Here is a 71,295-nt window from a genome sequence, read left to right on the forward strand (position 1 = left end):
TGTCCTTTACATTAGCTGGGATACAGAAACATTCTCTGCCCTTACATAATCTTGGGCAGAGAAGCAAAACTGTAACCACCGGATTCCTTGGCTGTAAAAATGGTGTTCTCACCATTTGTGACCACAGTAAATCATTCTGACTGAAAGCAGGCTTCCATTGTGTCCATTCGAGTGTTACCTTCTGCTGCTTGGGGACAGCTCTGATCTTGTACTCACAAGAGATTGATTGGCCTGAAAGACAATATGCTGCAAACGGGGCATTCAGATGACATTGCCCTTCCACTGACTTTCTTAAAGACTCAACATGCTTCCCAAGTCTAAAAGCTGTTTCAGAGAATCATAAGCCATGGCTCCAATCTTCCACAAACACAGATGCCTAAAAAATTAATGCTCTGATGGACTTTTGGGGACTAATTTGAGTGGTTTTCACTCAATGCTTTGATCTTTGCCTGGGACATGGCATTTTTAGGGGCATTTCTTCAAATATTGGCTACTGCCATGCAGCTATTTCACCCAACATGGGAAGACATCCACCTCTGTAGTTAGATGAGTGGCCACCCTCTAGCAGTGCACATCAGTCTGGTGACAAAGTGACCAGCTTATTTGGTAGGGTGATCAAGAGGATTTGGAGAATGAAACACTGGAGTGTAGTCACAACACACAGCAGCACACCTGATGAAAATAACCGTATTGTGTAACCTCAAAGTCAGAGACATGTTAGTAACTGACATGGACAGATTTATCTTCACAAAATGTGTTGAATTTAGATGATTAACAACACTTATTCCCTAGTTCCATAGACCAAACAGGTCTTTCGGTGCTTACTGAAGCCTGGTTCCATCACTTTCCCTTCTATTTTCCCATGGCTGGTAACTCAGATAAAGGACTTTGGGATTCTACTTCATGGTCCCACTCCATGCTCTCACTTGCAGAAGCCTGTATACCCCAGAAACTGCTTCCCAGAAATGTTTATCTTCTGTTGTCTAGCTGCATGGTCATCTGTGGGGTTTCACTACATTTGTGTCCTCCTTGTGCCCATCGTTTATTAGACACACTTTGCTCCATTACTGACCTCAGGTATTTGGAACAGAGCTTATTTCTAAGGGCAATCCAGCTGCATTACTGTGAGTGCTGAGCCTCCTGTCAGAGAACCACAGAATGGCTTGGGTTGGAAGGGACTTTAAAGATCATTCAGTTCCAGCCCTCTGCCATGGGTAGGAACACCTTCCACTAGAGCAGGTTGCTCTAAGCCCGGTCCACAACCTGTTCCAGTGTCGCAGCACCCTCACAGGGAAGAATTAATGTGCTTAGCACTCATATGTGATACTAAAGTCTCTGTTCAGTGCATAAGCTAGAACTAGTCTCAAACTGCTCTTAGGAATTAGTTTTGTGTGTAAATTAGATTAAGCTGGTTTTCATTTTGTAACAACTTTATAGTAAGCAACGGGAACTAAAAATACATTTTAAACATCACTAAGCTGAAAAGTTTCCTTTTAACATTTCATACTGGTTTATTTTACTACCTTATGGAAGAAGTTAAGAGAATAATGGTTCGGTTTAGTGCCTTTAATGAAGATACTCACAATTATATTTGTCATAGGTAGGTAACTATTTTAACACTTTTTACATTTGCACTGCCAACAAATGGAAATGAGTTACATAGAACAGATTGTTTGTCTACCTGAAAGAGAGATGTGATTCCTGGGAAGGTATTCGTTGTGCCAAGATACAGCTGAGTTGATTTCCTTTGCTGAGCCATGTCAGTTGACGCCAGCAGAGGCTCTAACACATTCATAGGGAGCTGCTGAAATGCAGAAGGGTTCAAGAGAAGAAATCAATTTCCAGGAACACCCGGTGACCGTATTGCTCCTTCCATCACTCTTTATCACACTGCTGGAAAACGACACCTGCAAAGGGTGAAAACAGGCAGTAAGAAACACACTGTGGCTGACGAGTGCTGAGCTGCTGTGGGTGATTCCATGGAGCTGTGGGGCTTTTGTGAGGCTCTATGAGGTCCCGCAGCTACGTGATTCCCTGTGGCTGTGCAACCAGCCAGGCGACTGTTTCAGTTTACCAGTTCCCTATCTTCATTCAGCCTAAATACTTACTGCAGACTAATTGGCCATCTATTGTCTGAGGGAGACTGGATGAGAATCATTTGGCTGAGATTGTGCAAGTTCAAAATGATGATTACAGGACTGGAGAAGCAACACTAGCAATTAAGCAAGCAGCAGACTGGAGGAAATACTCCCCATCAACTGCTCAGGCGTTGGCCTGGGATGCTGTTCTCCAGGGATGCAGGTGTTGGGTGCTCCTCAATGTGTAATTGGTGGGTTGCCAAAAAAGATCTGTGGCTGCTCCATCCTTAGGCAGTGTTCAAGGCCAGGCTGGACAGGGCTTGGAGCAACCTGGTCTAGTGGAAGGTGCCCCTGCTCATGGCAGGGGGTTGGAACTGGGTGAGCTTTAAGGTCCCTTCCAACCCAAACCAGTCTGTGATTCTATGAAAGGTGAGTGGATAACCTGGGTCAGTGAACATCTGCATGCGTTCAAATCCCTCAGGGGCTACCTGTGAACTTCTAACCTCAGGCAGCATCAGTAAGGTTGCTGTAAAACAGTTCTCCCTTATCTAGTCCCAAACCCCCCTCCCTGAAACAGCTGCTCATGCAGCACAGCCCTGCTCATGAGAAGTTGCTCTCTGGGAGACCTGTGCACCAAGCCCTGTGCTGGCTGACATATGATTTCTTGGTAAATCAGCTTTCTTCTAGAGCTGGTATCATCCAAAGGGCTGAGGAGGTAACTCCTGGGGCAGCTCATGGGTCTGGGTGGATGCTCTCGGCACGAATCAGTAGGAAATCACAGCAGAACAGCCTTGGATGTCCCTCTTTCCCCCTCCATGATCTGAAGGCATGAAAGTTCGGTTGACTAAAACTGGCAAAGCAATAACTTTTCTATTCTGTCCTGATCTGAAAACGTGTTTAATGGGATATTCGGGTAAGCTTTGTGCAATGTGGGGTTTGCATTTATTTTCTCCTTCAGTCATGTCAGGTCGAACAGAAACACAAACCCCACAACAAAGAAGTCTCCTCGTGGTTCACACTGCTGCGCGCTGCCTTTTGTCGTGATTTGGAGCATAAACCCACGAAAAATACAGGCTAGGAAAGGCAATTGTTTCCTGTGTGACAGGCTCCACAGCATCTAACAATGTGAAGGTGGGGGTTTTGTCACTGTCATTAGTAGGAGCACGATATCACCATGTTTTCAGGCAGTCCTTCCTCTTTAGGTCTGGTCCTTTTGCCTTTCAGATGAGTGCTAAAGACTCTTTAAACCACTCAAATATACATACACACACACACCCCGAATTTCAGACCCAAACGCGATAAACTGAGCCCAGAAAATGCTACCTCCTTCCTCTCCGCGCTGGTTGGTTCCGTACTCACGGGCTCATCGCGGGGGTACTGCCGGAGGATGCGACCGAAGTTTCCTTTGTCCGTACGGGGCGGACAGGACGGGACGAGAGGGTAACGAGCCCGAATCCACCCTCCTCCCGCTGCCTGTGCGGGGCCGGAGCTGCGCTCAGCGCGCAGGGCCCCCGCGGAGCGCTCCTGCTCCGTGCGGCTGCGGGCTCAGCGCAGAGCCCGGCCCCGCTCTCCCTGCGGCTCCCGCCGGGCCCAGCGCGGCGGCGGATGGAGGGGGGGCCGAGCCCGGCGGGGGCCGGCGGGGGCGCCCGCTGAGCGGCGGTGCCGATGCCGGGGGGCCATGAGGGCGGTGTCCGGCCATGGCCCATGGCAGCGCGGCCGTCATGCTCAAGTGCGTGGTGGTGGGGGACGGCGCCGTGGGCAAGACGTGCCTGCTCATGAGCTACGCCAACGACGCCTTCCCCGAGGAGTACGTGCCCACCGTGTTCGACCACTACGCAGGTGAGCAGCGGCGGAGGGGGGCCCCTTCCTCCGTCTCCGGCCTTACCCTGCCGGGAGGCGATGGGAAGGGAACTCGGCCGGGGTTTGCCCCCCCCTCACCCGCTGTGTTTCTCCCCCCTCGCAGTCAGCGTGACCGTCGGGGGCAAGCAGTACCTGCTGGGGCTGTACGACACCGCCGGACAGGTGAGTGCCGAGCGCTGCCGACCCCCGGCCCCGCCGCGATCCCCCACTGAAGTTACTGGTGGGCTGCGGTCCGGGCTGGGTGATTCAGAGGCGGGGGGGGGGGGGGGGGGGGGGGTGTTGTTATAAACCGGGTTTAGAACAAACCCATCGATCCAGACCGTGTTCCGAGGGCGGACACCAGCGTTATTTATAGCCGTGGGTGCCCAGCTCCAGGGGGGATGCGGCCCGGGGAGGCAACGCGACCGGCCCGGGACCGGCAGCATCCCCCGGCCTCGGTGCCGACCCTCCCGCTGGTGTTCGGAGGGGGGAACTTGCTGCTCCAACGCATTAGGTCGGGCAGAGCCCCCAGTGCTGCCGCTCGCCTTGCTGGCACTGCCCAGCTCTTCAGTCTTAGAGGTAGGAAATCGTAACGTGTAATTGTCAGCCGCTGCCGTTGAGATAACCCCGGTTTGTTTTGCTGTGCCAGACAGTGGGAGTGATTCAGGTTGAGATTATTACAGCCTGTTTTGAAGGATGCTATGTCTGCATGTATCTTAAGTAACTTCGGTGATTGATAAGGCGCTTGGTTCCGGGGGGGTCGCTGGTGTACTGGTTTCTAAAGGGATCCGTTACTCAAGTCACTTCTCAACTTGCGTGGCACGGGTTCCCTGGGTTAAGGAATGAGAGTCTCGAGATGCCTCGTTGGAAATGAAATCGTTTGTGCCTTGGAGATGCAGGGCTCAGGCAGAAATGGGTTCGGGTAAAGTTGTGTATCCCTTGTGTTTAAACTTCTCCTTGCAGCGTGAGCATGTGTTCTGCTCTCACATGACCTCAGACGCGCTTCCTTCTCGTATAGAGCCACTGGTAACATGATGGCACTGGACTCGCATAGGCTGGAGGCAGTTCTTTAAACCATGTTACTCCTGTGCCTAATTAAACAGCTGCTGCCTAAGTGAGTGAGGCTTTTTAGGTCTGCAAACAGCCTGGAGTAAGGGAAGTGTTTAACCAGCCCTTGATATCTTGGTTAGGCCTGCAGTCAGCAATGAAGTTAATTCCATGAGAATTACAGCAAACAGCCCTATTTCCAGGGTGAGACTTCCCAAACAGGCTGGCTTCATGGTTGTCATCTCCCTGACATAAACACAAACTGCTCAAAGTTATGCCAAGTGCATTTCTTCCTGTTGCCATAGCCCTGTTTGTCAGTAGTAACTGCTTCAAAACACAGCGTGTAAAACACTGCTGAAGTAGGTTACAGAATGAGAACTGAATGCCCAGGCATAGGAAGTGTTTGGTTAATATGCGACTCCTTTTATCTCTTTTTCATAAAGAGCATTGGAACATGTGAAAGTGACCCCAGCACTATTGCACACGTGCATGGTCTCAAACTGCTTGTGCTGCCTTGTTGCTGTTAATGGGAGCGTGTGTTGTTAGCACTGTGTAACTGTAACTAAGGTGGTTTTGTGGTATCCCCCCTCTTACTGAGTGTGCTGAGTACAAAACTGAGTGACTTTTGGCCTCCTCAAAAGCCAGCAGGTTGAACTGGCCTGTTTACAACAAACAGCAAGTGAAGGTATCCCCTGTCTGTTATGCTAAGAAGGTCTTTTCAGTGTGAAATTGTATAGCCAAACATGTAAAAAGCTGGCCTTTTTCCTTCCTTTTTCCTTTTTCTTTCTTTCCCCAAATTCCAAGAAGCTGGAATCTTTAAGTTTGAATCACGGAGCAGTTTCTGATGTGCCCAGGACCAGATCCTGTTGGCCTAATTCTGAGGAGCCTCGGCTCATGTCGGGTGTTGTAATGAGGCTACTGTAACACATACACCTGGCCTTGGCAAAGCTCCTGTTTTAATCAGACCCATGGTACTGATAAAATCTCTACCATTATCCCCATCCCACTGCAGCATGTTTGGGGCACTGCCCACGGGAGCCCCATCCCAACATCCAGCACAACCAAGGTGGGAGTCTGTGTGAAGATGCCAGTCCAGCAATTCCATTCAGCTAAAAGCTGCTTTGTCAGGGAGCTGCTGCCAAGCCAGACTTCCCGGAGCTGTGTGATAACAGAAAGCTCTCTTTAAAGCTTCAATACGTGTAGTAAAGAGCAGAAAAGACGTGAGCGGATGGTGCCCTCTCTGTGTTGAGGAAACTGTGCTGCATTTGGTGCATGCCTGCTGCTTGCACAGCCTTCTGTTCGGCTCGGATTCAGAGTCGGGATTTCTGTGCCAGCACACATCAGTGCTTTCATCTCTAATTCTGTTCCCCCCCCAGTTGTACTGTAAAATACTGGCCTGATAGTATTGTTTTATCACAACTTGGCAGTGTGTGAGCACTGTGGTATCTAAGCAGTTCACAGTCTTCAGCGTGTTTATACTCCCAGAGCATAGGTACAACCTACAGATCTCATTTTGGGGGAGAGGAGTTAGAGGGTAAATGGAGGGTAAGCAGTGACCTACTCCAAATCCATGCAGGAAGCCCATAGCAGAGAAGGATTAAAGACCTATTGATTCATAGCTGGTGTACAGCAGGCTCATTGCTCCAAAACACTGACTTAATCAGCCTGTGAGTCTCTTTAACTTGCGTGGTTATGTGTTTAGCAACTTGTGACAGACTTCTGTTTGGCAGAGGAGTTGCAAGCTTTCGGGTTCATAGCATCCAGCACTCATTTCTAGCTTGCTTCTTCACAACACACAGAGCATCACATGTAGCAACTGATGACACAATGCATCATATCCTTGTGAGTTTAAAGTAGGTTGAGAATAAATCCATAAAGTCCCATTTCCCCCCCTCCAGGTTATATATAGCAGGAAAAATGCCACTAGCAGGCCACAAACTTCAGTTTCTATGCAGACAGACCTTCCCCCTTTGGTGGGGGTATGTGTGAGCTCAGGCAGGCTTCCCTCTGGCTGAAAGTACTTTGGTCCTGGTTCAAATAGCCAGTACAGCTGCTGGGCAGGGGAGGCAGCCGGAGCCCATTTGGGTGTGCAGCTGTGGAAGCAGCTCCTGCTCCATGGAGACGGGTGGGAATCCGGTGCCTGTGGTGTCCAAGAGGACATTCCTCCAGCAATTCCTCCCAGAGGTGGAGCCGGCAGCTTCTTTTAGCCTTGCTGCTGCACAGAGCCTTGTGCTTTGGCTTGGAGTGCATCCTGGTATCCACAGGGAGAACTGGAACCTGTCTCCATCACCTGGAGCTGGGAGCATCAATGCACTGCAGTTTGAATGCGAGGTGGTTGTGATACTGGTGCTTGGATTCCTTTGGCTTTGCAGTAGCCTCTCTTGCTCTGGGAGACTTAACTATGTGTCAGTGCTGTTCATTGAGCTGTGGTATGGGGCAAAATCAGCCTGGGAAGAGAATGATGTCTTCATCAGGGGTCTGTTGACTGCACTGTGTTAGAGGGTTTTTGAGCTGGTGACAAGTGATGTCATTTTGATCTTCTCTAACACCCAAAGTAATGCTGCCAGCTCTCCCAATGGAGCAATGTCTATAAGCACTAATGAAGAGGTGTGCTGCATGTCCCCTTGCCACATCCCAAATCATAGGGATAAGTGGGAGGGCCAACAGGAGTTACCTCTTGGGGATTTCACTCCGTATTGAAGGCTGCTGCTTAAAATGGCAGTTGGGGTCCATCCTCCTCTCACTCTGCGGGGTTTCATTGATGCTGTCCCTTTCCTTCCATATGTGCTGACCCCATACACATGGAAGCCTTGCTCTGCTCCATGTCTTTGCTGTGAAGAACTGTCAGGTAGGATGCAGGGGATGCATGAGCAGAGCCAGTGCTGCTCCAGCTGCCCTAGGAATAGAGATGCTGAGGCATAGCATGGCTGTTTGGTGCAGGTTTGGCATCAGGCCAGTGTCTGAGTAGTGCAGAGCAGGGTACAGAAGGAGCAGAGTGAATCTTGCTATGGTGCAGTGCCTCATAATAACATTGGTATCCCTCAGCATCACTCAGTGTTGTGATACTGGCCTGGCCTGGTTGGACAATGCTGAGGTAAACTGTTCCTTGGCTTTCCACTTCTATTTCTCTGCCTTAAACACCCTAATACGAGCATGACAAGCTGAAGGTCTGGTACAGTAAAGCTGGCAGTGCCTTCTCAACCATCACCAAAACAGTAGCCACAGAACACGCTAAGCACAAGAGCAGAATAAGCCTCTTCTTGGCTCCTCTCAGCTCAGATACCAGTGGCTACTGTGGCTGCAGCAGCAGCCATTTAATTCAGATATGCTGATGTTCTGGTTGCAGTGGAGGCCCTGGTGCTGCAGGCAGTTTTGTACTGGACAGGCTTCCATTTGGCACCGCTTGCCCTAGACAAGTGTTGAAGCAAAGATGGGCTTTGCCTTTGGATGGAAGGGGACTCACACCTCCAGCTTTGCTTTTAAAAATGCCTTACAGCAACACTAACCCCAGTGCAAAGCTCCCATTCACACACCTCCCTTGCTGTGAGCTGTGACTCACACTCTGAAAGCATCACTGCTTTCCTAGAAAGGCAGGTAAGCATTGCTGGCACCAGGTGGGGAGCCTCGGGTGGCAGGTGCTGCATCCATGAAATGCACGTTGGGAACTCAGGACAGTTGTGTTTTATTTTCAGTGTCAAAAGCCCCATAGCACTTTTGAATAGCATCACTGTGTTATGGTAAAAGCAAATGCAAGGAGTCTGTTTCAAACTGTAGATCCAGTGTGTCTTTATGGAATTATCAGTAAGTTAATGGCAGGCCAAAGTAAAGAACCCAAAGCTTGAGAGGTTCTCTGAAACTTCAAGTTTTGATATGTTAAAAGCACATTTTCATGAAGACTACTGACACAGACTCTTGCTAAATACTAGTTATGCTAAACATTGGTATTATGTTATATGGTCCAATAAAAATCCCTTTTCCTGGGTGAAGAGTCAGCAGATATCCTTTAGTTTGTGATCAAGTTCTCTCTGTATTTTACTATCATTTCTTCAAGGTACAGCGACATCTTTCAATGCTATCCACACAGCAGCAGCTAAAAGGGCAATACTCAATAAAAGCAATTGGCACAATGTTACTGCACATCCTCTTACGTTCTGACTTCATTTTAAGGTGATGTGTGCACCTGCACTCATTCGAGTATCACACAACCCATTGCTGTACTGCTGGAGGCAGGAGTGATAGAATGGGATAGCTGGATAAGGTGGCATGAGCTGTACAGTTAGGTTCTGACAGAGAATGTGTGAGACCCTGGGAATTCTTGGCTGGTCCACAGTCAGACTTCCTGACTGAAGTCCATTTCCTATGCAAAAGGCTCTTTATATGTTGGTAAATAAGAAAAGTATAAAAATGCATTTTTTCATGGATAGCCTAACTCTTGATTCAGCCTCCAAACTACCTCTTGAAGCAAACTAAATCACATTTAGAGTACTGCCTCCACAGCTCAGAGCCGCGATCCAGAGGGCTTACAATGTGCATTGGAGTCTGATCCAAAGCTCTGTGTTAGCAGGCACCCTATGGCTGATTTCAGTAAGCTTTATGCCAATTCCTTTATTGAGAACACATGGACAAAGTAGACCTAAAACTTGAGCAGTACTGAGGTTTTGCCAGTCGCTGGCTTTCAAAGTGATGAGTCAGCTTTTCCTATCCGCAGACACCACCACCTAAGAACCTAAATGGTTTGAGCCTTTTTCTGGATGTGGGTTTTCTTTAAGCCTTTGTGCTCCATGTGTTCAAGTTCTGTGTGTATCTGTGGGGTACCAGAAATGTCTCTTTCATTTAAAGGTAAAAAGGATGTGATTTTTTCTCCAGGAACCTGGGCTTTAGGAAGCAATATAAAGTCCACTGATTCCAAATCCTGCAGTTTTACTGTGAACTGTAAACTCCAACATTACTAAAATGGATGCTCTGGGACAAAGCTTCATGACTTCCAAATTAGCAGTTACATTTCTAACAGAACTGCCCCTCCTCTCATTAGAAGCAATGCAAAATGAGGGCAGAGAGGAGGGGAACGGTATCTTCTTACTGCTCTGGCCTGTGCTTTTATAAGCAGCCCTTTGGTTTGGATCGGTGACTGGATGATTTGTGTTAAGACAAATGTGTCTGAAGGCCACACGGCACTTCCAGCCGTTCCGAAGGGGTTGTGTGTCATTTGACACGTTAGTGGCCACTGTCCTCAGCCTGGTTTTATCCTGCTCTGTGCTGCATCCGTGTTGTGGCACATGCAACAACCCTTTGTGATGGGTGGCACTCCTGGTGCATGTATGGAAATGCAGGTGGCTGCATTGTTCTCCAGAGCAAAGGAACATCTGTCAGCATCCTAAGTGAGCGCATTGCTTTGGATGAATAAAACACAGGCTGAAAGTGCCTCAGGCAGCTCACGCTCTAAATTAGGTATAGCCATGAATGCTAAAAGATCATCTGCAGGACTTAATGCTAGTTCCTTCTTGGTCTGATACCCGGTTGAGATGCAGTGGTGGAGTCAATAAGGGATGGATGCCAGGTGTGATCTGGGATGCATCTGTAGTTACGACCAAGAGATAACCCAGCCAGGGGAAGTGAGCTGGATTACATATTCCTCACTTGAGGAACTGAAAACACAGTTTTTCAACTGCCTTAACATCTGCTGCAGCAAAATCATGGAGTGTTTTACCATGTGCTTGAATGGAAACTGTTAACCCCTAACAAATCAGGACTTGACATAAAATGAGGTGCAGAAGACTCTTAGGAACTCCTTTAATTCCAGGAACTATTTCACCATGATGTGTTTATTCAGTGCGCACATGATGGCACTGGTGCTCTGGCACTTCATCTCCTGAGAAGCTGCATGATGGGAATTAATCCCAAGGAGTCAGGGGAAAGGTTTAGACTTCTGTCTTATAAAGCTGCTGCTCAGCACTGCACTGAAGAATGGGCTTTTGGGGCTTATTTGTAAAAAGGGAAAGGGAATGGGACACCTAACTGATCAGTCTTTCTTGTCTGGGCAGGATTTATACAGCTAGTAAATGAAAAGTCATGTATGATCTATGGATAACTATATTCAACTATCTCTATTCCATAATCTGTTTTCCCTGTGAGAACAGATTATTGATGGTCATATTCTTCTGTAAAAATAAAGAGCCCATCTTTCCAAAGAGCAGGATCTGCAGATGCCTGTGCCAGGATAAGTTTGAAGTTTTTCCTTTCATTGCCCATATCAGAAAGAATGAAAAATCCCCATTATTCATGGCTGCAGTCACCCAAACTAGGGTGGATCCATTTCCTGGAGAAACTGGGAATCCTGTGTGGGAACAGTGCTGTTCGTAAGGTCACTGATGGTAAGAAAGGAACCGGCGCAGGAATGCTCCGTAGCCCTGTGATTCCTCATAGGCATCTCAGAGCTACGGAGGATTGTCATAGGTAAGGAGTGAAAGGGCTTGTCCATGGCTATTACTTTAGGGCCTCCATAGCGGATGAACAAGTGGTATAAAGTGTTTATGTGCAGCTGTGCTTCCCGCTACTGACTGCAGCTAGTTGAATCCATGTTCTGTTGTTGCAGACAGTGAAAAGCCTTACAGAGATAAGGCAGGGACTTCCACTTTCAGGAAAGCACAAGGAAGCCAGCAAGTTGAAGTTCCTGTGGTGCGGGAGAGAGGGAGTGTTCTGTTGAGGCCACCTAGGACAAGTTCAGCATCACCGCATGGCACGATGTAGGATTTGGGAAGTATTTAATCCCACATTAAGGCAGGGATCAGTTCTGATCACTTAAAGGCAGTTTTGTGTATAACTGAAGAGATACTCTGTCCTTCTTGTCTCTGATCTCTAAAATCCATCTTACCATGCTCCATCTTCTAGCCAGCTATTTCTCTCCATACAGAAAAGCTTTTCAGGAGTGTAAGCAGCTGCAGTCTTCATATATCCCAGAAGGAAAGTTTTGTCAAAAGAAAAGGTAATTCATAAACCCTGAGCTTTTCCAATGTATAATTCATCCCTCCTCCGAAGAGCCCTCCTCGCAGGGATTTACGGATGGATTTAGAACAGCTTACTTCATTTTTAGAATACAATGGATGAGCATCACCCTGCATTCTTGCAGCCTTTTCTATAAATTAAAAATAGATGCTGGGCCCGAATCAGCAGCTTTCTGTGCTCCCTGGGAAACCTGTGTGATTGAGCCACAACAGGATAGTGCTGCTGCCTTCAGCAATGCAAGCTGCATCCCCAGAAGCCTGTGAAGAGATGGAGGGTCTGTAGTGCACTTTACCCTTGTGAATCATCAGTACACCTTGGTTTGTGTGTTCAGAAGCTACAAACAGTAACAAATAGGGCTTGGGCTGCAGAAGTGGACAAGCAGATGCTTTATGGCAATGCTGTGTCAGTCCGAATTGCAGCTTGCCCAATGGTCCTGGCATTAGTGGTGCCGTGTGAGAAGCAGCACCAGGAAGCCAGCAGCCTTGGGATGCTCCAACCTCCATCCTTGCAAAGGGCTGCAGTGTTACACAGACCAGACTGAAACGATTTGGAGAGGTTTTTAGCCAGGGAAGCAATTTGCGCTTGGCATGGGGCAGGACAGACCACTTCCCTCTCTCTGCTCCCCCAGCAAGCATCTTGTAGGATCAGAAACCACAGGGTGAGTCAGCAGGGTGAATGAAGGCTGCTTCATGGTGTGCTGCTGGAATGGGCTGTTGTGCTCAAAGGCTCTCCCTGGTGCTCATGGCAAAGCTGCACATCAGCCTTTAATGCTAAATAATCTGGGGGAGGTGGGAGGATGTGGCCACTGGGGTAACTGGGAGCTGGGGCAGGTGTCAGATACAGCAGTCATTATGGTTCACTTCTCACATTGTCCATAATATTCCAGGGGCCTTCTGAGATGGAAATTCATTTTCAGGGAGGAAAACGATGAAAAATACAGTCACGAAGGATAGCTTTGAAATGAACTTCAAAAATGAGAGCATGACAATTCATATTGAGAGAGGACTTTTGACTGTGGTTACCATGCCCTGCTATTTGAAATGCGTTAAAACTTGGCCTTACAGCTGGGGTTTTGCTCTGCAGAAACCAGCTAGTTGCACGTGTGAGCCTCACTGAGACCCTCTGAGCAGCAGCAGGGATTACCCTTCACTGCGTGAAGGTTGGATTCCTCTAGTAACTCTGCCTGATGTCTATTTTTGGCTTCCCCTCTAAAAACAGATGGTTGGGAGTGAGAACCTCCTCTTATGATTGCTGTTGTAAGCTGTGAAAGCAACAGATGGTTGCTAACACAGAGATCACAAACCTGGAGTTGTTGAGCTCCAGTTTTCTTCCAGTGGGACAAGCTTTGTATGCTGCCATCCACTTTGTGTCTTATCAGAACAGAAAAGAAATAGGCTTCTCCTTCTGTTTGTAAGAGTATTTCAGTATGATGTAACTGGAGGACTGTCATTGAAATCCTGTTCCTAAGCTGCAAACCACATAAAATCATTAACTACTTTGTTCCATCAGAATGGAACATAATGTTATAATGTTATGTTACATTACGTTATAAATAATATATCTTAACAATATAATACCTATAGATGAGCATGACACACCTTGCTCAGGGCCCCTGCACAATGTTAATGACACACCAGCATTTGTTTTCTCCTATTTGCTTAAAGATGCAAGCCCTTGTATTTACAAGGAAAGGAAAATGTAAAAGTATCAATTTCAGCTCTGCTCTTCTCAAAATGAAACCAAAAAATAAGCCCAAGGAGTCCTTCCCAGTTTGTACTTGAGAAGCCAAGACAAGTCAGTAGTTCCTCCATCTCCTGTCCTTGCCTATGTCTGTTCTGTACTGGCAGCTGCGCTGGGTTACCAGAGAGACACTAGGTGAATGGTGGATGGTCCTGCCGCAATGGAATCACAACTCTATGTAGCATTAAATAAGCCAACATACTCGCATGCAGCTTCTTTAAAGTTATTACAGCTCTTGTATTTTCAGCATGTTTTTCTATCAGTATTCATTTGCTTCAGCAAACGGTGAACAGTTCTGTTTTAAAGTCCACAGTATGTTGGAGAATGAGCCATTTCCCCATTATAGCCTGGAGGTTTTGACACTTGTAATGCATATTTCGATCCTTTGTGGTCTTCTTGCCCATCTTGTCAATGTTATTAAAATAGTCCAGTAAAATTCTTTAGATCTTTTTAATGCCTAAATATACAGGCAGTGCCTCCCCCAATTAGACTGGAAGTCTTAATTGCTGTACAGGGTGGTGTGTACAGGCACCCAAACTGGGATTTATGTTGACTGGCCAGTATAATTATGTTTTGCCACTGCATTTAGTTTGAGAATTAGCCACATTCATTTCCCTCACACTAGAGTCAGAAAATACAGTTGAAGCAATCTGATTTTTCCAGGCTTCTCTAATATTCGGTCTAAATGCATTTGTTTTTTCAGAGCCTTCTACCCATGCAGCAGTTATTTAGGCCCAGTACATCAGAGTAAGTTTTAGGTTTGATTGCTGTTTCTGATGGGCTGTTGGAGAGCAGGAGGAGTCTTTAAGCACAGATAGCCTGCGAGATGCTGGTAACAGTTAAGCCAGGATCTTTCTTAAGAAGACCCAGGACCAGTGTAATGATGTGGTGGGAGGCTTTATTAGAATTATCTGCCATTATTAGCATCAACATGCACCTAATTTTCCTAGCACAGACAAAGGCTTTAAGGTGAGCCTGGCAGCACTGGCTTGTTTCAAGCAGCAGGATTGGTGGGGACAGCCAAATTCTCTGTTAATTTAAGTAAGTGTGAAGTCACCGTAGTGAATACCACGTACTTCTTTGGCCGTGGCACATGATGTCTCCAATCACACTGTACTTGCCAGCAGTTGAACTTCTTAATTACAGAGGACAGACCCACAGCTTGCCCAGTGCAGATGGGACAGGGTATAAATCAGAATGCAGATATATAAATAGCTGCAGGGGCAGGAAAGGAGTTCAGCAACGCACGCGCCTTAAAAAGCAGTAACACTGCTCACTCCCAGATGATTGCTGAGGAATACATGGGAAGTAAGGAGCAGGACCAAGATGTGGCTAAATGGATGCTGATTTATATCCAATGGGATTTAAAAAGATAAATACAAAAGTTTTGAAGTAAACCATACAAACGTAAAGTAAAATGAAGTAAACCAAGCTTTGAGATCAGAAATGGATTAGTAGTTGTCATGAATAAAAGGTCCATCTGCAATTTCAAATGGATTAACTGAAGAGGTATTTTAAGGCCAATGGACTAAGAGTGATTTCTGGTGACAGTGAAGTGTTTTCTCCATTCCAGCATTTAATGCAGTCAGTATTCTCGTTATTGTAGCCCAGATGTGAGGACTTTAGAAAACGTTGAATGTAGTAAAGGCAGCTCTTTAGTAGTAGGAATGAATTATGACTTTAAACTAGATCTTCTCTTTAAAGAAAACCTATTCAGTAATACCCCGTGTGTGATTTAGCAGAGCTGAATTCAAGAGCAGCTGACGGATCTGCCTGTGTGTTCTTGCATGCAGATTTTGTACTCCAGACCAGTGTAATTTGCAGTTGGGAAGCTTCTTTTAGGATCTCAATCTCCACCCAGAAAACAGAGTGGCAACCCTGATCAGTACCTAACTATATTCAGAAGTGAAACGTAAAATACATGCCTAAAAAGAGAACTGAATGTTGAATAGTTTCAAGTTGCTGTTGTGATGCTCTTAAAAGTTATTTCTGCCTTCTATGATGAATGTCCACAGATGCGGAAAAGACAAGGTTCCTGGGTTTTTGCATCAGGATAGGAGGCTGACACTAGCAGGGCAACAACTGATCTCCAGATAGGCCTGTCAAATGCTGTGGTTTCCCAGTAGTGTCAGTTACTGTGGTTGTGAAATTGGGAGCCCATGCTTATAGCCACGTACGCTCTATAGCTTATTGACAAAACTGGAAAGCATACAAGACTTGCAGTAGAGCGTATAACCAAAATGGCACATGAGAATACTGATTCCAAATGTGAATATCGTGTAGATTGACACTAAAAGAGTACTGGCCAATGGTCACCCCCCTGCTAGTGCAGAATCTCCTCCAGTGCTTGTCATTCCTCCATTCCATGGTGAGGATAACGGCCCTCTTCCCATAGCTGTTGACTCTCAAATGGAAAGATGGGCCTAGCAGAAACTGTTCTGAGGAAGTTTTCATGTGTCTTCTGAAATTCTAGTGACACCATCATTAAAAACCTATCCCTCAATGAAGGGCTGTTTTGAGGGTGCCGCTATAGGTTATAATAACCTGGTAATGTGACTGTTGCCAAGGAAAGGAAAACTTGATTTTCTGGCTTGATTCAGCCATGGAGTTGAATTCTGTTTCTGCCTCTACCTTTAATGAACAAATTGTTCCAATATTTGTGAGATTTAATTAAGATGGGGAGCTTACATGGGGAGGAGGGAGGCTGCTACAGCAGCCGTAGTAAATTGGTGTTTATGGTGGGAGAGATGGCATAAAACCAGCTCAGTCCTACTTATCTATGTTAAAATCCAACCAACCAACCGAAAAAGCAAAAGGTAGGAATGGTAAAGTATTGGTTCACTGGCAGTTCACTTTCTTTCTTGCTAGAGAGAACCGGTTTACAATGGAACAATGCTCCTAGGTATTGTACTGTATGCCCTGGCAGTAGGACTGGTGGCTTTAGAAGTTACGGCTCTAAATGACCCAAATAATAATCTTCTCCACTAACCTCCCTTCCCCCAAAGGGCATTAATATTGCCCTGATGGTGTTCTTGATCCTGAGTGTTCCCTAGTAGTGTACCTTCCCAATTTTTGCTGGGCTTGCTTACAGAAAGCCATCTTTTAGACGCTGGTAACAGTTAAGCCAGGGTCTTTCTTAAGAAGACCCAGGACCAGTCTAATGATGTGCTGGGAGGCTTTATTAGATTTACCTGCCATTATTAGCATCAATATGCACCTAATTTTTATAACACAGACAAAGGTTTAAAGGCAAGCCTTTAATAAAAATAAAGATAAAAAAGGTCCCTCTGATCCTTACTTTGCCCAGTCACTAGTGACAGGACAGCAAAAGTTTTTAAGAGACAGAAAGAAAATTCTTAAGTGGGCTTTAAATACCACCTCCACTTGAGATCCAAAGGAGAAGACTCAACTGCAGTAAACAGCCTTCATGTAATCTAGCTTTGTATTATCTGCATGGCTCTATAGCAGTCACATCTGCTTATTCCTCTTTGGTCAAAGAAGTGCTAACCTTTGAATATGTTTGAACCATAAGACTTCTTTTTTAACTTAAACTTTTGAAGGGGTAGTCTTCTGTATATTCTGGTACAGAAGTAAGTTTCTATTAACACTGCTTTTCAATATATTTATATCAGCCACACTGATTAACCTGGAAGAGTTGCAAGCTTTCAGAAAGTTTGCCTCTGCATTTCTGAAGTACAAATAGAGTTTCTCTAACTGTTAAAATTAACAAAATACCATTTAATATTGCAGATAACAGACTTTTTCTTTCCTAGGAAGACTATGATCGTCTGAGACCTTTATCTTATCCTATGACCGATGTCTTCCTTATCTGCTTCTCAGTGGTAAACCCTGCTTCATTTCAAAATGTGAAGGAAGAGTGGGTACCAGAGTTGAAGGAATATGCACCTAATGTTCCCTTTTTACTAGTAGGAACACAGGTATATCTGGTTCTGTTCTACTTTATTTAAACAATTCAGATCACTATATGGTGCCTTTTCTTTGGGCTGGAAATTCAGGACCAACAGGCTTCTGGCTGTGGAAGAACAACCCTAGCAAGTGGCAGAAAAACCTAGATTTGTGGTGTTCTCTAATGGGCTACCTGCATTTTGTTAAGATATATTCACTGGAAACAGAGTGGCAAAATTGCTCCATCTCTCCTTGGGACTTTCTGGAAAGTCAGAGGATTTAAGGAATAAACTTGTCTATTTATACCCATGTACATGGGTCTACAGTTGTTGGTCATATACAGTATTTGCTGAAGCAAAGGAGCAAAGGAAGAAATGAGACAATTTCCTCCTGCTTCTTGTAACCAGTCAACTGGGCTTCAATTACAAAGTGATCCACATGTTGATATTACCTTTGGGTTAAGCCTGCCACTGCTGGATGTACCTTCTGGCATTCCAAAATGATCACATCTAATCAAAGAGCTGCATTACAGAACATACATTTGTTCCTTCTGGATTAAAGGTGGTAGTTCACAAGCTTAAATTTTCAGGCTTTTTTGATCAGGAAGGGTCCATGATCTGAATCATGCATGACTCCATTTATATACACATAATACTCCATTAAATAAATGCTTCTGCTTCTAAAAGAGGGTATTATATAGCCTGCTGACTTTAGTTTTGAAAAAGGATTCCAACATGACTGCTCTCTTTCTTGCTAGATTGATCTTCGTGATGACCCAAAAACTCTGGCAAGACTGAATGACATGAAAGAGAAGCCCATATCTGTGGAGCAAGGACAGAAGTTAGCTAAAGAGGTAAACCCCTGGTTGAAGTCAAGTAGCAAAGAAGCAAAAAAACCTATTACCAATTGTCTTTTTCTTTCTTTACCACTTCAGTGTATGAAAACCTTCTGACAGGTTACCAGTTAACAATGTTTACTTACATTGTTGAACACAGCTAACAAGCAGACCTGTGTAACAACACTTCCCTGGTAGTAGTGGTTCTAAGTTTCTTTGTAGACACTTGTAAAGACTACACAAGCATCAGTCAAGAGGGAATTAAAATCACAGCATTGTTGAGGTTGGAAGCGACCTCTCCTCCTGTAGCAAAATGCTGAAATCATCTTTAAGAAATTCTTTGAGAGTGCTGTACTACCATCCTAACACACTGTGTGGATAATGCACATAAAGACACTTATATTCTTACTTTTGAACCATAAATTGGTCATAATTCTGTAATCTTTTTCTGCAGTTTAGTTATCAAAAATACCTTAGGACTCCAGTGCCAGGCCAAAGAGCTTATTTAATACGCTTCCTTTGTAAACAAACCCAACTGAAATGCATTCCAGATCTTTGACCAAAAGACAAAGCTTTTCTTCTCTAGGGGGATGCACATGCAGGTAGCTTTTCTAGGTCACAGCCAAACATTGTGATGCCACTAGAGAAAAAGAGATATGCAGAAGTGCACACTTAAAACTGAACAGCTGATATATATTGTTGTTGAATTAACTTATTTTCTTGACAGATAGGAGCCTACTGCTACGTGGAGTGTTCAGCTTTAACGCAGAAAGGACTGAAGACCGTTTTTGATGAAGCTATTATAGCCATTCTAACTCCAAAGAAACACACAGTGAAGAAGAGAATAGGCTCAAGATGCATAAACTGCTGTTTGATCACGTGAGACATATTTGACAATGGCCAAGCTTACTGTGAAATCCTACTGAATTTAAACACAATGCATTAAGTACACGGCAAAGTTGTTACAGGTTTGAAAGCTAAAACTATGGTTCTGCCTTCTACAACCAGTGAAATCCAGAGGAATAAAATGAGACTCAACAAACTTGTAATAAGAAGCCACCGTGTCTGTTACAAGTATTTTATTCAGACTGGAAGGTACAATCTCTCAGGGTTACATAGTCTAGAGGAAGCAAAAACTGCACCACGCTGAAACGGCATCTATGTGATTTTATCGAGTGGGGACGCTTGGCCTGAAATACTCTAAATGAATTTGGACAGTCTTCTGCTTTGACTATACATAAATATATATATCTTATAAACCCCCGCCCCCAATTTTTGCACAGTCTGTATGGGATCTGCACAAAGAAATACCTTGTCTCTCTTTGCTCCAGTTATCTGCTTTTGTATGTAAGCTGCTTCCGGTTCCAGTGTATCCACAGAGGTGCAATAATCAGACCAGCCACATAGCCAAAGGTAGCTCCGAAGGAACAGGAAATGGGCCATACCTGAAGGGAGAACACAAGGTAAAAGCAGACAATGAGAAAATGTCTGTGTTTTTTTGTACTTGGTGAGCACAAAACCTAGGTACTGACTGAAAGACAGTAGAGTCTTACTCTAAAGCTTGGCGTGCTTTCCTAAAAATGCCAAAAGTGTAACAATCATCTTCATGAACACTAAATGCTGTTGTACAGTTTTTAACTAATATGCATTAAAATGTAACCAGGCTTCTGGCTATTGCAGAGTTTAGTTCCATATTCCCAAAACTATGTGAAAAACTGTAGAAGTCTTTATATCCCCCCTGAAGTGTTCAGCTAACCTGACTTCCTGTTCTGCTGCACACATCTGGAAACCTACTGATGTCTTGGTGGTTTCTCCTTTCAATCTCTCATGGTGTTCTGAAACCTTTAGAGGTGTGTACAGATGAACTGATATTCAAACAGACCAGAGACTGAGATGGATAGAGGGGGTTTCTTGGTGTTTTTTGTCTTGAAAAGTAGGCAAAGGGCTGAATCTCCCCCTGGCTAGCAGCAGGGAGGGAACTCAAACTTGGAAACTCAACATCTTGCATTCACTTCAGCAAACATGTAGTAAGCCACTTATGTTCTAGAGCTTAAAGCTCTCTTCTTCCTTATACTCAATACAGCTGACTCAATTTCACAAACCATCTAGTGCAAAGTAATGGGATTTTTTCCCCTACCCCCCCTTTTTTTAACTGGTATTGATTTGTATGGAGGAGTGGCCAAAACAAGACTTAGCTAGTCTGTCCTGAGATGTAGCTTATATTACCAGTCAAATACAGACTGCATTTGATGGAAATCTCAACTAAGCAATTAAAAAGATTTACTGTCAAATAAACTAAATTCCCACCCTCTTCAAAATTCTCCTTTGCATGATGGTTTTGCAAGGACAGTTCTGCACTTCCTGCTGGACAGTGCATATTCCTGAAGCAAGTGCAGACTGCACTCCCTTCTTTCAGTTTTGAATCAAGGGTGATATTTCCACCTTCTGTAGTGCTTGAGATGGAGACATGAACTAGATATTAAAGAAAATATCCACATCTTGGTGTCCAGCCAAGACTGCAATTCATGAATATCAAATGAATTGACTCTTAATGGTACTGGTTCCTCCATTTATTTTCCTAGCTCTGATTCCTCTCTTCACTATTGTGGAAAAATGCATTTATTCACATCCTCTGATCATGGGAATTTTAACTAGGAATAAGAGTAACTTATTTTGTCCTCAGCTGTTTCATCTTCACATTCCTTAGCATTTGCAATTTTATATGTTATTTGGAGGTCTTAAGGAGTGTAGCAAAGATGACTATAAACAAGGTGCCTTAGGTACTCTTTATTGACCTTGTTTCATTCTTATTTCTGGACATTCTGTCTGTGCTACTTGTTTCTGTTGCTGAATATTTTGGCTGTTGCCTCTCAAACCAAAGAGTTGCTTGTTTTCATTAACAGTGGTATTGTAGATCTTCTATAAAAAGCCTTGAGATGCTTTGGCATGGTAAGATATTCTGTATATTTAAAACTCATGTGAGTTTGTGGCCTTGGCTAAACTTACATTTCAGGTGGATCTTTTCAACTTGTAAATGAAATGTAATTAAGTTATCTCTAGCATTTTGCATATTACACATCTAAAGGACAAAGCAATGAAAGATGTCCATGCAACCCCAGCTGCTCACTCAGTACCATTCAGCTGGAACAGGAGTCATACATTTTTCTCTGCTGATGAAATCAAATACCACTCTAATAACCACAAAACTATAGACAGAGGCTTCATAACTCAGTGGTCTTTTTACATCAGAATCTCTGAGTGATCAATGATCCTGCATTATATCTTACCTACATTAGGTGAATCTGTAGTTGCCTGTTTGCTTTTCAGAAGTATAGGTAGATGTGGGACTCTGAATTTTTCATGTTCTCTTAACTAGAGTCAATATCCCTGATAACCTGTTGACCCTGTATGTTTTGCTATATTGTGTATAGTGGACAATTGTTGGTACGATTAAAAGGATCTCTGATGACTGTTGTAGCTTCTCTTACCTGACTGAACTGCAACTTGGAACACGGTTTTTCAATAGTTATTTTACTTTCAATACTAATTATGCCTCTGACTGTCTTCCAAAACATTCACTTTTTGCTTTTTAAAAATCAGTGTTACCTTACGGAAGTTTCAGACTGTTTCATTTAACACCTGAATCTCTGAAATCCAAACCTCAGCAATGGCAGCTGCCAAAGACAGGGTGCAAAGGGAAGAAACCATAAACCACTCCATCTCACTGTCTGTGAATGAGACAGAAAAGAAACACCATCTCATCTCTTCTAGTGGTGCAGAACAGAAGGGTACTAGGCCAGGTACTCATTATGCTGGTCAGATGGCTTAAAGTAGTTTCAACAGCAATCTGATTGGCCTTTTGAAAACTCCCTAAGCACAGGGGTTAAAAGCCGGCACTTCAGAACATTGCTATCCCAATGATATGTTTGCTAACCCTTAAGGCAGGGCAAAAAACTCCTAACACATAATGATACTAGTTCTGCACCTATTATTCTTGACTGCTGCCCTTTAGGCTACATATAGCCATGCGATATAAAGCTGCAAGTTATCAAAGACAGATTAAGATGTGGCTCTTAAGCACATCAGCTGCACTAAAATAACAGCCCTTGGATATGCTTTTTGTCTATGAAAGTGGTTTGCTTTATTCTGCATTAGCTGCTGGCCTCATTTTTCTGAGACCAAATCATTTCCTGCTGGACCTTTTTACATTAATTTGACTTGCTTGATCGGTCTGCTTTTGCCCTGCCTTTCATATTATCTCTTAAACTTGGTTTAGGTTCCCTCACTTGGAATGATCTGCTTCTAAGTGATAAAAAGCTAAGCAGCTAATACACATCTGCCTGTTCTAAGGGATTCCATTCTGCTTATTCAAAGTATGCAACTTGTAATACACCCCTTTCGTCCCCTGAGAACTATTCAGCTCAGTTTCTCCTACTTTATGCTCCCTTCTGCCATGAGGAAGCTGACATATCCCATCCCAGTACTGATGTCATGTCTAGGCTGGGTCAGCAACAAGGGAATACAATGTTAGGCAACACTGCCTAACTGCACACTTTGAGGGGGGAGAAAGCAAGGAGGGAAGAAGATTGATCTGGAGACAAAAGTGTGCGGAGTGCAGGAGACAGCACAGAATGTTCTTTAGGATATGCTTTGTTTGTCCCAGCAGCTGGGAAGCATCAGCTCCCATCCTCACAGCCTAATATGACTCAGTTTACATACCAGATGCATGTGGAAAAGGGCAATTTTACCAACCTGCATATGATTACTAGGAGTCTGAACAGCAACTTGACAAAAACAAATCTCCACCTATATGCTTAACAAGAACTAAAATGGCATTTTAAGGGACAGAGCATGGGCCAGAGGTTTATGGAAAATGATCCTGACTTCTGCTATTTGTTTAGTTTCTGTTTGGCTGTTTCATCTAGCAGCAGTAATAGAACTGAAGAGGTTTCTTTAGGCTTGCTAAATAGACAATGCAGAACTGCAAGGTTTCTAGTGTATATCAGAACTCATTTTAAGAATAAGGACTCAAAATACGAATTGCCAACCTTTCAGTACACATATGTTTCCTCAGTGCTCTTTAGAACACCTGTGAACTGACATGAGAATGCTTAACATACTGCATGGAAAGCAGAGCATGTTGCAGGATCCCAGCAAGGTTATCTAGCTCTGCTGTACTATGCATGTAGCTAGTTAAATCAGAATTCTGACTGCATGACAGCTTTGTCATCTATTACAAGTCTGTAAATTGCATCCCATGCAATGGGAATTACATAGACATTGATAAGAACATAAAGGCCAGATTCTTAGGGGCCAGAGCAGCAACATCCTAATGAAGTTTTAGAAGATCCTACAAAGTAAGCATCTGACTGCTGGAACTTTAATTATACAAATGCAAATACTATATATTTTGTGGTTTTAGTAACCTGGTCCCATTCTTCAGCTGAGTGTTTTTCTCATATTCCTAAACGCCATTCTTTTTTGTATGCTTACTATTTCAAAAGATCCATTTCTGACTGTCAACTAGAAAGCTATGTCGTATTTCTTGTTTCATTTTAAAAATGAATAAATGAGCACAATGACTTTCCCTCCCTGTTTCTAACATGCCTTAAATTCCTGATTGTTTAGTCTGTCTTGTCTTTAAAAAATTCAGTACATGCCTTCAATCTATTTTGGTTGCATGCACATGTTAACTAAAAATGTCTTATCGCATTGTACGCAATGTGTGTGTTGACAAGCACATGCCGAGGAGAAGAAAGTGTGAGGGGTTTTTTGCAGGCTGGCATTTGTAACTAGAAGGTGATTTGGTGGATATGTGTTATAAAATGACAGCAAGTATAACTGCCTTTGATTGCACCCTTAAGGTTTACATTAAGAAAACATATCATTAAATAAACAGTAATAACCACATGAAAGTGGAACGAGCTTCTACCTGTGTTAAAAAGAAACTGAAATGAAACACTGGATATTATTGCTTCTACTCGTGTAAAGCAACTTCTTTTACAACAACAAAAAAATCACAGTAGGTGGTAGCTCCAAAAGCAAATACAAGAAGGAAACTCTGTGATCTGTGTTAAGACTAACACACTAATATGAAAGTTTACAGTCCTGTTCCAGTAAGCACCAAGACCTGTACTCAAGATGCTCCAGATGATTTTTCAGGTTACAAGTGTCTGAGAGGTATCTAGGCTGATACTTACATTCATACTGGCTCAATTACATGGCAGTCAATGTACTTATTTGAGTTATATCAGTATATATTCCACTACAAAGAGGGAATAAATCAATTTCCCTTTCACCTAATGAATATAAAAACACTGTAGGCTTCAAAGTCACTTATCAGGTACTACAGATCACAACTATGCTGCAAAAAGATGGATGGGTGGGCAGGCACACAATAAACCCAGGAACCTGGTTTTAAAGTTTGTTATCAAAACAGTCAAGAGACCCAGAAACTTCACAGTTTCCAAAATCCAGCTGGCAGTGACAAATGGGATGTTTGGAATACACTGCATATAAAGTGTGCTGATAAGGTTTTGATCTTTAATTATACCACCTTGTTCTGCAATTAAATTACCTTGCGCTGAGCAGAGAGAGGATGTGTCATGACATGTCTAGAAACACTTAAATGATGCTGTTCTGTTTCAGTGGTGAAGTGCTTTAAGATGCCACTTCTCAGATGACACATGAAGCAGGATCCTAATCACATGTGGTTATTAAAAGAACACCATCAACTTGAAATAAGCAATCTGAAAAAACTGAGTAACTGTAACAAAGGAAGTTATTTTCTGTTTCTTTACCAGAACTGTCCTGACTATAACCCTTAGGTAATCACTGTACATCAGAGGGCTAAAGGGAACTAGAGATGGATATACAACTCTTAAACCTTTTGAACATCATCTAGAATAGCCTTATTTAAGTGATCATAACTCAGCGTTGTAAACTATTTTGCTATCTAATTCTTAAACAGTTTTAATCTCAAAACTTTGACAAAATTGTCCTACCAGTCTCTTGTAGTAAACTGAAACCCACTTTGCCCAGGAAGTCTTGAAAAGTTTGGGGTGTTCTTTTTTGTTTGCCCATAAGGCAACTATCTCCACCTTTGTCTGAGACAGGTGCATGCAGGTTATGGTTCTGCACACCTATAACCAGGAGCAGCCATGGAGTAGGCCTCCCTGACCAACTGTTTTGCATAGGTACAAAATAAAACAGCAGAGGGGCAAGAGGCATGGCTGAATTGTGTTTAAAAGGTACTTTAAGAACAACACTTCTAATGAAAAACTGAATCATCAGGATACCAACTGACTTTCAGCAATACATTTTATACTTTGAACAGAAATGCTTTATGTGTTTTTCATTTCCATTCTGCAACATTATTCAGATATTTAATGTAATTTTATTCCAAAAGAAGTATTCTGCTATTAATATTTACGTAGCATAAAAGTTGTATGATAAAAAAATAAATGCATTTTACATCATTATTTTTAACTGCAGACAGGCCCACTTGGTGAATCAGAATATCCCCTGTACACAGTATTTTTCAAACATAAACATGGAAAATAAAGTGAAGATTTTCTGAGACACCTGTATTTATCACAGTTTCGTTGCATGTCACACGAGGTATGTGGAAAGAACCAGTATGTCCTCTGTGGTTTATGAGTAACTCAGGATGAAGTAGCATTTTGGTTTTAGCCATCAGAACATGACTTTGAGTTCCTGATGGAGAATGTCATACCAAGTTTACTCTGCAAGAGTCTGAAGTGCTTTGAAGTAAAAACAAATTACAGTGGAAGATATACAAGACATGCTGATATCTGATATTCTGATTAGATAAGACAGGTAATCATACTACAAACTTCTCAGCTTTTACAAATATATCTTGACCATGATGTAAAAGGATCACTACAATATAGTTTTTCATTTCTTCTATTAAGACTGCAGGAAAAAATGCTGGTCCCAGTACACACAGCTAAGGGCTGGGAAATAGATCAGGAAAAAATGAACTCAAGGTTGCCTTCTTTTACAGCCACAAAGCAGCAACAAAGTGACACCGTAAGAACTGCTGTAGGTGGCAAGTCCTACTGCCAGTGTGGTGATTCAGCCAAGAGGTGCCTTTCAGAAAAGTGCAGGCAGCTTTATTCAATATTCTACTGGAGCTCCAGCATCCTTGCTACTCTTTCTTTAACCTCTTGTTTGCTTCAGGTGTGTGACTAGAGGCCATTTTAATTTCAAGCCATTTCTCTGAGCAAGACTGATCTCATCACAGAAGTGGCTTTACACTCTCTACCCTCTGAACTGGACTGCAGTCAATTTAAAAGTAGACTGTAGACACTCTGAAATTGCCTGCTCTTCAAAGGGTAGACACTATATTTGCTGAAGTGCTAAATCCTGATCAAGAACTAAAAGACAGTGCTTAAATGTTTGTGCAAGCCTCAGGTGATATTAGATTGTTCTAATGGAGTGTAACCAATTGCATTTTTTATTCCAAACTCAGGGCATTTCCTCATCTGCTGAATGTCAGATGTTTTTGCCAACTTTTAACATTTCAGGGCTACCAACAAAAGGGCAGCAGCAGCAATGCTTTGGTTTGCTTTATCACATGGTATTTCTCCACTAATGTTGACCCAACCAATTCTTATGGTAGCAATGTAAAAATGCAATTGTGTTTCCACAATACATTGTTACACTACAAACACTAACCATAACCAACAGAAACATCACAACCAGATTTTGCAACAAGTGGGCATAAAGGCCTTAATGCTGCTCTCTGGTAAAATACCCCTTTAGTTTTGCCCATATAAGATTTTAAACCACATTTTCTGTTTTAGAGCAGAACCATTTCCACTACAGATTAAAGAAAAAAAAATAATGAAATCTGCATACAACAGAAAGTCTGAAATACAGAAAGGAAAACAACCATTAATGAAACCTGTTCTTATCGCAAAAGCTGGTCCTGAATCCAAAGACTAAGCTATTCCGTTTGAGTGCCTTTCTGGATCTGAGAAGGGTAGATCCAAAACTGTAAACCTCAAGCTCTCTGCTTTTAGGCTAAAACGAGACACAGCTGATGCCAGAAGCATAACAGCTTAACACTTTGTTCATGGAGATACCTAGAAATAATTTGATTTTGACTGAGTTTTGATTACTTTTAAGGCCACCTTGCTTGGGATTTAATGTGTAGGTGTTACTGTAAGCATACCAGCTGGATTCGGCTCTATACAAAACACTGAACAACTGTGTCTTCTGGGGGAATTTTTTAGATATATAAATGTATTTTTTAATAGAGAACCTCCTCCTGTGCATGTATTACTTACAGGTATTTTTCTTTTCGACACATCAGTCAGTAGACAGGCAACCTGCACTAAAGACTTCCTTCACAAACTAAGCAAATCTGTGACAAAAGCAGAATTCTTTGAGGGCCATTCTTTCCCCTCTCTTAGCCTGAAGACAACACAGAATGCTCCTCTCCTCTTTCACTGCTACAGTCAAAGAAGCTACCATGAGTTTTTAGTTATTCCGAAAGGAATACTCTCATAACACGGGTTGCATTAATGCCCAGTGAACTTCTGAAGAACAACAGGAATTTCTGTTGCCTCTGAAGATTTCAGAGACACCAATGCACAGCTGCTATGTGCAACTCAGTACCAGTGTTATTAAATCCATTGGTGCATAAAAGGTGATATTTTTATATACAGCATTATTAGCAAGGCTTATTTTGGGAATAAAGTAAAACTTGCCAGATGTGACATGCCCTTTAAAATCCTAACTGAGCAAGGAAAAAGTGCTTGCCTCACTGGACCAAGAAAGTACATAAGACTTCACAAGATATAAGACTGCATTTCAATGAATCCCTTGACTTTGGGGTTACATTCATGTCTATCAGCAATTAACTACTGTAAACACACATCTATGCCAGATTGATGGTGAAACATCTTTAAAGATGTATACTCTTGTAAAGGGTAAAATCAAGTGTTTTTAGGGAAGAAAACTTGTTTTACTTAAAGTATCAACCTAGTCTATTATTCTTTTAAATAAAATTTTACTATCTTATTACACTGTTGTAAAGATGGCTGATGGCATAAAAGTTTGCTACTCATGGAAAACACATTTCCATTGCAGCTGTAAGCCACAATATCTCTACAATACAGACAGAAAAGTGTGTTGCCTGTTGTGCTGAATTCCTACAGAATCTTTGAAACCATCTGCTTAAGGCCTGGTAGATACTACTCAGCTGAAAGTGTAGGAGTTTGGTAACCTGAGGAATATCCTCTGAGGATCTTTAGGAAGAAGTGTTACTAGTGTCATCATTTTATGGGAATTGCAGACTTCAGTTATGTTTAATGGAATAATTTCTTCATGCCAACAAAAAATATTAAGAGCACAGACATTCGGATTTATAAAGAGAATCTATAATGCCAACTTCACATTTTTTATTGCACAACTACAGAGCTGATGTTTGCCTTCCTTTGAAATCAGAAGTGTTTAGTACAGTGCTTTGGCCACACCATTTCCACAAATCAATCCAAATCCATTTAAAATGCATTCTGTTAAGTGCTTTGATGGAAGACAGAGTGGAACTAAAACACCAAGAAAGCATCTTTCCTTCTCTACCCATAAACGATAAAAGCTGCCAGACTGAAGGCAAACTTGGAGCCTTCTTCATTATGTCACATTCCTCCTCCTGCTTGTCTAGTTTCTTCTTACCAAAATACTTACCAGCTTTATTTCATGCTAAAATTTGCATGCAACAGACACTCCTAAATCTATAACAAAGAATCTATGAAAATGGAGGTATAAATTTTGCATTTTCCGTCCTTACATCCTAACACTTCAAGCACAGATGCTTCCAATGACATAAAACATTTGGCATAAGCCAGCTTATGAGCAAGTCCAATACAGCAAGTCCAATACAGTTTCAGAGCAGTAGTGTAGCATGCATATCCAGAAAATCAACATTCTTGTATTTATGATAAAGGTGTACATACTAACCTGCCAAGGCCGATCCCAATCAAGAGGAATAGGGAATGCTCCAAACCAAGCTCCAAGTATACTGCACACAGTAGTAATTTGCAAACTGCTTTCCCAGATGGACATAGCTCTGTAAAAACAGTGTGTTACAAGGTTTCAGCAGCAGATCTGATTTCTCTCAAGATTTTTGAGACTACAGATATAAAATTCCAGATATTTCATAAATAGCATTCAGGTTCCTCCTAAAAGATACAAACTATACATACAATGTAAGTTGCTTATTTTAGCTATAAACATAACCTTTCCATACCACACATTACTGCACCCCAAAGAACTCTTGCACTGCGAATTATGACATCTATCATAAGAGATGTTAGTGACTTCAGTTCTCAATACAGCCTACTACCACTACTGACTCCAAAAGTTTAGGAAAAGTTGGGTTTCTGTTCAACAGATAAACACTTATCGCCTGTCATCAGTCTTCCAAGGGATTGCTCTGCTTTTCTCAAACCATGGACATTTGAATACTCAGTACCAACTAAGAAACAACAGCAGAAATAGAGAACAAAGTAGTGGACAGTTCTGAGACAGGAGAATTGGGTTGAAATCCCTGCTCCAAATCAGGAAGTTAAGAGATCTGAATCTTAAGTTTGCTACATCTCAGACTGTAAATGTAAATTTAGCTTTAGCTAACAGAAGTGAAGAAATAGTGGTTTTATGGCTAGAAGAGTAGTTGGATAGTAAACTCTGAATTGCACATGTGCTGTTTAGGTTGTATGACACGAAAGTTTCACTCTACATCTTGTTTTGAAGACTGTAAAACTTCTGAGTACACCTACCTCATGGCTGCATTAGCTACTGACCGAAGGGCTCACAAGTGTAAAGCAAACATTTTTCATTGTTTGCAAAATAAAGTTCATACAGATTAGAATATTTATGGTGTAACACTGAGATTTTGAGAACTGTTTCTTCTACAATGACCCCATCCCTTTAATTTAAACTACTCAATTTCAATTCACAATACTACCAGTTTGAGATTCTTTCCCCCTCCCAAAGGGAAAGGTCCTAATTTAACTGTAAAACTGTTCAAGAATCTGCACATTGAAAGCTTGCTGAGTAACCAAGCGGAGAGCTGTCAGGCAGCATGGTCAAAAGAACATCCACTACAGCCTTAAAGCAGTAAAAGAGCCAGCAGAATACACTGAGGACTGACTGAGGTAGATTTACACCCCACAAGACATCTTATCTGGTAAACCTACACACACACTGCTGCACCATATGGAGATATCAGACTGAGTCCAAAAGCAAAACTATGGAACATGCAAGGCACAGTGCCCAAGTGAGTAACAGCCATTGGCAGTTTGGCAACTATTTGCACTGCTAATCCAACCACTCTGCAGCATGGAAATGGTACTCAAACACAACTTGAGTTGTCCTTCAACATTATCCCCAAGGAACAATTACTCTTTTCTTCATGGAATGTCACCTATTGGGATTTTTACATGTAGTCTTTGACCCATTAACTCATCACATAAATGCCTCATTTGCACGAGGCTAATAACTGCAACAACATTTATAATCTGAATTTTATAGGTTTATTTAACTATGAATAAACTACAACTAAGACCATTCTGCAGGCAAAACTAGTAGTATTTAAGATAAGAAATGTTCACTAGCACCACAAAGGCCTTTTAAAGTCTAAATTATTTAATCCCTTTAAACAATACAATACACTGTTTAAATAATGTTTGAATTAAGAGGTTAGCTAAAAGAATTTATTAAAACAGCTCCTGGATAGAGAAGATCTGGAAATTTGGACTGCAGCAGGACTGAAATACTAAGAAGGTCTGAGTATTTGATGCTGCCTAACTTTACAAAAGACTTTTCTAAGTATGAGTATGCAGTTCACAAACAAGTGATAGAATAGGTGAAATGACAACTAGATGGAGCCCTGAAGTTATGGGATTACACCATTTTCAGGCAAACTCCAAATAAAACCTGTTTCCTACTCAAGTGACATCTTATAATTGCTATCATAAAATTCAATGCCATTACTCAGACAGTGATTTGAAATCAACAGTCTTCAAAAGGAACAATAAAAATCAGCAACTGAAAGCCGGTTTCTTAAAAGGCTTTTATGCATGAGGCTATTTCAGCCAACAGTTACTGAAAAGCCATTTAAGGCATAGACACCTGCTCTCCTCAGTGCTGATAACACTTTCTGTAGCTTCTATTTCCCTCTGTCTGCTTACACCAGCACATGACAGCATATGATCAATATGATCAGCATCATGACACTGGTCACAACACTAACTGACAGAATACAGAGTCCAGAGATAGGTGGCATGGGCCTACCCATCCCCAAACTATAAAAAGTAAGAAAAATTGCTCAAAATCCATGAAGTAAAAATAAAAGAAAACCCCCACAGCAATACATTTGGTTCATCAAATTGATATTTCCAATACAAAAGTGCACTCAGTTTGAAAATGTGAAGCATATGTGATTTTCTGTCTGAGCTGCAATTGTTTCATGTATATAAAAAAACCCCAAAGCAACCAAACAATACCTCCTCCTCCACCTGCAAATAACCAAACCTTTACTATATAAATAGTTAAACCTGCAGTGTCACAGTTTACATGTTATCGTTAGAAGGCACATATCACTCATCTCATAGAGGCATGCGCACTTAAAGACTCCTCTTGTAGTAAACTTAATAGAAGTGATTTTACTAGCAGTGACTGCACTTCCACATGCTCCAAGCAGAAACAGAGAAAGCCAAGCATCTCTGCAGAAATTACAAGCACTTTGCAAGATTATCCCCACGTATTTAAGTCTGATTGACTCAGCTGTACCACAGCTATTACTATGCAATAGACTACATGAAACTTATTGGTATGTAACTTTATAGATAGTCAAATGAGAAGACATTAGACAATGTACTTTCACACTAGCCCACCTAAAACATAGTGGAAAGCAGAGCAACAGCTAGGGAATTAGTCTCTTTTACTTATTTATACTTGATTTATCAAGATAAGGACATCTAGAAAAAGCAAGTTTATCTGTCTTTCTGCAAAAGCAATTGCACAAGCAGGTTTTGAGCTGATAAATATTGCATAGGCAAATAAGAGAAACAAATATAAATGACAGTGGTTAATTGTTTAAATTGTATTCAGATTTTTTAAAACAAACTCCTTTTTCATACTAAGCTATATGCTTAATCAGACTTTCCAGCTTGCTGTTCCAGTGAAATTCAATTTGCTCAACTCTTTTTCCAAGGCAAACAGCCGTGTTGATATTACCTAATCATCCTTTTCCTCCATTCAACCAGTTCCACCTCATTCCACACGGTTAAATTAGACGCTAAATGCAAGACATTCTAACTCATTCATAAGGTTAAATAAAAAAAACACACAGCATTATTTTTAAAAGAGCTAAAATCTTGCTAAAATCCATGAAAAAAATCCCAAACCTGCTACAGTATTTCTTTGTAGTGTATTTTTATTCGAAGGCTAGTCTAAATAAACGTAGTTGTTAAATAGACATTTTATTCGTGTGTCACAGAGCTCATCAGTATGTACAAACCGTTACAACAAAAATGTTAAATCAAGACTACTGTTTCCTATGCAGTAACTGTGCTGAAATAAGATGAAGATCTAGGCTAGGAAAGACAGAAATCATCAGGCATTCACAAATCTAACCTGGTACAAAGACAGACTGCTGTCACACATCTGTTACTTCAATTCAACTATTATTTCCAACCGTAAAACCTGCAAAGATGACTAAGTGAATCTGCAGTGATTTGTTTTGGCTGAACAACTCCATGCTTTTATTAAAGTCTATTCAATCCTTCCACTGGAAATGAAAAAACAAAACCCAAGCACAAGGATTCAAGATCTTTTTCAGCAAGATGAGAACTGAGATAAACCAAAAGTTATTACCTGAAACTACTACAAAATCTCTACTTGCATCCTCCTCTACAGAAGTTGAAACCAAAAGTAACTCCAGAGGTCAGCAGCATTATACAACTCTTCACTTTCTTTTGAGATAAGAGGTCACCCTTACAAACTATTAAAAGTGAACAAATGCTAACATCTTACTATTAAATCTCAAAGCATGTGTGGGGCTCTTTTATGCTTCAGCATCCCAGTCTTTCAACAATCCTGGTATGTAGCTAGTGCAGAAAAGGTAGGAGAGACAGAACACTTCTGAAAAAAACATTATCTGGGATACATGCTAATGTCATGGGCGTCACTGAGGTGAAAGTGAGGTAAAAAGACTCATTTTACTCTAAATATACTCTTGAAAAAAATTAATGCTTGGAACCTCTGACACTGAAACAGCTTTCTTTGTAATCTGAAGACGAGCATGGGTAAAGATTACATACTGAAGACCACAGTAAATTATATTATTTTCACTCTTACATTCACATTTAAAATACCATTAAAATACTGTTTGCTTTGGCTTGTTATTCTTAATTCAAAAGTAGTATTTACAAAGGTACTGTTGGATCATCTGCAAGATTCTCCCTGTACAGCTCAGTCTCAGGTCTCCTCTTTAATTGAGAGCCACCATACTGGACTCAAGAATGGTTTTATACCAGCAAAACGTGTGTTTGGAACTTTACTTTCTTCAAACACATATCGAAACCTAGAATGGTTTGGAAGGGACCTTAAAGATCATCCAGTTCCAACCCCTCTGCCCTTTTCTTTGTCAGAAAAGCTTCCATAAGCCTGTAATTACAAATATGAGAACCACTCATAAATTCAGGAAGTTTTCCTTTCTTAAAGAAAAAAAAAACCCATAAATTTCATGATCTATTGTTTACCTCAATTCTGTCCATTTCTTTTTTGGTAAGATCAGAAACTTTAGAATAGAACTTACCCATTTTTACTAAATACCCGTATCCACGCTTGGATGTTTGGTCCCAGCATGCACAAGCATTGTAAAGTTGTAAAGGTAGAGAGGAGAACTGAAAACAAAAATGTCTCAGTCACTGACCTACAAAGAAGGAATATTACAAAATTAAGTGAGGTAGTAACTAATTTTCTGAGAATTCCAAAGTAAAGGGTTGGCTTTTGTTTTTCCCCAAAAGTCAGGCTGTGAAAGTATGCACGCTTTCTTAAGTGTCACGTAGAAGAATAAAGGATTTTCTTCTTACTCTGTAGAGTAGTAGAGAAAGATGGAAAGAATTCTGGTATCTGTGTGTTATCTCAACCAAAACTGAGATGCAGTAATTATTTTAAATACCCAAATATCCCATGGGTGTACCTCATGCAGAACATCAGTTCTGAACTGAAGTACACATGGATATTTACTTCATTATTCCATTAATTTTTCTAGTTTCACGTTGCAGAAGCAGCCATGAAACCAAACTATGTGATGCCATCGTTAGTCAGTAACTTCGCACCTCTCTCAGAATAAAACACTAATACCAAAGGATGAAAAAGAAGCAAGATGTGTGTTTTAGAGTCTCATGGGGAAAATGACTAAATGAAACTTGGAAAAATAGCTGCAGCTGTATGCTTAATGGGTAATATTAAAGTAGAAGCAGTTGCATGTAACTGTCTTGAACAACACATCTCCAAATACACAGAAATTGTAAAAGCCAGCTTCTATAAATAAAAAACTGAACAAAAAAAACCAACAAACAAAACCAAAACCCAAACAAACCACAACCCCCCAAAAGACCCCCAACTGGAAAACCCCCCTCCACACCAAACCAGCTATCCTTCTTTCCCCAGTCAGGAGCTGATCCTTTAACCTCCAACGTACCAGGAACTATAAAAGTACTTCTACCATATCTGCAAGAACTGCCCCATAAAACATTTAGAGAAAAATAGGGTTTTCTGACTTACCCTAGGAGAGGTGCTCCATAGAGAACAATAATGGCATGAAATACTATGCAAGACATGAAAAAGTATATACAGCATTTTAGAAATCTGGATATCTAAAAAAGAGCAATAAGATATCAGAATAATGTTTCAAAAGAAAAGAGAACATAAGTAATGTACATGGTCTATATCTTATCAACAGCATTGTACTCTACCCACTTCTTTAACTTCAGCCACAGTGAAGCATGATAATAGCATGGTCTGTGTTGAAACAGTTTTCCCAATGTCTGATACTTCAAATAATCAACTAAAAATGATTACACTCTATTTAATTTTTTATGTACCCTATTATTAACATAAAAACGTGTAACTAGAAATGACAAGATAAACAGAGATGGTTTTATTGGGTATTTTTACACTTGGTTTACATTCGCGTGTTACGTCCATTCATTCAAAGACATCTTTCACAGAAAGTGAAAACAATATTTAAAAGAAAACATGTAACATTAAAAAAACCCAACCACATTCAGAATCAAATGTGATAATTAAAAATTACACCAAATAAAAACTACATTTTGAGCTTGGTTTGTTAAATTCTAAATCCATTTGAGAAATGTCCATTATTTTCTATAAATCTGCAAAACACATTTAATTTTCGATGAATTTAAACCACAGTTTCTGGATTCTCACTATATCATCTAGAAGCATACCCATTTAACAAACAGTTCTGGTTAGATCTGTTCTGATCAGGTCACCAGTGGAAACCCATGATTTCCCTTAAACACTTTTAAACAAACATTTATTCCTTATGCTAGGCTGGGGTGAAATCTCACCTAGAACACAAAACCTTCTTCCTTTTTAAATCACAGATGGTTAAAATACCTGTTTTCCATAGTGATTGTGTGTATTTCACATCACCCCTCAGTCAGCCAAACAGAGGCTCTGCCTACAAATATGCTGTTTTTAGGGATGTTTGCTTAAATGTTGAAGACTCATCCTCTCAGAGCACTAAATCGTGTCCGATTCAGTAAGTCGGGAGTGCAAAGCTGTCCTGACTACAAAATGCAGGTATATTCCCCCACTCCTGAGCAAGTTGTGTGCTGCTGCAAATTCACTCTGATCAAACCTATTTCATTGGGATTCATACTTCTAATGACCCCATTAAAAATTATGACTAGAAGAATTTATCCCATCCTTAGATTCTTCTGCATGCAAGTTTTATCATGCCCTTTTAATACTTTTCCACATAGCTTTTAAAAATGTACCAACTTTGTTTAAATTGTAATAAGCTGGCCTCTTTTTTGGGTCTCAAATTCTACCAACTACTTCTCTTCCTGTAAAACTACTACAAACTTAAAAGTACACATGAGAAATGCTTTTCTTCATGAGGCTGAAGGCCAGGCCTGGGCTCTGAAATGAGTTCTGCACTCATTCACTTTTGCCAGGTTTTGCCACTGTTGTAAGGATGGGACTACAGACAATATATTGACAAGGGAAAGGCATAAAACAGGTTATTTACAGGTAGATAAAGTGTAACATCATGAAAACATTAGAGAACTCATTTCAAAAGGTGCTATGCTCAGCTCATTCATGGAAAGCAAGAATTCACCAGCGAAAAGTGTCCTTTCTTTCTGATTATCACAATGACAGCATTTGCTTCCCCTCCACACCATCTGGTAGGAATTCAACATTAAAAATCTTACCTTGTGAGCAAGCGAACTTCTCTTAGGAGAACGATTTGGCTTAAGGACTAAGTGCAAGATTACATTAACGGTACCAACGCAAACAGAACAAATACACAGCCACACAAGGTGCGTTCCCAAGACCGTGAATCCATCCCAGAGGAGAGCCGGAACAACCGCTGTCAGAATAACCGAGAACACACACAGCAGGTTGGCAGCAAAGAGCCTCCTTATTTCTACTTCTTTCATCGTGGTACCGGTCAGCCGGCCCCCTGAAAGACAGCAAGAGCGTCCTGGTACTCAAACGTACGACACGGTAAGGTTTTGCCTTGTCGCCATCGATAAGGCAGAGCTCTCAGCTTAGTTTGGGGATCAAAGTGATTATTTTAGGGCAGAAGAGTACTACTGGTTTAAAAAGGAACGGAGCAGGGGGTTTACCCCACACAAGGGACAAACCCCTCTCAACACCACCTGCTCCGGGACATGAGGGGCAAGCAAGAGGAGGAACCGGCCCGCCTCTTACCACAGCGCTGCCGCGGGGCCGCCCGCCGACGGAAACCGGCGCCGTAGAGGCGTCAGTTCCGGGGAGGACCCGGAAGTGGTTGTGTTGTTGCCGTTGTTGTTGTTGTGGTGGTGGGGAGGCCGCCATGGTGTGTGAGAAGTGTGAGTGCGGGCGGGCTGGCAGTGGGGTCTGCTGAGCACGGGGTGGGTTCGGGTTCGGGTTCGGGTTCCGGTTCTGGTTCCGGTTCCGCTCGGGTTCGGGTTCCGCTCGGGCTGGGCAGCTGCGGGCCCCGGGTTGTATAGGGTGGGCTTTAGGTGCCGGTTCCAGGAGTGTCTGGAGCTGTCGTTCTCCTGTAGGCAGTATTTGGTGCGGGTGTTAATGCCGTATGGATATATTGTTTTCCTTTGTAATCCTTCCGTGTGTAGGTGAGAAGAAGCTCGGTACTGTAATCACTCCCGATACCTGGAAAGATGGTGCGAGAAACACGACAGGTAAGTCTGGGGACGTTTAACGCTTGTTTTTCGGGTATCTTAAAGCTAGTTGGGCATCTTGAGTTGTCTTATGATCGTAGGGGTAAAAAATGAAGGAATTGGGTTAATTTCTAACTTCCGTAGTTTTCCTTCCATTCTGATTTAGTCACTGCCCAAAGCAAAGGGCTGGAACTGGAGGATACTTAAGGTTCCCTCCAAACAAACAGTTCTGCGTTGTATTCATTGAGATTTTATTTATTCTGAGCCCTTCAGTATTGAATTTTTGTGGTTTACTTCTTGTATGAATTAGAGATATGCAGGTACAATGTAAATTGTTTTGTTGTCCTGTGCTTTAATGCTGTGCTGGGTGCTTTATCTCTTCTTGTGACTTTATTTGTAGAGATGTTAAAGCTGTCAACTGTATACTTTTTATAATAGGCTTGGAACAGGGGAATTTACTGCTTTAATGCTTTATTCTGTCTGTAGAAAGCGGTGGCCGCAAGTTAAATGAAAACAAGGCATTGACCTCAAAGAAAGCAAGGTTAGTATTTGATACTATTCTTGGCTAAAAAAGACAGTTTTCTGTAACTGAAGCCTGTTCCCTGCATTTTTTGGCAACTGCTCAAACTTGTCCAAAATCCACTTTTTTTAAAAAAAAGGGGAAAAAAGTAGGGATTATGACATTTGATCACTTGGCAAAAGTGTGCCCATGTGTATTTCATGGGTACTTTCTGCTGAATCGTAGAGCATGGACAACTGTTCTGCTGCAGTTCTTACTGACATTGCTATGGTTTGATGCTTTTGTTAGCAGAGGAGCCAAGAAGGTTTATTTTCTGTGCTAAGGTGGCTGGTGCAACCTCTTGAGCATTTTTTTGGATGTCTCAAGGGTGCTCTGTTACCTAAGGGGGTAAGGGGCTTGAAGATGTTTAAGTTCAAAGTAGTATCTTAGTTAAAAGGCACGTTAGAAGTAATCCTTGTCAGAGTGTCTATGCTCTCTGACTTAGACTTTTTAGGATGAAGCAGAGGAAATACTTGATTTCAAGGTGTATATATAAACTACCTTTCCTTTTTCTCAGGTTTGATCCTTATGGAAAGAACAAGTTTGCAATCTGTCGGATCTGTAAGAGTTCTGTGCATCAACCAGGGTCTCACTATTGTCAAGGATGTGCCTATAAAAAAGGTGAGTTTCACAGAGTACACATTACCCCAGTTAGATTTGAAACTGGGGAGCTAGTGGAAAACTCCTGAATTAGTTTTGCCTTGCAAAGAGAAGGCTAAGATGAGATTCAGCTGCTATCTTCAACTACTAATAGGAAGGCTTAGAGAAGATGGAGTCAGACTCTTCTGAGGTGCACAGCAATAGCATAAGAGACAGCATATGCAGGTTAGAATGTGGAAAATTCTAATTAATTATAAGGAAAGCAGTTTTCACTGGGAGTGTGGTCAGATATTGTAATCACAGTGACCCTCAGAGGTTGTGGAATCTACATGAGATATTCAGAGCTTGACTTGAAAAGCCCTGAGCCAGCCTTATCCTAAGTTGACTGTGTTTTGAGTGAGGCAGGGGCAGGAGTAGAGGCTGCTGGAGATCTTTTCCAACCTAAGTCATTCTGTGGTTCTGTTTCTTTTAGAATGTTCCTGGTATCTAAATCAGTAGGATTAGAAGAATAACTGTAAGCTTAACCTTGGCAATTGCATAGAAAACTGTTATCTAGCAAATCAGATTCTCCTTAGTTTAAAAAAATAATAAGATTCTGTAAAACTGAATTACTTGTTGCTGTCCTTTTTCTTCTCTTTTTTCCCCCTCTCATTTTTACAATAGCTATATTTAAACCTCTAAATAGTGGTCTCAAAAAAAAAAAACCCAGAAAACAAACCAAATCCAAAAATTCCTCAACCAACCACCCCAGATCCACCCTGTGCCCCAAAATCCCAAACCACAAACCAACGACAAAGCCAGCTTCTGATATTGGTAAAGCAATAGGCTGGCTTAAGAAAAATAGAATACCTAGGGAATAAAAGGCAAAGAAAAGAATAAATTGAGTTATAAAAGCAATTAAGTGTCTCTGAAGGCAAATCATGCTCATGGGTTTGTGCTTGCATGTTGTATTGCACGTTCAGTGGCTTAACATAGCTATTGAAAGGTTTGTTTCTCTGAAAGAAGCCTGGTCCATGTTCCAGATGTGAACATGCTTGATGCATTGTAAGCCTTATGGACATAGAACTTTTACCAGTTTTGTGATTTTTGAGAAGGTAAGCAAAAGGGCTCAAACTTGTTATTTCTGGAAGGGGCAAAAAAGGCAACATCAACTCAGTCACATTATTAGTACCAAGGAACCTACACAGCAGATGGTAAACCAGTTGTTAGATGTAGAGCTACAGCTAACTAGTAGTAAGTTTTGTTTATGAAATTACTTTAATTGCTCAATAAATGTGTACTGTGTCACTAGGTCAGTGGTTTAGCAGCCTGCCGTAGGAGGGTTGCCTTTTCTGGTTGCTAGATGCTCACCAGATGGCTGCTTGAATCCAATGTGGTAGAATATTGTTATGTTTCTTAAACTTATGTCTGGTTTGGGTGGGCTTCAACATTTTGTCTTTGCTTGTGTATCCTTCCAGCTTGAATCTGGTTTCTTCGTAAAATTCAGAACTCCCAAGTGCTTGAGGCTCTAGTCATGACCATCAGTGATGTGGTTATGGCATGGTTTTTGGAGCAAATGCAGTCATATGGCTTAATTCATCAACTGTCGCATCTCTGAAATTGAGAGGCAGTGTAAACTTAATTACTTCTCAATTTTGAACTGAAGTGAACAGCCTGTGAGCTAGATTTTGCTCTCTGAATCACAGGGCATGTTCCCTGTTCTCTTTCCTAATGGATTCTTAGTGACTCACATGATGTCAATATATGAAAGCATATGATTTGGAGAAAGTTAACACTTTACTTTTTTTTTTTGTCTGCTGACGAATAGTCTTGTAAAATGAGAAGTGACCTGCCAGGCAAAAGATTTAGCACCTTTCTTTAGGTGCTTCAGAAGAAGAGGCAACCCATCCCTCTGCCCCTGCTGAACTTGTGTACTTTTTGCTGCTTTATTCTTCTGACTTGCCACTCTTTGTGTTTTGGTCTGAGACATCAGTAGTCCCCTTCAGCTCTTGAGTGTCCTTAGTGTCCATTGACAATTTTGCTACTCTAAAAATAGATTCATTTCATGAAACTGTTTTCTTCTCAACTTTCTCAGTTGTCTGAAGCTCCCACCTCTTAATCTTGAATGTAGCAGTCAGTTTGGTGGTAACTGTATTTTCATAGCCTCCCTACTTTCTGTCCATCTCAGGCCTCAGTTTGACTCCAGGACTTGCAAAGTTAAATAATAGACTGTTTTTACCTGTTTACTAGATGGGAGCCTTTCCTGGCTGTCTCCCAGTATTCCAGCAAATTGCAGAGCTTTTGGGGCAGTTTTGTGAATCATAATGCTCTCAAAATAGAGCTTTTTTGAAGTGATGGTATTATGCATATGCTGTAAATACTAATTTGTATTAAAAGTGATATTATTACTTCTGAATTTGCAATATCTGGTGAGAAAATACAGAGATTGTCAATGAGAGCTCATATAAATAAGTTTTTAAATCATCTTTACAAAAACACAGCAGCTATATTTTTGAAGGAAAACTTGAATGATTGTAAAGTAATTTATACACCTTTTGTGTGCTTGTAGGCATCTGCTCAATGTGTGGCAAGAAGGTCTTGGATACGAAGAACTACAAGCAAACTTCTGTCTGATTGTTTTGACTAGTCTTTTTGTAGACTTCAACTTCTGTGTCTTTGTACAGTAATTTTTCTCTGAAATGATTTGTGAATATTACTTGCTGGAAGGTAATGCAGTTACTTGGAATGAGATGAGAGGTAAATACAGTCTGGTGGCTGAGAAATGTACATACTTGTTTTCTTGTTTTAGCACTAATGTTAACTGATATTTAAAGGTAATGGTTTTCAGCAACTGATACAGTTCAAACTGAAGGAGAAGATCCTTGTTGATAGGTTGAAACTATCATGACACAGATCTTGAAGATTTACAGTTTTATTCTTTGAACGTATCTTAAGTCTTTGCTTGTCTGATAGTAATATTTTATAGATGTATATAAAATACAAGCTTGTATCACCTCATTAAAGTAGTATCTTCATTTACTTCTATGCATATAGGTATTTATAATTCCTCTCAGCCCAAACTATTGCATCCTTCCCTTTAAATAAATGCAGTTATCCTGTTTATTTTTCCTTCATTTTCTGGCCTCCAGTAGGGCTGGTTAGATCACAATTGTTAAACTACTGAAATCTAGTGTGTTACTCTGCCAGGTCTTACTTTGGCAGTAAGACTGATCAGTTATTCCCTTGTTAGCCTCTAAGGAGGTGTTACGTACAGCATCTGGTGGCCCCAAGGCAATAAAATAATAAGCATCAATTTCTAATGCCAGCTTTCAGTCTCAGCATTTCCTAGGTTTGTTGGCTTTTAAATACTTGGTTTGAAACTGGCTCTTGAATTCTATGGTGTAACTGCCTACACATGTCAAATCTGAAAGGTCAAGATCTCTTCAGCATTGGTTTGATGTAAGACTTGAAGCAAGCTTCTGAGCATGAGGAGTTCAGTGTGGCTCTGCATTTCTTTTATCCTTCAGTTACTTTCTGCATAAGAAAGCAGTTACTGTTATGCAGAGTAATAAGTGTTGACTGTGCATGCATTTTAAGGGGAAAGAATGGTACTCATAATTCATAGACCTATTTAAGTGTGTCTCCTCCCAGCAATCTCCTCTTGGCAATATCTTGTGCTTTTGCAACTTTCTTTCAACTGTAACAAAAAACTATTAATGGTATTTTCGCTATTAATAGATACTCTGGTTTAGGTTTTCTTTTATTCTCAAATCTGTTACTGAGAGAACTGCATGACTAATGGGGTCTGAAAAATCGCTGTTCTTTCTGTAAGTGGAAGAAAATAGAATGCTGAGCATATAGTTACTCTCTTAGCTCCTGCCGTGCTGTGATTATGCTGTAAGTAGCCCTCTAAAGGGTTGCCTAACATTTCCTGTCACCCTTAACTATCCATTATTGAGCATTTGTCACTGAAGTTTCTTGTGCTGAATGTGTTGACATGTTGACATCCTGCAGTTGCTAAAATGGTAATTCTTTTCAGCCCTTGATATTTACTAAGAAGCTGTGTCAGAGTAATGGAGTGAGCTGGGTCCCAAAAAGAGAGGAATGCTGCTGCTTTGTATTTTAAAGACTTCACGTACCTTAACAATTGGAGGTATGTGGATTAACTAGCTGGTACCCTACAATGTTACTTCCACGTGGTGCTGGCCACTCGTTTCCAAACACATTAAGGAATTCTACTGTTGGTGTACATCTCTCTGGCACATCCTTTGTATGGATGAGAAGAAAATGACTATAATTGACTTGAAGTATTGCAGCAATATGTCAGCAGAGTGTCAGATTCTCCCATGTTCTCTGAACTCTTCACCCTTTTGTGGGTGGGTTCTATAAAATGGGTTCATTTATGCTATTCTCTGACTGAAACTTCTTGTCTTCCTAAAACTTGCCAGTATCTGTATTTCAACTGCATGACTTTGTAACCTTGAATATGTGACACAAATGGAATGTTTAATGCACTCTGTAAATATTGGCACTGACTGAACTCTTACCTCATTTTGTAACTGATTTAAGAACAACAGGGATTTAAATAATATGATCCTTTGTTCAGAAATATTTTGTGACTGGAGCTTGTATGCACCTGTATCTTGTTACTGGGCAGCTGCTCTTGCATGTTAGAATGTATTTCTATCGGAAAAGGAGAACACTTTTGGGGTTTGTTTTGTTTAATAGTGCATACAAACAGTGGTTTATTGTTCAAGTGGATTGTACATGCTTGGGAGCTTCCATCTGTAGCTCTCAAACCTTCTTAGCTTTATGAGATGTTAAGTTCCTGAGATCTGTAAAATTTGCTGATGCAACAGTCACGTTTCAGAAAAGCCTATTTCCAAAGCATTGCTTTGGAGACCCATTGGTTTAGATTTGGATCACAAGCCCTCTCCTGCACCTCTGAGATGCACCACAGTTCAAGGCAGTCTTGGTAGAAAAGCACTTAGTGAGCTTTTAAACTTGGGTATTCCTTCAGTATATTGAGTTATCGTATAAATGCATTTTTGTTGATAACTAAAATTGTTTTGTTTGCATAGGATGTCTTTCCTGAGACATTGTGCAGTGAAAAACAAAATCTGCAATGGAAAGTTGCCATTTTTGTTTAATGTACTGAAAAGAACACGTTAATGTTCCCAGATGAGACAGATATCAGACTGTCCTCTAAATCACAGGTTACATAAGACATTTGTGCTGCCAAATTTAGTAGAATTAGAATTTTCCTCAGTAGTGCTGAGTTCCTGTACTGTTTCTGTGTGTTCATTGGCCAGAGGTATTATTGAGCTAAGTATAAGCAACATTTTGATGCAGATTATAGAGAGAGAAGAACTGATTAACTATAAAATGTTACTGTGCCTGTAGCAGTTGATCATATGAAACTTGAACAGGGGCTGTTGAAGGGTCCTTGTGTCAGGCTGTTCTCACATTCATGTTGTTTTTATTTTGTTAGGTGTTTTTTGTTCGGTTGGTTGTTTGTTTTGTTTTTGTTAAACCTGTTCCTTGTGCTGGAAGCTGGAGAAAGGACCATCCAGTACAGTCATTCAGCAATACTGTTCCAAAGCATTAGGACTATTTTGATTGTTCATGTGTAGAAATAGGGCAGGATTTTTCCCCTCTTAGGTTTACTCTGTTCATTATCAGAAGGATAGCAAGAAAGACTTTGTCATACACAGGCATGTCACTGACCACTTTGCATTCAGTTTTTCTTGAGAATGTCCCAGACTTGCACCAAAATATCTTATTTAGCAAAATAAAAGATCTAGAGGTTTCAGATGGCAAGTCTGTTGCACCTGCATGCTTGTTCTGGCATCACTCCTGTCATCAGCTCATCTCTCCACGGTGCCTCAGATTGCACAGATATTCCAGTTCTGTATCAGCTAAGCATCACCCTGCCCAGAGACACTTAGACCTCTGCAAATCTGCTTGACAAATTCTGGATGAGAATGTGCTTTGTGTTGTCAGTGGGCATATGAGCTATGTGCAAAGCATGAGAAAACAACAGACTGAAGTAAAGGGCTGCTTGAAGTGGTGCAATGAGCCATGTTGATATCTTTTTCTAATACAGAGCTGGAAGTTTCCCAGCTGCAGGAAGAATCTCCAGCATGAGAGATTCATTATTCACTGAAAGGGAGTAAGCCAAGAGCTGGAGCTGTGGCTCTACATCTGCTATGGCAAAACTTAGTGACAGGGCCTCTACAGTGAGAGTAAGATTCTGGGGCTAATAAGGTTTTTAAAAACCCTTCAGACAAGAAATTGTTTTCTCTGGTTTGAAACTCTTCCTGGTCTCCTGTAAGTATGTATGGCCTAAAGATGGGGCCCTCTGTCATTTGCTTTGAATGTTAAAGAATCCATGAGTGTTTCTAGCAGTGTCGCTGCCCAGTCTCTGCCTTACCAGTTGCTTGACTATCTGCTCAGTGTGCGCTGCTTCAGTGTGGGATCATGCAGGTATCACTTTTGCTTACATTATCTTACCAGATCAAGGTGCAAAATGCAATACTGGTGATAAGAAATCTCTCCCTGAATATCATGAGAGAATGAATACATTGCTGCATCACAGCTGAGGTTTGCTATTAAGCAAAAATGTTTCTTCTCCCAATCATCAGATTACGAATGACACGGCCAAATGTTTCTTTTAGTGAGGATTATAAATGTGCCTCATGTGAAGACCAGTTGGTTTTGAGCTGCTTGTTTTCCTCCCACTCTTGTGCTTTTATGGCAGAAGTTATAATCTGAAATTAATCAGAAACTGATTTTTCATCAACTTTGTGCGGGGGGGGGGGTATAGTTCACTTTGCAGGACTTGCTCAAGGTATACATATGTTCATCAGGTCTGACTAGTGCCTGCAGAAAACATGAGCTCTCTGTTGACAAGGAGCCCACTGAGGGCAACAGGAGCAGATGTGTTGAAGGAACCTGGAAGACTTTGAAATCTTGCCAAGAAGCTGAAAGAAGAGCAGAGTGGAGTGTTCTGCATGTGGGTATTGCTGGTAAAGATTCTTTTCTTAATGGTTCACAACAAAGATGCTTCTGTTGCTTACTGCGTTTTTTGCCTTGCTGCATTCATTTGTGATACATTGTAGGTAGATTTTTCAGGCACCAGGGAACTGATGACCTAAAGAAATGACTGTTTCTTCCTTTTTGTGTCTGCACTGAAAGATGCAGGCTGAACTTTGCAATGTTAGTGATTCATTAAGCACAAGCACTTCCAGCAAATGCACTTACTATATGCTTGTTTGCCAAATGGTGCTGAGAAAACAAATACTGAGGTTTTGTTACTTCTTTTTCTGCTTCATCATGGTTCTGATGATTAAATATCAGTATTGTTCACTGTTTCAGATCACACAGAAACATACAGAACTCACCATTGCCATTTTCTACTGCCTAATAAACCTCATCACAGGCATCTTAAATATATCACTATCATTCCAGTCTTCAGGAAGCATTCCTTGCTGTTAATTTTATGTTACTTCTTTTGCTGCCCCAGAAGGTAAAGATTATTAAAGTTTATACAGCTCCCAGGTAGTGTCATATTCAAGGCCCTCAGTGACATGGGTTAGTGGTGGCCTTGGCAGTGCTGGGGAACAGTTGGACTTGATGCTCTTAAAGGTCCTTTCCAACTTGTTTGATTCTATAACTGTGATATTTTTACTGCTGTTCAGCAACACATCAGTGCAACTGAGACTGTTGAAAGGCATGGCTCTCAGGGAGCTGGCATCTAGCCCAGTCCAGTTGTCATCTTTTATTGATTAAAATATTTAAATGCTAATTGGATTAAGCAAAGACTACTCTGTCATCTTAAGTCTCTGCCTTTCCATTGAAGGCTTTTGAAGGAGTGATGGCATGACATTTCAGTGATGAATAGCTTCCTTTTATGGCTTCCAAAATCAGTGTTTCCTAAAGGATGGGAAGTAAACAAAAGTGATTTAAGGGAAGAATTCTACTGATTTCCAGATTTGATACTTTGCTTGTTTTCAGGTAGTCCCTAATTATTAGGGTTTCACAGAAATCTGTCAAAGGTCAGGCATTTTGTTTATGCAGTCAGTCAGCCTGAATATGAAGAGAACCTGAAGCAGTGAACTGTAAGATTAGTTGCTTTAAGCTTAAAATAGATCTTTGTTTGGATAATGAAATACTAGTACCCATTGATTGTGGCCCTTCTTATCAGAACACATGAAATCTAAATTCAGAAACTCATGGAACCAGCACATTTCTGAGCCTAGATTAGGGATAGTGAACAGGTAAGTAGATCAGTATGGGTTTACATAGGTTTGGTAGGGCTGCAGTGAAGAGGAAGAAGGGGGCATTGTGCGCTAACTCCATGTAGCATCCTGCAGTGCCGTTGTGGAGGCTCTAGACAGAGAGGCTCCGTGTGCCTGTCTTGGCAGTAGCTAAGAAAGTAAGTGTCTGCTAGCGAGGGAGCAGAATTCAGGCTTTAGGAGTCAAAGTTTTCCAATTTAATGTCTGCCACAGATTCTAAAATACTACAAATAGTGACCTGTACAAGGAAAATCCTATAAAGAGTACTGAAAGTGAATGATTTCTTAAGATTTTGGTGATAATACCCCCATTTCTTTGTTTTATCTACTTCTTATAACTACCCCTCTGCACCTGGCTAACATAGAAGCATATGTTATTGCTCTACATTGAGTAAGTGCAGCACTGAGATAAAAATAGGCAAGTAGGTATTATGGTATATGAAGAAAAAACCCAACAGTTTTTAAAGACTCACATAGGTTCACTCTAAAGGATAAAACTTAAAGTTGTTTACCTTAGCTAAATTAAAAACAAATGCTCATGCAGTTATTAAGGATTTAACCCAGCTTGCAATCACCATGTGTTTTTATTCTAGAAAAGATTTCTGAAGGTTGGGTTTGCTTTGGCTTTGTTTTTTTCAGAAGCAGCTTGGGACCAGGGACAGTTATTTAAGAGCTGAATTTATTTAAGTAAGTAATTTAAAGTTTCAAGTCCTTTCACCAGAAGACTCTTTGTGGGAAGGTCATGAAGATTTTGGAGGCAAATATATGGGTTAGCCAGATTTTGACAAGTGCATCTGTCACATGCTAGCTGTGAAATGCAGTTTTATAAAGGCTGCTCTACCGTTAAGTGCCATATGCTGTGGCTCTATTCCTGCCTTTATATTTGTAATGAAAAATCAGTGCTTAGACTGAGGGAGGAAATTGTAGTACTAGCAACAGTAAAAGTGTGTGGAGCACAAGCACACGCTTCTGTCGTTGAGCATTCAGCATTAATTTTACTTCACTGTGCCACACAAATTAGATGAAGAACCATTCAGCTGAGCTGTCCAAGGCTGCTGAGGAAATGGTCTCAGGTTGGGGTTGGCATAGGTAGATTGCTAGGAGATGGCTCGTCTATGTGTATCTGTTGTCTGGGTGATACTTTTGATACCTGTATGATCAGGGCAGACTAAGACAAGAGTTTGTAGCAATAAAAACCTGTTAATGAATTATTCCCTTTACAGAGTTAGTTTGGAAAACAAATAGAGCTTAGTTTTCATATGGGATTTTTTTCCCCTTCGAGGTCCATTCAGTTTTCCATTAACATTTTACATCTGTGTATGTGCATGTGTGTGTATATAAGCTTCCCAATCAGTACTTAATATTCTGAGCCATACAGCTGCTCTATTTATGTAAACACTCTCTGGATCATTGTTCATCTCTCAGTGTTGATTTAAGTTAGGTAGGAAATGTATTATTTATTGAGTATTTCGTACATAAACTGTCAGTTTGACTTGTTCTCATTTGGACACCTGTGGGTTACAATATTACACCAATTCTGCTACAGATTAAGGCATATTCATCTTCTCAAGAAGATGGATCAACAGGATTGCAGTGCATGGGGGAACACAATTATATCTCAAATATCACAACCACGTTATATCACAACCACAGTATCAACACTTCAGTCTTAGCTGTGAATCTGGCCCTTTGCATGGTTCACCACCACACAGTGTCGGTTCTGACAATGAGACTTGCCTCTTGCACCTTAACTAACTATAGTATTCCACAGATTTGGTGTCTGTATACATCCAGTTACCTCCCAGACCTGTGTGGTGTAACCACTTTCTTCCTAACTACTTGTGCATACTTGCAAAAAAGAAAGGATTCATGTACTGAATGACTTGTAGGAGTGATCCTAGAAGGAAAGGTGAAGTCTAAACAAAGTAAGGACTGAAGTGGATTTCTGTGCCAAGTCTTTGGGACTTCCCATGGTCACAACAGTATAAATGCAAATAGGAAATCATAAATACTGAGCTTTTGAGCTGTGGTCTTCAAGCCTGCATGTCTTGCCATTAATGCCAATAGGAAATTCAGTACTGTATCTGCAAGTTTGAACAGGTCATTAGTAAGTCAGACACACAATGCATGGTAGTTGTAGAGGTAAACAATGCACCTCTACAGGTGCTTTACACCTGAGAAACTCAGTTTCCACCAGTTTCAGAGTAAGATTGCCTTTAACATTGTGCAGGATGGAATGCCCAGGAATAACCATTCAGTTCATGACAGTTTACATGGAAATTTTGTTTTGAAAAGCCTTTTCATTCCTCTAACTAGGAATTGACCTGATTTTATTCAGCTTGTAAAACACTCCTTTAATGTTCTGAATGTTTATATTTCATTTGAACTCCAATTTGCACCTAAACATAGCTTAACACTAATCAGGAATCAGAAAGAAATCAACTCAAGTAATATCAGCTATCTTTTTCTAGCATCATACAATATAAACACTAGAAATCTGAATAAGTATATGTCATTAAATAAGCACTTGTGTACACAGAGAACATGTCCTACTGATTAGGAAAAAGAAGCAGCAATTTAATGTTCTATGTTCTGTTGCAGATGAGCACTAGATTACTAATCAATGAGAATCAAACTTTTTGGGGAGTAACAAAAACACGGGAATGGAAAATGAAAAGCTATTCAAGTCAGGAATATCCATTTGCCAAATTAAATCATGATTAAACCAGTAGTGATTCAAATTATTAATCTCTCTTCTTTGAGGCACAGTTTATGCATGTCTGGATCACAAGCAGGATTTTTTGGTAAAGAGGAAAAGAGACAGGTATGTTTTTGCACATTCCAAGTGATTCAAGCTGCCAAGAATTCACATGGAGTAAGTACTGGGGCCAGAAAGAGAAAAAGCTTTAGATAAGCAGTGTATTAGCTAAGCATATGATAAAGTGTATGGCTGAGGGAAAGAAAAGGAAGTTCTACTGGAGAGAATTAAAAATCATCTGCTTTGTTTGAACATCATTGTAATAAATACATGCAGTTGTGGAAGGATGTCAAGATAAAGCCAGTGCATGTAAAATTTGGATTAAGTTTGTCTGACTTTGCATACAGGTACTTCCTTGGTGTAGCTTGCATAGTGTTCCATGAGCAATACTCCTGCTACAGTTACTCCCTTCAGTGGGAATTAGGAATACCTAATGTTAGGCAGCAGCTTTACCCTTTACTAGGCTTTCAGCTAGCTACAGAAGTAAATGTAACTCTATCACTGTTGGTGAGTATCTAGAGTGACCAGCTCTGGACTGCTTCATGCCACACACACAACTACTTTCACATTGCATGCTTCTCAAACTACTTTCTTAAAAAACTACTGGTTTACATATCCCTTTAAGAATGAGTATTTGCTATTCTGGTTTACCTTAGTGGGCATTAAGAACTCACAGCATTTTTCCATCCTTTATTTCTCTTTGCTATAGTCTCCTGTTCTATTTCATCTTTTTCAACACATTCAAGACTCTGAAACACAGGTCTTTTCCATGAAACAGCTGGAGAATCACTAGCTTAGAAAAGTAGTAAGTGGTGCTTATAAAGGGAGAACCTGTCAATATCCTTGATTGTCATTATCTCATCATGACTCATCAAGACAGCATCACTAAGTGTGCTTAAAAGAACAGAGATGAGCTTTTACTGGAAAGGAAATACCTGACTTTACAGCAGAAGACTCTGCTCTAAAGGGCTTTATGGTTGTAATACAACAAATGAGCTGTACAGCCCAAAGAGCCAAAGAAATTTGCCAAATGGGACATGCAGGTTTACATTCCAACCCTTGAAAAATGGCTTTAATGAAGTAAGCTGTATTAACCTGTGGGGTTACTCTACCTGATGATTTTTCTCTTTGTGTGAAGATAGCTGTTTTAATAGGTCTTTAAATACTGACTCATAAAAAGTCCCTACTAAAAGGCTTATCCTTGACACACCTTCAACAAGAGAAATGCTAGAAGGACTTTCTAACCTTCTGCTTTGTGAATATCCAGAATTTAAAGCACAAAACAATAGGAATAGTAGAACTAATGTGTGCAGTGTATTTCCAAAGGAAAAGAAACACTTTTAAAGCATACAAATGTAATCTGTGGGAGTAAAGTTCAGATTGTTTATCATCCATGTTATTAACAAAGGAGGAAAGGAAATAAAACCCCCAGGCAGTGTTGGAAGTAGGACTTTTTAGAAAAAAAGCATTTTTATTTCCATTAAAAACATTCTTTATGCATATGACATGGCAGACCCAAGAGTTCAAAACAGGCCTTTATAGCAATAGGATATCTCATTAAGTAAAAATCATTTCCCAAGAAGCAGGAATACAGCACTATTCAGGAAAGAGAAAACCAGCCAACCTCTGGCTGCATCCTTTGTGTCAGGAATGGCTGGTTTTCCTGGTCTTGGGAGGCATGTGCTAAGATCTTACAGCTCAGACCTGTAGGGCATATTTCACATGCTCAGGTCCTGAAGAGGTTCATAGCTAGGAGATGACAGTGACTGCTCAGGGGCCTTCCTGCTCCATTGCACAATGGAGCTATAACTGGTCTGAATGTCCTGCTGAGCCCTAGAGCATCTCCAAGATGATGGCAGCAGCAGCCACAGATGGCTCAGTCCAGTTTGCATCTGATAGTAAAACCAACTGAGGAGCTGGCTCTGACAACCCTCCTCTGCAGCCCTGCTAGAACAGAAGTCCTTATGTTTAGGACCTTCTCGCAGGGAGAAAGAGCTCTGTTTACAGCAGTTTGACTAGCAAGAGAGCTCCCTCAAAACTTTCATTAGATGGTGCAGACCTTACTGAGTGAAACCTGGCTCTATTTATCTGCAGCTATTTCAGACAGGAAAATCCAAGCCCTTGATCTCAGCATCCAATTTCCCATTACAGGTAGCACTTTCTTCTAATACTGTGTAGGATGGAGTAATTAGGAAGAGGGAACGCTAGAAGAGGAATGCACAGTCACCAATGGGAGAGCAAAAAGCAGTGGAGATAAGAGCACATGGTGCCAGCTGGACAGCCTCGCCTGCTGCTGAGGAAGGGTGATGCTGCCCCATAGATGCCTTTGCATGAAGCACAGTTTGACATTCCTGGGATATCCCTGCCTCTCCCAGTCATCCCCCAGCTGTCAACCCCATATAGCATAGAAGGAGCCAGCATGCCATGATCTGTCACAGCTGGGTATGGCCTGTCCTGGTACGGCACATGCCAGCACAGCATCAGATGGCACAGTCCAGTATGGCATGAGCCAGGGCATTATAGCACAGCACAGCTCAGAGTGGCATGGCACAGCAGCCTGCCTCTCGCCTTGGCTGCACATTGCCTGGCATCCATAGGCCCCATGCTTCCCTGGTCCAGTCATCTCTGCATCCCCCATCCATCTGAGGCTGCCTTGGAGCAATGATAAAAAGCCTATTTTTCCCAAGTCTTGATTCATGTATCTCACCACTCCAACCACCCAAATTGTCATCTCCCTAATGACAATTTGCACTTTAACCCATGTTATTATAAAAGCAATCCTGTGCTCCCAGTAGCAGCATGAGCTGTACTCACATCAGTAAGCACAAGGCAAGCTTCCCTGCTTGGTGTGCAGGGAAGCGGGTTCTACATCTGTGTACAGCCAAGTTAGAATAAGATAAAATCTGTTCCTATCTATTAACTTGAGACAACATTTTTAGGTGTAGCAGTGGCTGTTCTGGAGCAAGCAGTACCTAATTGGCAGTTGCTGTCTGATAGTGACATCTATCTGAAATGTGGCATTATTGATTTTCCTTTTACTTGAGCAATTAGTGGAAATTAATCTCTGAACCATTGGCAATCATCTTGTCGATACCTACAAAGGCTGGAAAACAGAAGTGGTCTGCATGCAGCTCCCAAGTGAAGTCAGAAATTACAGGCTCATCAGCCTGGAGAGTTTTGGCATAAAACACCAAAGAATGAGTATGTGAGAGCTGAGATAAGACACTGATAAATGTCCACCCACCCAGTCTGTCATTAGATGAACAAGTGTAATTTTCTTCTTTAAGAGGACAACTATCCTAGCATGGAATGGAGACACTGCAGATATATATAAAGAAAATAAACACCTATGTAGCAATACAGCAGAAAAGTATGTTGGAACAGAAGCATTTTACAAACTACAGATGAGTCAACTAAACAATGTCATTCAGGGATGACTAAAAAGATAGGACTGTTGTATTTTAAACAAGGGAAGTAATTATCCTGCTCTACTTGGTCCTTTCAAAGACTCAGTTGGAAAAACTTGATCATCAATGTCATGACAAGTAATACACTGGAGAAGATATGGTAAATATTCCTAGGATTGTTATCTCAGTAAGAGTTGAATTTATGTTTATTTGCATATGTTTTCTTGTATGAATGTATGGAGACATACTCTTTCCTATGTTATATCTTAATCTGGATACCTTTTTATTCTTCAGCACGTGATGCTTTATCATTTACTCAATATAATCCTTTTAACAATGGTTTCACAGAGCTCTTGTTTTAATTGGTTGGCATACTATGGAAAACAAAACTGTTCTAATTCTCCCAAAGTTCCCATATACAACCTTGGATCCACCCACACAGGATTAAAGCTGGGTACAAAGAATTTTCCTGTCTCATACAACTCACAAAGCAAGAATAGTGTTAGTACCCCACAGTGTGAAATTTCCACCAGCTTTCACAGGTCTCCATAAAAAGTAAGCCCAAAACTCTAACCAAGTGACCATAAGCACACTCAGTCCTGCAGGAGGACCCCTTGCCAACACCCAAACAGCTTCCTGCTTCACCTTCTGAATAAGAACATAAGAAAGTGCTTAGAGCAGAGCAATTTGAAAGACTGATGGGTAGGACCTACCAGCCCACAAGGGGATGAGCAATCCATCATGACTCGTGTCTAGCTGTTCTTGGGGTTGCAGTGGAACATTCGAACTGAACTTTTACGCCCTCTGTGAATTTAGCTCGTGTTCCCTTCTCATTCCCTGCTTAGCTTGAGAAATGAAACCAGATGCCTTTTAGAGTGTAGATGGTAGGGAGAGATGTGCAGAAAATGAAAGTAAGTGATGGATGGATATTTAGATAGTGCTGCCATACTTTGTCCATGTATCATCATGTCAGCCAGTGAAACCAGCTGGGCTGGATTTCTAACATGTTGACTGTTACTTCTTCTGAACTTCTGAGCTGAAAATACTAGTGAAAATCCCCTTATCACAAAACAGGCTACATGCCATAAACAAAAGTTCATGTTCCTACTAGTGTTGTATTGAGGTTTTCCAGCAAAGATGAACCTAACGTACTCTATTATGACTTGTAGATTGGGTGTTAATCAGACAGATACAGAATAATAAGTAACACACAAGAAGTTCCTTGAAATTTCATCTGTATTCCCCGATTTAGTGGGAGAGTCTGCATGCCCCTTATGGATCCGAATGCACTGGAAATTCACAGGTGATAACACAAATTCATTCCTGTTAAGGCAGCAAGCAGTGTTTTTATGGACAGCAGAGTAGCATAAGATAACCAGGTATGCAGATCCAGTAAAGCACTTAGACATTTTATGTTCAGTAGTTGCTTTTGCAATAGTTTCTGTCTTGAAGAGATTAGAATGCAGTGGATGAGCAGCAGATTGCAGACAGAATTAGGTGGTGCTGCCAGTGATCGTTTTTGTACCAGTAACAGAGCCTTGGAATTTCATATAGCTGTTCATATATGTATAGTCATTTGCATATATAAATGGCAGATATATTGTATTCTGTATCTGACGTGGGTTTCTCTCTAGTAAAAACATAACCTGATGCATTAGATATTTTTGCAGGTCTTCTAAATCCCTTCCAGTCTGATTTTATACAGGGATTGTGGCAGACTGTGGTGTTCTAGTTTAAGCGGAATGTATTAATCCATTTGCCTGTTAGCTTATGGTACAATTACTGTTGCTGACATGCTACATGACTTTTCCCCTTTATAAATTCTGGCTTTTTGGACACCCTCTGGCATGATGGAGTGCTGACTCTGTTGAGAGTCTTTGGGAAATGTCACGGCACGGGGAGTAATTATCCATCACAGTGAGACAGAGACATTAACAATACCAAGCATTTCAAAGTGAATCAGGATTTCAAACTATGAAGCTGATTTAAAAATCATAGCATTTTACCACAAGTCATTCTGGGAGGCAGGACTTGGCTTTCCTGTTATTGAGCTCTTAAGATTTATGGGTTTTCACTTTTCTCTGTAGTCTTAAGAGCATTTAACTTACTTCTTTCTTTTTGTTCTTTTTTAAGATGCAAGCTGAGAGTTTCACAGAACTCTGGAAACTTAAATCAATGGATTGTATTTCATGAAATTCATGCAATTGTGAACAGCACTGGTATATTACCCTGTCTCCAACTCAATAAAGACCCAGAAAGGGCAAAACCATATGGTTTTAACATTAGGTTTTCACTTTCTGGAATAAATCCTGGAATAAATGTAGTTCTGATGTTCAGCTCTAGCTCAGCTTCCACCACAGTAAATGAAACGGCTTTTGCTGATTTCAATGGGAGCTGGGGCAGACCCTCAGGAAACAGTTCAGTATCTTGTGTCAGTCCCTAACCCACTTTAAATATGGGGAAACTAAGGGAAGAAAATGTCTTTAATGTCAGATCAAACTATGCACACAAAAGGGCCTCAATCACCTTCCTTTTAGATCAATAGGAACTTTCCGTTGACTTCACTGGGCATTGCATCAAGCCAGATAGAATCATAGAAAAGTTTGGGTTGGAAGGGACCTTAAAGCTCATCCAGTTCCATGGGCAGGGAAGCCTTCCACTAGAACAGGTTGCTCCAAGCCACATCCAGCCTGGCCTTGAACACCTTGAACAGGGATAAATCAGTCTAGCCATAAGTGTAAACTCTGAATGGAATCTAAATAAAACTGATAGCCTCAAGAGAGCTCCTAGGTGATAAACTTCATACATTGCTAAGCCAAAATTCAGAGGGCACATGCAATACAGCAATACAACAGTTTAGGCAGAGCATATAGAAATGAGTGTGTGGGGGAATTGCGTTGTTGCTGTAAGCATAAATGAGTAGATTTAAATGTAGCAGCAAATCAAACTCAAATTATCAAACCTATTTTTAGGCTATATAATGTGTAAAAAAATACTAGGTGCATCTTTTGCCCAGGTTATTGCTGCAAGAAATATTTTTCCTAGAGTCCTGTGGATGTAGTATCTGCAGCTCTGGCTACAGTCTGTATCAGCACACTGAATAGAAAATGACTGAAAGCAAGACTTAGGTAATGTCAGTAAGAGATGTGTCAAATCAGGGCCTGCAAATGCTCTACACAAATGACATTTATTAAGGCTGGATTCGGTTAATGACACTGCATAGGACTGCATTTGTCAAACAGTACAGAGAAAATGTAGTCATTGTGCCCTGGCAGCTTGTCTGCTTTGCCCTGCTGTCACTCAGATATGCCCGCAGCTTCTCCCATTTCAGTGCTGACATGCTTTAGTTTCTGGTGTCCTTACTCTGGAACAGTTATTGGTGGTGATTACAGTAATACTATATGGTTCCAGTGCAGATGAGGTCTGAGTGACCCTAGTCCTCCAAAAAAAGAGCAAATGGGAACTGCTGCCACCACAAGCTGAGATAACTGCTGTGTGTGGGGATGGATGCTAGCACTGCTACTGTCACTGTGCCAAAATGTCTTAAGTACCAATAAGATGTCTACATGTGACCAGAGGAATGGAAATGGCATCGCTAATTCTGGGGATTCTTTATAGAAGCAGTGATTAATGTGTCACTTTTGAGTCTCTGGCTTTTCTCCCGTATCACTTTCTTCAAAGCTTTGTTTTGGACCAGGCTGTTCCTGCTAAATCCCTCATTGCCCTGTTGGAGAGCTGGGAGTTTCAGTTGGGATTGTAAACGTTTATTTGGGTCTACAAGTGTTAATGAAGGTTCTGCAGTGACTCATGAGAGCTCAGACTATGATTCATCTAACCTCTACTGAAAATTCTTACCAGAGCCAGGTCTCCCAGATTGAGAATGCTTTGTTCTACACTCTCATGCACTGTATGCTGGGCTGTGAGATCCGATTCATTCCCTCAGCACAATCCTTGAGCCCTTTAACTTGAATGGCTTTCAAGGTGATAAGATACAATTCAGCTTTTAGTCTTAAAGTAGTTCTTCGTGCAGTGTTGCTGTCACTTCACTGTATTCCTACTTATTTCTTCCTGCAGTTTATCCTCCAGATTACTATTCTCCTTTCCTTCTTGCCTAGCCATGTCTTTCACTCAGAATATAATGTTCTCCATGACTCATACTCCAGGCAAAATGCCATTCATCTTAATAGAGTGAAAGAGTGTCTATTTTCCTCATACTTATTTACCCAAATCTGTTTTTTGTTCAGATCATTTGCTGTACTTTCAGATAAATCTTATTTGTTCTTAACATCTTCTGGCTGATGATGTCTCACACTTTACAGTTTAATAGATTAGACCTTATAACTTCATAATGGATAACCTTGTAACTTCCTCCTAGAGCACGTAAATGGTAAGATTTGTTGGGTTTTTTTCAATGAAAAATTCAGATATGGTTAACTTATGAGATTTGTTAATGGTTATAAACTGGTGGATGAGCTGTGGTCTGGTTCAATATCTCAGCATTCCTTAGCCTCACTTTGTTCTTACTCTGGAGGTGAAAATTCTGGCATGATCTGTATCCCATAACAAGTATAGTTTTAAGTTGGGAAAGAAAGTTAGGAAAGTTCTCACACCCATGGCCATTTTAATGCTCTGTAATAGTTCTGTATTGTGGGTTGAAAATACTGGTGTGGTCTGTATCACAAAATGGCTTCATTTTTATAAGCTGCTTGCCAAGTTTAGAGAATGAGCATCCTTTTTACAGGCTGATGCATCTACCAGTTCATCCCTTTTGAGCCTGAACATCAAACTGTGAGAAGTAGCTGTTGATTTCAGCTGTTCATGATAGCTTTTGGAGGAGAAATATGACGGGTCTATTCCCAACCTCTTCTTGGGAGTGATGTGTTTGACTTGTGCATGATGTACCATTCAGGCATATCTAGTGGATTTGTTATTTTTCCTTTTCTCTTGTCTCCAGTCAAAAAGGGTTAAATTATAACCATGTATTTGATGTCTTGCCTGCTAGTGGGGAAGGTTTGCTTATTGAGCATTGCAGCAGTGTCATTTAGTTTGCAGATACCTGGCTTTGGGCTTGAGTTGGTGCTGCACAGGTGGTTTTGTAAGGACACCAAGAAACTGAAGTTAGTCTTTTGGAGCTAATCAGACTTCAGCAGATGATTTATAATTACAATGTTAGGAAATGAGGCTCTGCCTGCTAAGGAATGCTTAAGGCAGGACTACTCAGCATCTGGGCAACCAGGCTGCGTTTGGCCCCCAGACACGGTACTGATCTCAAGCTTGTGCTCATCCCTAGATCACATACAATTGTAGTCAAGTGTCAGCAGTGCTTGCCTACCTACCCTGCACTTCCTTGGATTTCCAGGAGTGCTATGACAGCAATTAGCTGCTCAGACAGACATGACTGGAACCTTGAGGTGGCTGGAGGTTATGGAGTTACGTTTGTTTCATAAACAAATGAGTGCACATTGGATGTCATGCATTTCTGATTTAAAGTTAAGGTAATTTTGTCTCATTCCCTAGAGTTTGATCATACACTGAGACCAGTATCGGATGAGGAAATAAGACCTTTTCTATTCAAGGAAGCACTAAATCTGGAAGCTAAAGGTTTTTATCACCATTGTTATTATGTAGGCACAGGTACAGTTTGCAGCCATTTGCATTTTTTAACCTTGCAATCAGTGTCCATACATAAGTTATAAACCAGGTCAATTTGTTCTTTTATATCTAGTAAGAACAACCAAAGTTTTTATTTGAAATGCCTTTCTGCAAAGTTTCCCTTCATATGCTGCAGCTTAAGCCAACCTCCAGGTTTTGGGTACTCAGGCCAAAACTGAGGCTAGGACTCAAATGACAATCTGCTTGCCACAGTATTGAAACTTCATTCATTTCTGAATTGCTGTCCTCTCTGTAGACTACAATTCCCTCCTATTTTACTTGGGTTACAGCTGTCTTCTACAGACCTTTTTTTCCTGTCGATTTCTGGGTAATGAGATACTTTAACAGCAGAGTTTGGATTCATTCACGGAACTACATAGAGACCAAACTATGCCAGTATTGGCCATTAAACTGAAGGGGTTTGTTTAAGATCAGCTTTTCTTTATGTGTGGATCCTTGGCACCATCTAGTGTCTGAAAATGTAGACCATGAAACATCACTACAGAAGGTTTCAGCCATAATAAAAGTGATGCTCTGGACCATCAGCTAATTAATTTCACACAATCCCATTTTTCCAGTTACAAACTACAGATAGATCAGGATATGGAAATACATTCCATGCTCATGATCTCCTATCCTTTGTGTCTTCCAGGATGCTACACTGGAACGATCAGTTCAGTGTGAGAAGTCCACATCCTTGTGTCCATGACTGGCAAATGTACAGTACTTTTTCATGGAAATAAGTGTGGTGTTAGATAAATCCAAGCATTGGATGGAGAAAATCATTTTCTGCTCCTGTTCTAGATTGGTGGCAGCTTCTGACCCAACTGTACCAGCAGCCCTCCCACATTTAGCTGCTGATCAGCCCTCTTTCTAGGGAATGATATTGGCCTTCCAGCTCTTGCACGAAGTTCTGCAGAAGCAGAACCACAATTACATATATACGTACTGTATAATTACATGTGCTACTCCGCAGAAATCTACCAGCAAAGCTTCTCTGTCAACAGTTTGCATTTCATACATTTGCCACCGCAGCGTTTGGTTTAATAAGATCAGTAAAGCACGTATAGTTTTAGCAGGGAATTTTATGGCTTCTAACAGAGCTGAGACAGCAAAGTTTCTGGTACCTCGGGACCGTCGCTTGCAGCAGCTGAGTGCAAAGATCTGTGTGAACTGTGCAGTGTAGTTAGCCAAGTGTGAAAGGGAAAAATTGCTGTGATAGCAAATCACGCTTCCTTCCACATGCTGGGAGAAATGTGGTCAGGCAAACAATATGACATCCCTTTGTCAGTTTATGCCAGGCCGAATGAAAGCCAGGGAGAGGAGATAGCATTTGAACAGATAGCTTTGACTTGTTCTTGTGATGCCATGAATGTGACCCAGCTGCTGGTTATTGAGGTACTGCCAGTAATAGCTGGGAAAAGACAATCTGCTATAGATAACTAGAGCTAGAGGCAGGGGATGTGTGGAAGACAGAGAACAGAGGGGATATTCAGTGTTTAAACTAAACTTATGGATTCTCATACATAGACTGAGTTACGGTTATGTGTGGAACAGATTATGAGTGCTTTCCTGGACAAGTAATCAGCAGGACTAGAAAGCCTGGCCCATCATTAAGGAAATAATTGTGATTGCCTTTCCATGGGTGTTGAAGACCTGGACACCTGACCTAAGGCTGTCCTGGTCAATCCCTTGCTGGCCAAGCATGTTCCAGAGGTGATTTATGCCTTGTTTCTCTAGCATTTATTTAGGAATGGGGTGAATCCAGGGCTGAGAAGGTAGTTCTTCCTTTCCCAGACTACAGAGGGGACCAAAAGGGGCTCAGACACACCAGTTTAGATCAGTTAGGTGAGATGAATCCTCTACTAAGTTGGAGGTAGAAGCAAGGTGAGAAGAAGACATTTGACAAAAAGCACACCATTAGTGGCTTGAACTCCCTTCTCTGTCCTTTATTATACATACTAAGGGTAAAGGTAATAGGCATGACAGTCTGGAGACTGTAATGTAAACTGACCTAGATGTGCTTGGCATCTGTACTCCACTGCCCTCTGCCTGTGGCCTCCATTTACATTTGTTTCAGTCCATTTTTATTGATTTAAATGATCTGATGGATGCAAAGACCATAAAACCAGGGGCAGAATCAAGCCTTTCTTTGGGACTGATTGCACCAAGGGCTCTGTGCAAACTAATTGACAGTGCTTTACTTGAGCTGTGTCCAGTCTGGTTGTGCTTGGTGTATATAGGCCCTGAGGCTCTCCTTCCTCACAGCTGTCAGAACACGACCAGCTCAAGACCCCTACACAGGGCTCACCATAGTCCTTGCTGCAGAGAAGAAATTGGGGTTACATGGGTCCCAAGCCGAGCATGAGTCAGTTACGTGGCAGAACTGCAAAACACACGAATGATGTTCTAGGAAGTGTTAATAACAAGGACGTGTAAAGCCAAAGAGGGTAATTTTGGGGGTCTGCTTGGCCCCAAACTCGAGAGAGCTGAGAGGAAAGCAATGAAGATGAGAGACAGTTCTGAAATCCTGAGCTCTGTGAAAGGATGGGAGGAAGTTAGGCTGAACGAAAAGAGGGAACTGAGGGAAGGGGAAATACAACAGCCTGCTCAATATGTCTGCAGTTGTCATGAAGTTGATTCAAGTGTTGGCTATGTCCAGTGCAGGCACAAAGTTAAGAATTGATACCTTAATTTGTATCAAGAATGATTTGGATTAGCAATGAGAAAAACATTGCTCATTAGGAAGGACAATGCAGTAGCATGAGGGGATGCTAGTCACAGTCATCACGGAATCACTTTCATTGGAAGCTGTTAAAAACTAAGCATCAGTCAGGAATAGCTTGATAAATGCCATTCTGTACTGGTGCTGGGGAATGGTGTAAATGATACCAGGAAATCCCTTCCAGCTACAGATCTCTAAAGTCCCCTTAATGCTGTCAAAATTCAGGAAAGCCTCAGGCACAGTGACAGATATATATGACCTCTCCCATCAATTTAATTATATACCTACTTTTCCACCCCCACACTAGAGCTTGCATTCCTTGGCTGCCTCTGGATGTGCCAATTGCAGTAGAGGCAGTCACCCCATTGTGGCTGACTACCAACCTGGGGCTTGTCTTGGATGAGGACTGTGCTGCCTTCCTCCATGCATTTCTCACTTCCATCCTGGATTGCTGTGCTCATTCTCATTAGAACAAAGGTAATCCAGGCTAATTTGGAAGCATGCACCTGTACTCTGTATCGTATCACACACAGATAATGGTGTGACATGGGGGTTAATCAAGGTAGTGCCTTGGTGTCAATGAAGAGCCAGTAAAAACTAAATGCAGTGAACCAGTTGAAACGTTTGTATCAGTGTGTTTTTAAAGGGCAGACCAATGCAGAATGTCAGGTCCTGTGAGAGATACATTCCTCACTGAATTGTGCCATGGAGGGAGCATAGGGAAGGATTTACACTTCATTGTAAAGCGCTTACAAAGTTCTCCAGCTGCCTGGATGACAATAGCAGATATCTGAAAGACAATAACAAGCTTTTTCTGTCTGATGGAGAAACAGAAATGTGTGTATGTGCACGTGTGTTAGTAAAGATGAGTGTTCTTTTTGTAAGAGGAAGATGCAATGGTGCCTTAAGAATGAAACACTTCAAATGGTTCCATCCATTTCTTACACAGATCCTGCTAGAGAGGCCACACTTCCAACACAGGATATAGATATCAGAATCCATGATTAAAAGGGATCGTGTACCTCACTTCCTAAGGTGTTTATAATTGTCAGTCAGCCTGCACATTTTACAGCTAATACTAAAGGAAGTTTATTGCCATATTGTGTCTTGAAAGCTGTATGTGCCTATGCTCTTTAAATAATGACATTGTCAGATAAGAGCTGCACACAGCAGTGAAGTGTGTAGCTCTTCCAGTCCTGCTGTATGGTATTTTCAATAGTAAGCTGTAATATTTAATAAACCAAATAAACCAGCTTCCAAATTGGCAGGAGAGAGAAGTAGTGGAAGAGCTAAAAGTACATCTGGTAGGATACTTTCTTCCCTTTCTGTCATCTGCAAGGAACGTTCCCAAGACAATAAACTCAGAATGCAGTTGGGAAAATGGTAATTGTTTTCCACTCCTGTCATCAGGAAACTGAAGTCAGAGCAGCATCCTTAACTCCTCATAACCACAGATGTCTGTAGCATTCCCCCTCACCCCACACATTGTTTGGGAAGTGTTTGTGTCCAGTGAATTTAGGATACCTGAATGTACATGAGTGAAAATAATAAATACAGAAGTATTACAGAGAGTTGATTGTAGCTGCATGTTATCTTTTATATAGTTCATTACAAGTTGTTCAATCAACACAATTATAGCCGGCAAAAATTAGTTAGAACCAAAAGGAATCTATTTGAAGTTCAGGAGTTGGTTCTTGGTTCTCTGCTGTATGGAGCAGAATAAATGGGCACAGGGAAGCACCCATTACCCAAAGGCTTGGTCAGTTCTTTCACAACCTTTTCTGTGCTTTCCATCAAGCCTCGTGTCCTGTGTAACACAGCAACCTCTGTGCTTGGTGCGTTCTGTCACACTTGACAAATGCTGTCTTGGGAATCCCTAATTTGGGTACACCCTGGTACTGACTAGAGCACCTTCCCCCTGGGGTCCCAGTCTGGCCTGATTTTCTTCCTCCTGCCTATGTGGACTGAGAACTTTCCACCTCTGCTGGCCTCAGGGATATAAAAAGCCAAGGATTAGGCAAGACCGCATGCCTTGTGATGTCTCCAGTGTTCTTTAAACTGTGGTACACACTGTGACCAGCCTTGTCCTAAAAGAGGATGTAACTCTTGAGAAAAAAAATAAATCTGGCTTTTTTTATATGTAAGAGCTGAAAAATCTTACCCAGAACTGCCCTTCAGGGTGGAACTGAAAGGACAGATGTACTGTATGCAGTGCTTAGGAACACTCTGATGAACATGATGGGCTGTGGCCTCCGATGAAACAAGAGCAGAGGAACCAGTCTCTCTCTCTGCCTTCCAGAAGAGGCATTAGATGTGCTCAGATGTAAGTATGGTTGCACTGGGTGGACGTGCACTACAATGGTAGTATCGGGGAAGGTTGAGGGTGTAGCTAGGTTGATGCATATGGCACTATGGTTGATGCATATGGTCACTAGGTTGATGCATACACACTTCTAGTATACAGTTCCTTGAACTGTGGATAAAACTGCATTTTCTAGTGCAAAGCAAGTCAGTCTGAGTGTGTAGTAGCTTCTGGTCAGCTTGTGGACAAACAGCAACTTTGACCTTGAAAGTGGGTTTGAGATCAAGCTTCAAAGCCATGGATGTATCCAGGAACAGCTAATTCTGCAAACTTGATTTCTCTGGAAACTCACTCTGTGAGTCACTTAACTCACTTTCACATCCTTATTCCCCGATTCACACAGCAATGTATAGAGGGAAGAAGACAGAAGTAGCAAGTCTTGGGTTTGTTTACTTGTGCCTCAAGTCAACAAGCACTACATCCAACTAGTGGGGTTCTCCTCTAACTGAAACTAACTGGATTTTGAATCTGCAATGAAATACATTGCATATACATATATATTTATGTACGTTGAATGTACATAAATAAGGTATTGAATGGCTTCTTTATGACCAGGCTTGTCTTTTTTTAACACATGCATCCACTTTTTGTCACAGAAGGCTCCTTCTCTCCTTCTGGGAAAGAGAAGGACCTAGAGAGAGAAGGACCTATGCAAAACTGCAGGACCTACTGAAGGAACAGTTATATATGCTGTATATAACCGTAAAGGCCAGATACTCATGTGGGTGCATGCAAAAACTGCCTCAGTGCCCCTGTCACTGCATGACCAAGAGCCTTTGGTTTATTGTGTGGGCAGGCAAGGAGAAGAGGGATGGAGCACACCCAGAATCAGCACATTGCAGAAATGGATTGAACAATACATGGGAGGTGAGCTTCAGGCATATTCAACAACAGTGCACTTGAAACATTGCCACCAAGTCGTTCTCAAGAGTCTGTACAGCTAAAAGGAACTGTTAGATGTATATGTGAGTTAAACAGACAGCAAATAATGGTTTGGATTTCTGTCTTTTTTAATGAAAGGGAAATGATTAAGAGCAGATAAAGTTAAACAATTCTCTAAACAATGAGCTTTATTGCAAAAATATATGGTGTGCTGAGAGACAGTTTCAGATTATGCCATTCTAAAGCCTGAAAATCATGTTAGAACACTGGAAAGCTGACTGGCATTTAACTGTAATAGAGTTGTAACACTAAGACAAATTTATCTGAAGGAATATGAAAAGTGCCAGAATAATTAATGTACTTATAATGCTCTCTGGTCTCTTGCAAAGCTCCGTGTTCTTCCCTGCTGCTTTTTCCTCTGAAGCAAAATAAATGTTAGCAATAATAGAGGCTCAGATCACCTTACAAAGCTGTAAAGCCATATATCATAAGAAATGGGAATTCTTTGCCAATGAAAATATAGAAGGATTTTCTCATTCTCAAATGTCTTAGCTTTTGGCATGCGGAGGAAAACTGACTCTTTCTGAAAAATAAAGCCTTATTTTATGGAAAACTTATGTTCCTGAAGAGCCTAGAAGCTATAAAAAGATGCTTTCTTGAAATCATTGCAATTTTAAACAGAAATAATACAACTCGTATGTTTTCTAAACCAACTTTAATTAGTAAATATCTCACGCAAAGAGTAAATCTTTCTAGCAAGCCCACACATCATACCAGAAGCTGCAGCTGGTTTTCAGTGTCTCATTATGGTAGCATGTTGGTGAGATCAGTCAATATGAGTTGAAGAGAATTTCAGAGGTAGAGCAATGTGTTTAGACAGAGGGAATGACACATGGGAATCCCTCATCCGCAGTGTCAGTGCTGATACAGTGCTGTGTCAGTACTGCTCTGACACGAGCAGAAGGCATTTACTACACAAAAGTACTAAATCTTTTCAGATCTCCTACTTGTAGCAATAGAGGTGTCAGGTGTGTTCAAAGTGCAGGTGAATTCCATGGAGAACCTTTACTTTAAAGAAGAGTAGAACACAAAGTTCATGGATTTTGGGAAGTAATAATTTGAAGGTCTTTTAGGCCTCTCTAAGTTCTTGTGCACATGGATGTATTCACTATTCCTTATATGGGAGAGAGCTCCCTAGGAACGTGGGCGCTTTCTCTCTGCCTCTTCATCCCTTCATTTATAAGCCCTGCAGCCAGAAAGAGTCATCGCAGATCATCTTGTCTTACTCCAACATAGCAGAGGCAGGTGGGTTTCACAAATCAAGCCCATCACTACCAGTAGAAGAATCCCATCCTGGCTTTTGAAATTGCAGATGCCTATGGGTCCGCAAGCCAGCCCTCTCCGGTTTCCTTGCAGCTCTCAGGGTAAGCCCAAGAGCTCTTGCCTCCCAAAAGAAGGGAACTTCCTTGTGTGAAGTGAGGGACTTGCAGAAGCATAGGAAAGTAGGAAGGTTTCCCTTGGAGTCCCTCTTGCTGAAGGAAAGCTCCATGTATTGGGGCAGAATTCCCTTAAGTTACATAGGGAAGCCCAGAATGAGATCTATGAGGGGAGACTATTGAAAATTGAGGAGAGTGAAAACATCTTTTGAAACATCTTCATTTTAACAATACTTCCTGCAGATCACAGAAGGCACAGCAGCAAACTGAGCACTTATTTTTCTGTGAGACAATCACGCAGCAGTGCTAAGTGGATAGAAAAGAATAATTTCCAAGTCCTTTTTTGGTTCACTTCATCATAAAACCTATTTCAGTCATTTTACAGAACCTGCTCTGAGCAGAGTATGCATCTGCCAAATTTTAGGCCCAAAGAAGGGGGAAAATGTTAAGAGAGATCTACATATAATCACTCAGATCAGAGAGAGCTGTATTGCTGCACCAGGAGGTATTAACCTGCTGCAACAGCAATGTAATTCTCTGTGTGAAAGGATAGCAGAGAAAGTCAGAGTTTGCAAGTGCATTCAGTTTGAAGGGAAAATGAAGAATTCAGTTGTCCTCATTCATAGTGTAATGAATTCCTGCAGCACTTTGTAAACCCCCTTAATCAGCAATGTAAGTTCAGAGCATACTGAAAAAATATATGACTGTCTTCATATACATTCTGAAAGCATAGTTTGAACACTAATAGGAACAAGCATCCTCCTGGCAATGAGGGAACTGCACTGCTGGCTACACATTAAAAGGCAAGTCTGTTCTAATCCACTTCTTATGTTTGTAGGGATAAAAGGGAAAAAACAGAATGAAACCAAAATACAGAAAGACAAGTAAAGGTTTGGGAACACAACTGAACAGATGTGAAAGTTCATCTCTAAATTCACTATCTTGATAGTATCCATCAGAAGTGTACTGCAAGCATTAGGAGGATAGAAAAGAAGTTCATTATAAGCACATTATAAGGTGATTGTTGAAAAAGCTGTGAAATCTCTGCTGTGACACGACACAGACCTGCTAACTTTTAGCATTTGGTACCTTTAAATCAGAATGAGAAGCTAATGCAATCAGAAACCTTCCAGTAACCACCAAAATCTGGTTTTTTAAATAAATAAAAAGCTGAAGGCAGAGTTAAACTGAAACTCTGACAAAACTAAATGAGTTCCCAGTAATATGAAAAAAGAGAGACAAAGTGATATTCCAGATGGAGATTATTTGGAGTTGCAGCAGTGAACTGTGTAAAGCTAAAGGAATGGTAATAAAGAATGAAAATGAATCTATTAAATAGAGGGGAAAGGAAATGGTGCCACTGAGAGATGGCTGTGTTAGAAATGGGATACTCTTCACGAGACTGGCTCCAGAGCTGGCAGTCATGTCAGTTCTTTTCAAAGCAAACTCTTATTAACTATCAGATCATCTGTATTGAGTTATGAAAGCCAACTTGCCCATGCCCTATTGCTTGACAGCGGGGAATGGAGAATGAATGGGTAAAATAACTCACTCCATCCTTCCCTTGCCCCACAGGCTGGCCAGCTGAGCTGCTTTAGAGCACTGACTCTGGGACCCTGCTGCTGTAGTAGTGAAAGCTGATAGAGGACCCCATGCCTCAGGGAGATGGCTGCTGCAGCACCTTTGCACTGGAGCCCTAAGTGAGCATTCACCAATTGCTTCACTCTTACAGATGATGGGATAAGGGATAAAGAATTATCTGGGGTGAGAGTTTGAAGTCTTAAGGCTGGAGGGGTTCATTATACATGTATTTTCTTTCAATGTGCAGATGACATTCACACTTACACCCTTCTGCACAGCTCAGTTTGCAGTTTGCTCTCATCTGTGTTTACAAGAGACCATTTCCACCCCACTCTGCTCCATTTGGGATGCTCCATCGCACTCACAGACAGCCTGTGGCCATATCAAGTATTTAAACTGGGTAGTGGCAAAGTCTTTTCTCTGCCTAGGACTGACAGCTGTCTGAACACCTTTAACAGGTCACAACTCGACATACATCTTAATATTATCCAACAGTAACCAGAAAAATAAATACAATAGGTGTTGGCAGGCAGCTTGAAATAAAATCACAAGTGACATTGAGGCTCCACTCCTATCTCCTTGTTCCTGTTTCTCTCTCTCAGCAGTTGAAAATCTCATTCTTCCTCAAAGCAGCCATTCAAGGCTGGGAGTAAAAGCCATAGCCTTCAAACACTTTCCTTTCTCCCTCTGCCTGAAGCGATACAGAGCATCAGCTGGGAAGGACCTGGTCCTCCTGGACACAACCATGCCCTGAACTTCAAAACCTGGGATGTCCCCTGTGAGTGTCCAGGGGACATTTCTGCACCAGCCTCCATTTATCTGGCCCATTGCTGCTGTTTGCTGCTTCTCCTTCAGTTTATTCACTCACTCTTTACTCTCCTTGCCCATCTGGATTTTCAGTCTTGCCTCCTCTTCGCAGCCTCCTTCCTCCACACTTGCTCCTTCCTTTCTTCACCTTCTTAAACCTCAGGGCTTCCCTCCATCACTTTCTAACATCCAACACCAATATCTTCTGTAACAGTATGTTCTGACCTCTCCCGTCATGCACATTCACACACCCCCATTATGTGACTCTTAGTTACAGAAAGACATGGTTAATACAGAGGTCAGTGGTTAGTTACCTTCATTCATCCGGTTGAGTGGAGAAATATGATTCATTCATGCTGGTACCTGCTCTTTGGAAAGGACTTGCATTGGAGCAGTGATTGGTTCCCTACTCTGTTGCTTGATACCATATATAAGTACCATCCAGGAAGGAAGGGACAGATTCTACTGGTCCAGAGTCTCATCAGGCCAGGTCAAAGGTTTAGCAGTAGGCACAGTATCACAGAGGAGAGCTTTATATGCCAAATATCACATCACATGTGGTAAAAATGTGAAGCCAAAGTCACTGAATGTTCAGAAGTCACGTGTTGTATAACTCCTATATAAATATTTATATTTAAAGCCTTCTGTTTCTATATTGTTTAAGTTATATTTATTGCCTGACAGTGAAAAACTGATCTACACCTGTTACATCTAAATCTCATAACCAGGTAGAAGTACGCCAGAGCAGAACATGTATTTGACATGTAGAAGAATGAGACAGTTGTGTACAGTCTTTAGCTGTGACACTGTCAATCAGCCCATACTGAACACACTGTACTGACAAAATGCATTAAATGCTTTTGAGATACAATGAGAATGTAATCCTGACCTCTAAAAAAGAGTAAAATCCAGACAGTTCACTTGCACATTTGGTAAATGTTACTGCTAAGACACATTTAGCACAGTTCTATAATTGAGACTCTTATCAGAGCTAACACAGAGTGGAAAGTAAAATTCAGTAAGAATATCCCTAAATTAAACTGTATCAGCCTGTCCCACAGTTCCTGTGCTATGTTCCAAATGGGTGGCAGTCAGATGGTAATTATAAATCATTGCTTTCAGTTCTCTAACTTGAGCACTATCTAAGATAGGCAGTGAACACCCCTGAAATAGCTTAGGCAGTCACCTCAAGGACTTCAGGAAGACGTTAGGTTCTAAAAACTGCCTTCTCACATCAGGTTTTTTCACTCCTTTGCAATTTGGGAAGGTGTTGGGCAGCAGAGGAGACTCTGGAATGACCTCATGCAGACTCAGGGTGATGGCACCGTTCTGTCACTCACAAACCACATTGGTTTTGTCTGGAGAAGCACCTAGAAACTCTTTAACTAATTAAAGTTATTGGCACTCACAGGGGACATCCTTGCTTCTGCTGAGTGCATTTTTGACACCTTATTGGACCAAATTCTTCTGTCACTATCTCTATTAATATTGCCCAAAGGATCATGTATTGCCCTCTTGACATGCAAAGGATACAGATGGTGGGTGTCCTACCTGCAGTTTCCTCCTGCACAGTTTGCAGGATCCTATGAACTGTTCCAGCAAATTCAGGCTGGGGTAATCCTAGAACAGCTACGGAAAGTGTTAGACACACTCAAACTGAACAGTGGGCAGGGGTCCCTTCAAAGTGAAGGCTAATAACACGTAAATGGATTTCAAATGGAAGACCTAAACCTGGTGAAATTTGCACAGATACTTAACGTTTTATTCTGTGAGCAGCTCCATTTAACTCAATGAGGCTCTTCACAGCATGTAAAACTTGACACATCCACAAGTTTTGTGTATGAATGATGCAGGATGAGGGCCAAAAAGATTTCTTTTTAAGAGTGTGACTTGCTTGGAGACATTCCAGAGGGAAAAAAAACATGTGGGGCTTTCTATAAAGTTGTTGGCAGCATTCTGCTTATTAAACAGACATGAATTCACTGCAACAAGATAAGGTCTAGACATTTTTATCAAGCATGTGGAAGTTTGTGGCAAAAAGTAAATCTTCCTATCTTACCTCAAGCTAGTTCAACACTCAGTATATGTGGCAAGAATTTATTGTTCAATTTGCAGCTTGTGTATTGAAATGAATGTGTTCATTTCAGGAGCAGAGTGTCATTTTAGATCAGCATTGAAGGTGAGATGAAAATGTGAACACTGGGACCGTCAGTAGGGCTTTTCAAGAGCAAGCCCAGTATAGTTCTTGAACCACAATGATGGTGAGATGAAAGAAATCATAGAATGGAGTTCACGGATCTAAGTGGAACCTGCTATATACCTGAATTTCTTCACCTCCAAGTTGTTATC

General features: G+C 41.2%; 3 protein-coding genes across 8 annotated transcripts; 2 read left to right on the plus strand and 1 right to left on the minus strand.

Annotated features, from left to right (window-relative positions):
- The first annotated feature begins 3,743 nt into the window (after nucleotides 1-3,743).
- RHOQ (ras homolog family member Q) lies at nucleotides 3,744-24,357 on the plus strand. 3 transcript variants are annotated; one of them, XM_034060458.1, is made up of 5 exons: nucleotides 3,744-3,917; nucleotides 4,042-4,100; nucleotides 17,480-17,644; nucleotides 18,370-18,465; nucleotides 19,175-24,357. In XM_034060458.1, the coding sequence occupies exons 1-5, from the start codon at nucleotides 3,776-3,778 to the stop codon at nucleotides 19,328-19,330; spliced, it is 618 nt and encodes a 205-aa protein (XP_033916349.1). In that variant the 5' UTR covers nucleotides 3,744-3,775; the 3' UTR covers nucleotides 19,331-24,357. The 3 variants fall into 3 exon arrangements, with proteins under 3 accessions (XP_033916349.1, XP_033916350.1, XP_033916351.1); XM_034060459.1 differs by having other exon boundaries at nucleotides 3,757-3,917; nucleotides 17,547-17,644; XM_034060460.1 differs by having other exon boundaries at nucleotides 3,762-3,917; nucleotides 19,179-24,357.
- Nucleotides 17,480-37,483, minus strand: PIGF (phosphatidylinositol glycan anchor biosynthesis class F). Of its 4 annotated transcripts, none has more exons than XM_005144581.3 (6): nucleotides 36,951-37,413; nucleotides 35,272-35,363; nucleotides 34,298-34,414; nucleotides 29,437-29,545; nucleotides 19,759-19,892; nucleotides 17,480-18,433 (listed from the first exon to the last, which is right to left on the minus strand). In XM_005144581.3, the coding sequence occupies exons 1-5, from the start codon at nucleotides 37,176-37,178 to the stop codon at nucleotides 19,779-19,781; spliced, it is 660 nt and encodes a 219-aa protein (XP_005144638.2). In that variant the 5' UTR covers nucleotides 37,179-37,413; the 3' UTR covers nucleotides 17,480-18,433; nucleotides 19,759-19,778. The 4 variants fall into 4 exon arrangements, with proteins under 4 accessions (XP_005144638.2, XP_030900929.2, XP_033916348.1 ...); XM_031045069.2 differs by lacking the exon at nucleotides 17,480-18,433 and adding an exon at nucleotides 18,933-19,087; XM_034060457.1 differs by lacking the exon at nucleotides 17,480-18,433 and adding an exon at nucleotides 37,453-37,483 and having other exon boundaries at nucleotides 19,510-19,892; nucleotides 36,951-37,201.
- A 33-nt stretch (nucleotides 37,484-37,516) lies between these two features.
- CRIPT (CXXC repeat containing interactor of PDZ3 domain) lies at nucleotides 37,517-43,574 on the plus strand. Its single transcript, XM_034060258.1, has 5 exons — nucleotides 37,517-37,592; nucleotides 37,857-37,922; nucleotides 38,388-38,442; nucleotides 38,978-39,081; nucleotides 41,609-43,574. Exons 1-5 carry the CDS (start codon nucleotides 37,577-37,579, stop codon nucleotides 41,671-41,673), a joined length of 306 nt encoding a protein of 101 aa, XP_033916149.1. The 5' UTR covers nucleotides 37,517-37,576; the 3' UTR covers nucleotides 41,674-43,574.
- Nucleotides 43,575-71,295: the final 27,721 nt, after the last annotated feature.

Source organism: Melopsittacus undulatus, chromosome 3, assembly GCF_012275295.1.
Source record: "Melopsittacus undulatus isolate bMelUnd1 chromosome 3, bMelUnd1.mat.Z, whole genome shotgun sequence".
Taxonomy (NCBI): domain Eukaryota; kingdom Metazoa; phylum Chordata; class Aves; order Psittaciformes; family Psittaculidae; genus Melopsittacus; species Melopsittacus undulatus.

Coding starts and splice junctions, on each gene's coding strand:
- PIGF (XM_005144581.3), bottom strand. CDS start 37,178: ATGAAAGAAGTAGAAATAAGGAGGCTCTTTGCTGCCAACCTGCTGTGT. Junction 35,364..36,950: donor GAAGTTCGCTTGCTCACAAG/GTAAGATTTTTA, acceptor GCTCTTTTTTAG/ATATCCAGATTTCTAAAATG. Junction 19,893..29,436: donor ATTGGGATCGGCCTTGGCAG/GTTAGTATGTAC, acceptor TTCTCCCTTCAG/GTATGGCCCATTTCCTGTTC.
- RHOQ (XM_034060458.1), top strand. CDS start 3,776: ATGGCCCATGGCAGCGCGGCCGTCATGCTCAAGTGCGTGGTGGTGGGG. Junction 4,101..17,479: donor TGTACGACACCGCCGGACAG/GTGAGTGCCGAG, acceptor TTTCTTTCCTAG/GAAGACTATGATCGTCTGAG. Junction 17,645..18,369: donor TTTTACTAGTAGGAACACAG/GTATATCTGGTT, acceptor CTTTCTTGCTAG/ATTGATCTTCGTGATGACCC.
- CRIPT (XM_034060258.1), top strand. Junction 37,923..38,387: donor TGGTGCGAGAAACACGACAG/GTAAGTCTGGGG, acceptor TTCTGTCTGTAG/AAAGCGGTGGCCGCAAGTTA. Junction 38,443..38,977: donor TTGACCTCAAAGAAAGCAAG/GTTAGTATTTGA, acceptor CCTTTTTCTCAG/GTTTGATCCTTATGGAAAGA.